Source organism: Myotis daubentonii, chromosome 4, assembly GCF_963259705.1.
Source record: "Myotis daubentonii chromosome 4, mMyoDau2.1, whole genome shotgun sequence".
Lineage (NCBI taxonomy): Eukaryota > Metazoa > Chordata > Mammalia > Chiroptera > Vespertilionidae > Myotis > Myotis daubentonii.
In genome coordinates, this window is record NC_081843.1 from 35,700,549 (window position 1) to 35,768,277 (window position 67,729).

Sequence of the window (67,729 nt, forward strand, 5' to 3'; positions counted from 1 at the left end):
GGAAAAAAAAAAGGACACATATGTAATACCCTTTGTAATACTTTAAGCAATAAAAAAAAAAAAAGACTTGAACAAACACTAGCATAGTTTCTAACAGCTCAAGACCACATCCCTAGGATAACCCTAGCCCTCTTTAAAGTGCCTGCCTAAGAAAACTCAAGGCTGTCCCAATAACTAACTGTTCCAGCCAACACCTGATGACAGGGCCCAGCCTATGGAGAGAGTAGGAGTCCGAGTTTGATAAACATCACTTAGCAAACACAGACGAGTTTCACATGGACCAACTCCCACTTCCCCTTTTAATTTTTCACTTTCCCAACTCTACTGAGCCCCTGCTTGCCTACCTCTCTATTCCTCACTCTCCCTTTAAAATGCCCAGTTACCTCTGTGTAAAGTGAAGTGGAGTTCAGTTCATGCTGGACTTTTTTCCCTTTTGCAATGGTGTATTACTAATTAAAAATCTGTCCTTACCACTTTAACTATATCTGGCTTTATTTACCTTTAACAACTTGGAGGCTATATTATGTGTTTGGGGATGATTTTTAAAAAAAATGATTTAGAGGAGGATTCTAAGAAGATGGTGGGATAGGTCACACAAGGAATTCATCTCCCCACCTTGACAACAATTGCACTGGCAGAATCTGTCTGGCAGATCTGTCTGATGTAATTGTTTTTGGAATTCTAGAGTCTGTCAAAAGCTTACAACTTCCAGGGGAAGACCTGGACAGAATTACAGTTAATTTTGGTCAATTTCAGCTTTTAGGACAGTAGCAGCTACCCCTCTCAACCACATGGCAGGCAGCTGTGCCTGTGTTCCTGGAACAGCTTGCCCACAGCTTGTGGGAGCTAGGGTAGGCCAAGAGGACCATGTATTCCAATGTGGCTCGGTGGTTGAGCATTGACCCATGAACCAGAAGATCACAGTTGGCTTCCTGGTTAGGGCACATGCCTGGGTTGCAGGCTCGATTCCCAGTAGGGAGCATGCAGGAGGCAGCCGATTGATGAACAATCCATCATTGATGTTTCCATCTCTCTCTCCCTCTCCCTACCTCTCTGAAATCAATAGAAATTTTAAAAATAAAACAAGGTATCTAGATGGGGTGGAGCTCAGAGCTAGACAGCAATACCACAGATGCAACCCAGAGGGAGCTGACAGACAGCCAGGCCATTCTTGGGGTCCTCCGTTTTGATTTATTAACGCGTTTTATCAGTTTGTGAAGCATTAAAATACTCGTTTTTTGGAATGTTTTGTTGTTTTTCAGGAGTTTCTGTGGGTATAGGGTTATGTGGTCAAGCACTAGGGCTGACTAAGATGTAAACAAAGCACAAAATTTGAGCTACTGTGCTGAGGACACAGACATGAGTAGACCCCTGTTGTAAGGGACACCAGGCTCCTGGGAAGATGGATCCTGATCCAACTTCAGGCTCCCTGATTCCTTCCCATCCATCCTTCCAACTTTATTTCCCTCTGCTTCCAAAACTTCCTTCTGCTCCAACCAGCAAGTCTCTAAGGCTTTCTTACCTCCGGGCCTTTTCCTGAGCTATTTCCTACACCAGTAATGCCCTCCCGATATCCCTTTCTCTTTCTTTCTATGAAACTCCTACCCATCATTTACTGCTTTTCTCCTTTATCTCCTCCCACCAGGAAGCCATGTATGATCAGGAAGTGACCTTGCCTGCTCCTGAAATTTAATGGCACTTACTACAAATAGCTCTCCCATGGCTCTTAATTATCATTTAGTGCCAGGTATTAGTCATTTGAATGCCTTCCTGTAAGGGTGAGAGGAAGGTTATATCTTCGCACTCTCAGCTAGGTCAGTCGCCAGGGGAGGCCTCACCTAGTTTAGGGTGGAGATGGTCAAGATAAGACTGCTGTGCCCTAGCTGGTTTGACTCAGTGGATAGAATGTTAGCCTGTAGACTGAAGAGTCCCAGGTTCGATTCTGGTCAAGGGCATGTACCTCGGTTGCAGGCTCCTCCCAGGCCCGGCCTCTGGTGAGGGTGTGTGCAGAAGGCAACCAATCAATGTGTTTCACATCTCAGATCAATATTTCTCTCTGTCTTTTCCTCTCTCTCTTCCACTCTGTCTAAAAATCAATGGAAAAATATCCTCGCGTGGGGATTTTTTTAAAAAGGTTAAGTCTGCTGTAGCCTTCTTGCTGCTGTCCAAGAAAGCCCCACCTCCATTTTGGGGTCCAGCCTTACTTTCCTCTAGGCTGTCCACATACAACAGGACCCAGAGGTGGCTCCAGAAATAAATACGGTTCCAACCAAAGTTTGAGAGGGACAAAAGGGCTCCTGGTGAGGGACATGGGCAGAGATGGGAAGACTGGAGGCTAAAGAGGTTGAGGTTCGCCCAATCATTAGTTACATCCACCACTGGGCCCCTTCACAGCACCTTCTCCACAGGCGAGGTAACATTGCAGAGGGGTTCATGTGAGAACAGTGGGAGGCACAGGGCTTTCTCCCAGGTCTCCTCATTGTCACTGGGGAAGATGTGAATCCAGGGAAGCACAGACTGGGACCATCCTTGAAATGTCAAGGACTAGGGACAAAATGTTGAAATAAAGCCAAAATAGATCACTCCTTCTCCCCACAGGAGAGAGTCAGGGATGGTTGGGAATGTTAGGCCAGTATGCTCACCACCCACTCCACGGTCATGATCTGAATTGTGGATGCAGTTGATGGTGTGAGGGGGTGGGAGTCGACATGCTGACCAGAGTTGCCTCTGAAGTCATGGTGGGTGGGATAAGGCAACATTGATTTGCATGATGTCAGATGAGTAACTGGTACTTGGTGTGAGGCAAGTGGAAACCGGTGATGGTTGGTATGTCAGTCAGGAGATATCACATTATGCTGAGATAATCAACAATCCTAAAGCTCAGTGGCTTATAATAGCAAAGGTTTATTTCTCACTTATAGTACTTGCCCATTTCAACATCTGTGCTGTCCTCTACATCATGTTTACTTGAGCGCCCAGGTTGATGGAGCAGCCTCGTGACAGCAGGAAATGACAGATGGCAAAACCACAAGCTGGCTGTTCAAGCTGCTTTCCAGAGATGACATGTGTCCCTTCCACCCTCGCTTTGTTGTCCAAAGCAAGTCACATGGTTGCACCTGAGTTTGACAAGACAAGAATATAAAACGCTTCATCAGGGAGAGGCACCACAGGTCTGACGCCAAGCTTGATATCAGTGGGGAGAGAAGGTACAATCTACTGTAGAGAGGGAAAGTAAATATGTTGAACAATAACAAAACCTACCACAGCTGGGATCCTGGCAGTGGTTTTGGTCTATGCTAATCAAAATCCATCAATGCCCAGCTGGTGTGGCTCAATGGTTGAGCGTCAACCTATGAACCAGGAGGTCACAGTTCGATTTCCGGTCAGGGCACATGCCTGGGTTGCAGGCTTAATCCCCAGTAGGGGCATACATGAGGCAGCTGATCAATGATTCTCTTTCATCACTGATTAGAGGACCGATGCACAAAATTCATGCACTGGGGGGGGGGGGGGCCTCAGCCCAGCCTGCACCCTCTTGCAGTCCGAGAGCCCTCGGGGGATGTCCGTGGGGAGTGGGCATAAGCCAGCAGTAGGACATCCATAGAGGCTCCCACCATCGCTGCTGTGCTCGCCAGCCCGCCAGCAGTGAGCCCAGCTCAGGGCTTCTGGCTGAGCAGCACTCTCCCTTTGGCAGCTCCTGCATTGAGCGTCTGCCCCCTGGTGGTAAGTGCATGTCATAGCAACTGATAGTTGTTCTTTTTGCCATTCAGTCAATTTGCATATTAGCCTTTTATTCTATAGGACTAGAAGCCCGGTGCAAAAAAATTTGTGCACTCAGGGGGGAGGGGGGGTTCCTCAGCCTGGCCTGTGCCCTCTCGCAGTCTGGGACCCCTCAGGAGATAACGCCCTGCTGGCTTAGGCCTGCTCCCGGGTGGCAGAGGGCAGGCCCAATCCCTAGGTGCAGCCCCTGGTCGGGCTCAGAGCAGGGCCGATTGGGGAGTTGGGGCACCGCCCCCTGTCATGCACAGAGCAGGGCGGATCGGGAGGTTGCAATACCACCCCCAGTCACGCTCAGGGTAGGGCTGATTGGGGGGTTGGGGCACCGCCCCCTGTCACACTCAAGGCAGGGTTGATGGGGAGGTTGCGGCGCCACCCCCTGTCACGCACAGAGCAGGGCCAATCCGGGGGTTGGGGCACTGCCCCCTGTCACACACAGAGCAGGGCCCATCAGGGGGGTTGGGGCTCCTTACCCTGTCACGCACAGAGCAGGGTCGATCAGGGGGTTGGGGAGCTCCCCCCTGTCACGCACAGAGCAAGGTCGATCAGGGTGTTGGGGAGCTCTCCCCTGTCACGCACAGAGCAGGGCCCATCAAGGGGTTGGGGAGCTCCCCCCTGTCACTCAGAGAGTAGGGCCGATAGGGGAGTTGGGTCACCGCCCCCTGTCACACACAGAGCAGGGCGGATCAGGGGGTTGGGGCGCCGCCCTCTATCACCCACAGAGCAGGGCCAATCAGGGGGTTGGGACACCGCCACTGTCACACTCAGGGCAGGGCCAATGGGGAGGTTATGGCTCTACCCCATCACACACAGAGCAGGGCCCGTGGGTGGGGCGGGGGGAGGTTGTGGCGCCGCCCTCTATCACCCACAGAGCAGGGCCGATCCGGGGGTTGGGGCGCCACACCCTGTCACACACAGAGTCGCAGGGCGATCAGAGGTTGAGGAACTCCCCCGTATCAGGCACAGAGCAGGGCTGATCAGGAGGTTGGGGCGCCTTCCCCTGTCATGAACAGAGCAGGGCGGATAGGGAGGTTGTGGCCCCGCCCCCTGTCACACACAGAGCCGCAGGGTGATCAGGGGGTTTGGGCGCTGCCCCGTCACGCTGATCCCGGTGCTGGGAGGCCTCTCAGCTCCGCTGATCCCGGTGCTGGGAGGCATATTGCCCTTTTACTATATAGGATAGAGGCCTGGTGCATGGGTGGGGCTGGCTGGTTTGCCCTGAAGGGTGTCCTGGACCAGGGTGGGGGTCCCCACTGGGGTGCCTGGCCAGCCTGGGTGAGGGGATGATGGTTGTTTGCAGCTGGTCACACACCCTTCAGGGTGGGGGTCCCCACTGGGGTGCCTGGCCAGTCTGGGTGAGGGGCTGAGGGCTGTTTTCAGGCCGACTGAAGCTCCCAACTGCTCCTTTTTTTCTTTTTTATTCTGGGCCAGCTTTAGCTCTGAGGCTCCAGCTCTTAGGCCTCCGCTCCTGAAAACAGGTATCTGGTTTGTTTCGGTTCTATAATCGAAACTCTGTATCAACTCCAGCTCTGAGATCCCAGCCGGCTGAAAGCTGGTTTCTGGGGTTTTGTTTAGCGTCTATATTTGTTACAATGTTTGAAACTGCAGGCTCAGAGGCCGGCAAGGCAGGCGGGGAACGTTGCAGTCTTCTGTCACTGAAGCAAGCTAGCCTCATGTTAGTTTCAAGCTGCCTGGCTGCCGGCTGCCATCTTGGCTGGCAGTTAATTTGCATATCTCACTGATTAGCAATGGGAAGGGTAGCGGTCGTACGCCAATACCATGTTTCTCTTTTATTAGATAGGATGTTTCGCTCTCTCCCTCTTCCTTCCTCTTTGAAATCAATAAAAATATATTTAAGGAAAAAGAAATCCATCAATGACATCGGCAGACAGAATCAAACTCATGGTGGGTCTTTATGTGTTTGCCAGACAAAGCTAATGGAGAAGGTTCTTCTGGTGATAGAATTAGGAGAACCAGATGGCATGATAGTGGGCTCATCCCCAACCCCAGTAGTCAAAGATGCTGGAGAGCTGCCCACCCTCATACTGGATACTGCAGCTATGCTAGAAAAAGGAGGGGAGGGGGGTCCCAGAACTGAGGAGATTTGACAAAATGCTCATAGAAGTATTGGAAGTGATTACTAACAATGGGAAGGAGGTACCTTCAATATTGGGTCCTACATCAATATATGGAGTAATGTGAAAAGCAAGAGATGGTAACAATTGGTGTCATTTCTGGACATTTTGTAGAAAAAATAAGATAGCAATGGAGAGAATTTTGGTATTGGTGGGAGATGGTGAAACATGACCACATCTAAAAATCAAGAAATAGGGTAATAATGGATAAGAATTAGCTCACAGTGGAATATATACAGTACAACTCCATTTATGACTTTTAAAGGCTAATTAATCAAAATTTTGATTAATATTCCACATATGTGTGATAAAACCATAAAGAAAGTCAAAGTACTTATTAATATAAACTTCGGGATAGCAGTTATTCCAAAAGAAGGAGCTATATGCAGTTGGTGAGAAGCATCTAGGGCAGCCGTGGGCAAACTACCGGATCCGGCCCGTTTGAAATGAATAAAACTAAAAAAAAAAAAAAGACCGTACCCTTTTATGTAATGATGTTTACTTTGAATTTATATTAGTTCACACAAACACTCCATCCATGCTTTTGTTCCGGCCCTCCGGTCCAGTTTAAGAACCCATTGTGGCCCTCGAGTCAAAAAGTTTGCCCACCCCTGCCGAAACCGGTTTGGCTCAGTGGATAGAGAGTCAGCCTGCGGACTGAAAGGTCCGGGTTTGATTCCGGTCAAGGGCATGTACCTGGGTTGCGGGCACATCCCCAGTGGGAGATGTGCAGGAGGCAGCTGATCGATGTTTCTCTCTCATCGATGTTTCTAACTCTCTATCTCTCTCCCTTCCTCTCTGTAAAAAATCAATAAAATATATTTTTAAAAAAAAAGTTTGCCCACCCCTGATCTAGGGGGTCTCTAAGTATGTGATACTCAATTTCCTAAGCTGGGTAGTGGATATATGGATTTTTTTTATTATTCTTTAATCATGTGTGTGTTTTCCATACTTTTTATGAATAATGTATTTCTCAAAAAATAATTTAAGGGAATCGACAGTAACATACATTCTAAATAATCAGATAAGCTGTTTTTAAAAAGATTTTTTACTGAGTTTTAGAGAGAGAGGGAGAGGAAGAGAAACAGTCATGTGAGAGTAAAGCATCCAGCAGCTGCCTCCCGCATGCCCTCTTTTTCTTTATCTATTCAACCAAACACTTGAGTTGTTTTTATGTCTTGGCTATTGTAAGTAATTCTGCAATGAACATGAGGGTGCAGGCATCTTTTCAAGTTAGTGTTTTTGTTTCCTTTGACAAATACCCAAAAGTGGAATTGCTGGATCATATGATAGTTCTGCTTCATATTCTGAGGGCCCTCCATACTGTTTCCCATAGTGGCTGCACCATTTACATTCCAACAGTGCATAAGGATTCCCTTTTCCCCATTTCCTCACCAACACTTCTCTTGCATTTTTTATAATAGCCATTCTAATAGGTCTTAAGTGATATCTCATTGTGATTTTGATTTGCATTTCCCTAATGATTAGTGATGTTAGCACCTTTTCATGTACCTATTTGCCATCTGTATGGCTACAGTATGTTTATGATATAGAAATGTCAGGTGTAAAATATTAATCAACTTTTGAAATGTCTGTTTCCATGTGAAGTTTTTTCCATCAATCGATCTCTCTCTGTTTTTCTCCTTTGTTGTATGCATGCATAGTGCTCCTAGGAACAATCAAGTGCTTAGCTCACACTAAGTGGCAGCCAGTTTTGTTTTTAACTTTCTTATCGGCAGTTTCATTTTATCACCACTGCTCTAGTACAGTTTCTATAAATTCATCATAGGCTTCATGATTTAATCCAAAAACTGTAGCTTGAGAAAGAAAAATGGGGGGAGGGAATGAGAGAGAGAGCTTGCCTGTTTCTGTCTGCAATATGACTTCATACACTATCATTTCTGATTCTAAGGAGGACTAATACTCTAATAAATTAAGTATGGGATTTATCCTCTTAGGAGGAATGCTCACATGAAGTTAGAAAAATGAGCCAAGATCGGTTTGGCTCAGTGGATAGAGCGTCGGCCTGCGGACTGAAGGGTCCCAGGTTCGATTCCGGTCAAGGGCATGTACCTGGGTTGCGGGCACATCCCCAAGTGGGAGATGTGCTGGAGGCAGCTGATGGATGTTTCTCTCTCATCGATGTTTCTGATTCTCTCTCTCTCTCCCTTCCTCTCTGTAAAAAAATCAATAAAAAAATATAAAAGAAAAAAAGAAAAATGAATGTTATCATTTGAATGGTATGGGTTTTGTGTTTTGTTTTGTTTTTTATTGATTTCAGAGAGGAAGGGATAGGGAGAGAGAGATAGAAACATCAATGATAATAGAGAATCATTAATCGGCTGCCTCCTGAACACCCCCCACTGGGGATCTAGCCCACAACCGTGCATGTGCCCTTGACCAGGATCGAACCTGGGAACCTACAGTTTGCAGGTCAGGGGATGTCCACCTGCCGGCTTAGGCCCAGGGGAAGCAGGCCTAAGCTGGCAGTTGGACATCCCTCTCACAGTCTGGGATCCCTCACTCCTTATTGTCCGCCTTCTCACTGCTCCTTAGCATGGCCGTGGAGGTGGGAGAGGCTCTTGCCACTGCCTCTGCATGCGCCAGCCATGAGCCCGGCTTCTGGTTGAGCAGCGCACTCCTGTGGGAGTGCACTGACCATCAGGGGCACCTCCTGCATTGAGCGTCTGCCCCCTGGTGGTCAGTGTGCATCATTGCTACCGGTTGAACAGTCACTTAGGCTTTTATACATCTACTAGAGGCCCAGTACATGAAATTCGTGCACTCGGAGGGGTCCCACAGCCTGGCCTATGCCCTCTCACAGTGTGGGAGCTGCGTGATTGATCGTCCCAAAGAGGTAGGCCCTACCCACCCATCCAGGGCTCCTCGATGGATTGCCCCAAAGGGTAGGCCAGAGCCGGGGGTCCCACCTCCGTGCCACGCACACAGCGTCAAGTACCCGCCCACCCACGAGTGAACACAGCCCCACCCACCCGCATGCACCAACTGCGCACGCAGCCTCCTGGTGATCTCTCGTTGCGGTGTGAGGGCATCACAGCATGAGTGCATGATGATCACATAGGCTTTTATTAATAGGATATTATTATTAATAGGATATAATAAAAGCCTACGCCACAGTATTGGCGGAACAACCAGAACAACTGGTTGCATGATGTGCACTGAACACCAGGGGGCAGACGCTCAACGCACAGGCATAGAAACATGGAATAGACTGATGAATCTCAGAGGGAAGGGCCGGGGGGAATAACCAAGGATCTTATATGCATACTAGAGACCAGATTCATGCACCGGTGGGGTCCCTCGGCCTGGCCTGTGGGGATCCAGCTGAAACTGGCAGTCCAACACCCGCCGTGGGGTCCCAGATTATGAGAGGGAGCAGGCCAGGCTGAGGGACCCCACTGGTGCATGAATCCATGCACCGGGCCTCTAGTTCAGTGATAAAAAGAAATAATTTATCAAGCCATGAAAAGACAGGAGGAAAACTTCAATGTATATTTCTACGTGAAAAAAGCCAACCTGAAAAGGCTACATACTGTATAATTCCAACTATATGACATTTTGAAAAAGGCAAAATTGTGAAGAAAGTAAAAAATATCAGTGGTTTCCAGGAGGTATGGCTGTTGATGGGGATGAATAGGTAGAGCACAGAAAATATTTAGGGCAGTGAAAATATTCTGTATGATACCTTAATGACAGATACATGTCATTGTATATTTGTCCAAACCAATATATGTACAACACCAAGAGTGAACTGTACTGTAAGGTATGGACTTTGAATAATTATGATGTGTCAATGTAGGTTCATTAACTGTAACAAATGTTCTATTCTGGCATGGGATGCTGATGATGAGGAAGGCTATGCAAATGAGACAAAGACATTACAAGAAAACTATAAAACATTATGCCTCATGAATATAGACATAAAAATCCTCGATTGTGGGGAACTGATCCAGGGTTAAGCCTCGGACTGACCTGTTGGCAAAGTCACAAACAAGTCTCAGCTTAGAGGGCACAGTCCTCTTAGCATAATTAGGCTTGACCTTATAACACTCCCTAGATCTTATCTGGGAAGCTAATGGGCTGAGGGAAGTGCAGGAAGTGTAACTATGGTCAAAACAAGTGAAACTCACAAGAACAGTGTAACTATGGTAACCACTACCTTGTTTACCTCTGACTATAAAATGGTTGGTGCAGCCTGAGCACCGGTGGAAGTCCTTCCTCTTGAGTTGGACTTACTCGCCTGGCCTCCCAATATTCCCAAATTATCTCTTGTCTTTTCTCCCTCATTTGTGTGCGGCTCCTCTTCCAGATCCTGAACCCTGAACCACATGGGACGTGGAGGGAAACATTTACAACACTCAATAAAATATTAGCAAATAAAATTTAACAATATGTAAAATGATTTATCTTGAAGATATAACATATAACACATATGAAGATATGAGTTATTAATACCTATGCACCAATTTACAAAGCATCAACATTTTTATAGCTAAACCTATACAAAATATAAGAATAGACAGGAAAAAAAGAATAGACAGAACACACATCAAACTTCTAGAGATAAAAACTTCAATGTGTGAAGTTAAAAGTACATGGATGGGATTAGCCAGATTGTATATTGTAAAACAAAAATTATTTAAATTAAAGTTACAGCAATAGAAACTATACAAAAGGAGACAGAGAGTAAAAACAAGAAAAAATTTGAGCTATGAGGTAAGTTAAATGGCCTAATATCTATGTTTGGAGTTATAAAAAGAGGGGAGAAAGATGGGTGGCAGGGAAAAAAGCACTTGAAGAAATACTGGCTGAAAAAAATTCCAAATTCAGTGAAAACTATAAATTCACAGATACTGGAAATTCAATGAACTCCAAGCATAAAAAAAATGAAGATGATAGCACTGAGGCACATTACAGTCACATTGCTTAAGACCAGTGATAAACAGAAAATCTTAAAAGCAGCCAGAGAAAAAAAGATTGGTTACATACAAAGTAACAAAGATAAGGATGACAAGAGATTTCTCATGGGAAACAAAACAAAACAGAAATTGTGTAGCAATAGAGTATTGAAAGAACAACTCTGTCAACCTAGAATTCTACCCCTGGCAAAAGTATCTTTGAGGAGAAACCAAGATGGCGGCATAGGTAAACACCGGAGTTTGCTGCCTCGAACAACCACTTCAAAAATACAACTAAAAGATGGAACAGACATCACCCAGAACCACAGGAAACCTGGCTGAGGGGAAATTCTTCAACTAGGAGGAAAGAGAACAGCATACCGAGACACAGAGGAGGCGCAGTGCGGAAAATACAAAGGTGCGGAGGTGCGCAGAGCGGGCTGGTGGCTGAGGGCGCGGTTGTTGTTTTCAATCGGGAGGGAGGCTCAGGCTCTGAGCTCCAGTTCCAGGCGAGTCTCTGGGGACCCAGACTCAAACGGGAGAAGCGGGACTGTCTGGCATTGGTTGGAGCGTGAGGGCAGCTTTCTCTCCGAGGTTTGCAGCGGTTGCTGGGACTCTGAGAGGCAGAGCCGCTGGGGACAGGACTGAGAGCAGCCATAACTGCTGCCTCCGCCCGCCATGTTTGATCCCGTGCGACCCACCCCGCCCAAGCCCTGCACAGAGCCATTTGCCGGATAGCCTCAGGCAAAGGCTAGATTAGCACCTCCCCAGAGGACAGAAGTTTTCCCACTGCAGACACAGCTGACTCTCACAGCCAGTTGGCCCGGAGGTCAAATCCCCCTCGTATTAACTACAACAATCAAGGCTTAACTACAACAAGACTGCACACAAAGACCACTAGGGGGTGCAGCAAGAAAGCATAAAAAAATGAGGAGACAAAGAAACAGGACAAGATTGTCAATGGAGGATATTGAGTTCAGAACCACTCTTTTAAGGTCTCTCAAGAACTGTCTAGAAGCCGCCGATAAACTTATTGAGATCTACAAGAAATCTAATGAGACCCCCGATGTTATGAAAAAGAACCAACTAGAAATTAAGCATACATGGACTGAAATAAAGAATATTATACAGACTCCCAACAGCAGACCAGAGGAGCGCAAGAATCAAGTCAAAGATTTGAAATGCGAAGAAGCAAAAAACACCCAACCGGAAAAGCAAAATGAAAAAAGAGTCCGAAAATACGAAGATAGTGTAAGGAGCCTCTGGGACAGCTTCAAGCGTACCAACATCAGAATTATAGGGGTGCCAGAAGATGAGAGAGAGCAAGATATTGAAAACCTATTTGAAGAAATAATGACAGAAAACTTCCCCTTCCTGGTGAAAGAAATAGACTTACAACTCCAGGAAGCGCAGAGAACCCCAAACAAAAGGAATCCAAAGAGGACCACACCAAGACACATCATAATTAAAATGCCAAGAGCAAAAGATAAAGAGAGAATTTTAAAAACAGCAAGAGAAAGTAACTCAGTTACCTACAAGGGAATACCCATACGACTGTCAGCTGATTTCTCAACAGAAACTTTGCAGGCCAGAAGGGAGTGGCAAGAAATATTCAAAGTGATGAATACCAAGAACCTACAACCAAGATTACTTTACCCAGCAAAGCTATCATTCAGAATTGAAGGTCAGATAAAGAGCTTCACAGATAAGAAAAAGCTAAAGGAGTTCATCACCACTAAACCAGTATTATATGAAATGCTGAAAGGTATCCTTTAAGAAGAGGAAGAAGAAAAAGGTAAAGATACAAATTATGAACAACAAATATGCATCTATCAACAAGTGAATCTAAGAATCAAGTGAATAAATAATCTGATGAACAGAATGAACTGTTGATTATAATAGAATCAGGGACATAGAAAGGGAATGGACTGACTATTCTTGTGGGGGAAAGGGGTGTGGGTGATGCAGGAAGAGACTGGACAAAAATCGTGCACCTATGGATGAGGACAGTGGGTGGGGAGTGAGGGCGGAGGGTGGGGTGGGAACTGGAAGGAGGGGAGTTATGGGGGGGGGGGAGAGGAACAAATGTAATAATCTGAACAACAAAGATTTAATTAAAAAAAAGTATCCTTGAAAGAAGGAAGGCAAATAAAGACACTTTTAGACATACAGAAACTGAAATGATTTATTACCAGGAGCCTCTCACTACAAGAACAGTTAAAGGACCTCCTTTAGGCAGAAGAAAAACCATATCAGATGGAAATCTGAATCTACACAAAAGAATGAAGCGCCCAGGAAATGATAAATACATGGGAAATGAGAGAGAGACAGATCTGCTAAAGATACTTGACTTTAAACAAAAGTAATAACTATGCATTGTGGAGTTCAAAACATACATAAAAGTAAAACGCATAGCAACAATAACATAAAGTCCAGGAGAGGAGAAATGAGGTATACTGTTTTAAAATTGTTATTAATATATAGAAAATAATATAATATCTCTTGAATGAAAAATAGTCATATCAACATCCTGTACCTCCTGATATGGGTACTGTGAAGGGCACAGCATCACTTCTGCAGTATTTCAGTCAATAGTGAATAAACTTAATTTAATCATGAGGAATTATCATACAAACCCAGATTGAGAAACAATTTACAAAATAACTAGCCAGTGCTCTTCAAATATGTCAAGGTCATGAGAAACCAAGAACAACTGAGGATGAACTGTCTAAACTGGAGGAAACTAAGGAGACATGGCAACTAAATAGAATGGGTGATCCTGGATTGGCTCCTAGACCAAAAATAGGACATTAATAAAACAATTGGCAGAGCTGAATAAGATTGGTAGATTTTTTTCATAGTATTGTATCAATCAATGTTCATTTCCTAGTTTTGATCATTGTATCATGATGATGTAAGATGTTAATATTCAGAGAAGCTGGGTGAAGGATATACACCTCACTACTTAAATTCCTTCCACTGTCTTTGAGCTCCAGGGTCCCTATGGATGTCAGGCCCTCCTGCCCTCCTTCCCACTTTCCCCCCCAAGTCCTCCAGCCTACAGAGAAGGAACTAAGGAAGATGCGACCTTTCCCCTTCAATCTGAATCCCTGAAAATCATGGCGCCCCAGAAAACGGGGTGGTCTGGGTGGAGTAAAAAGGCTTCAGAAGCAGCTGCTGAGATGGGGGACTGTAAGGGAAGGGTCAGAAAGATGGGGCTGGAGGCGAAGGGACCACTGTGGTGGCCTGTGGGTTCAGGATGGGCTGGAGAGACTCAGTGGGTGCTAACTTCCTCTGACCATGGTGGAGGCTGGGCATCTCACACCCTCAGGCCCTGGCCTAGCTGAAAAGGGCTCCATCCTGCTGTCAGAAGTGCCGTCTGAGTATGGTAGTGAGGTGAGGTTGGGGGTCCCAGGTGGGGAGGAGGAAAGTTCCCTGAAAACTGCAGAAACCATTACCTGCCTTTCCTCTCCCTCAGAGTTGGGTGCCGTTCACTTGCCTTCCCCCTTCAGAATGCTGGAGCAATACCCAGGCACCTGTCATCCAGACCTATTTTCAGGTCCAAGATGGAAGGTCTGATAGTCAGGATCCTTGACTGAGGCCTGAGAGAGAGAGAGAGAGAGAGAGAGAGAGAGAGAGAGAGAGAGAGAGAGAGAGATGGCAGTGGGGGAGAAAGGGAGAGTGGGAAGCAGGATAAGAAGCTGTCCCAGGAAACTCATGTAGGTACCTGCCCCACCCCTTTTCTTTTCTTGGACTCTAGGAGTTCAGTTTCTGGAAGTCAGAGAAAAGTGCGTGCCTCTGAAGCATACCAACCCCAGAATAAGTCAATTCTCATCCAAAGTCCAGGGCCTCCACTAGTAAGCTAATAAAAGTAAGCAAATGCTTAGTTAGCTAATAAAAGTAAGCAAATGCTTAACCTCTCTGAATGTCAGCTTCAATTTCCTGATTGTTCAATTGTAAGGATAACAGGGTGTGCCTTCTTGGAATGTTGTAATCAGGAATTAAATTGTATGATTTTTTTTTTTTTTTTTTTTTTAGCAAAGTGTTCAAGCCAGTGCCTGGCAAACAAATCCCAGTAAACGCAAACATGGAAGTAACACTGAGTCTGAGCTACTCGCCAACCCGCTCTGGCATTTCTGATGTTGTGGATATTTACCTGGGGATCCAGCTGTCCATGGGACTATTGGCCATGCGGCCAACCTTGCAGCCAGCTTGCACTGTCCCCAGTCAAGTTGGGGGAATCCCAGGCAAGCTCTCCCCCCTCTACACCCCTCTTGTGTGTGATACTTGGTCTCCCTGTAATGAAAGCCAGAGTCACCCAAGGAACCTCTGCTTTGCTGTTTGCTGTAGCCTCTGGCACCATTACAGCTATGGACAGACATCAACCTGAGAAAGGTACCAATGTCTGTAATCCATCTAGAGCACTGGATGTGAAACCCACTCTACCCTACCCCCAGCTAGAAAGGAGGCAAGAATAAGCAGAAGGATGTCCAATGAAATGCATTGGGAAATACTGTAAATTAGCTAAAGAGTTAACAGAATTGTGAAAGTAAAATTAGATTATCCGGAGATTTGTGAAATGCTCAAAACAAGCAAAAGAGCAAAAAGCTACAAGATGGATGGATCCAAGGAAGAATCATGTGAAATTATATAATGTGGGTTAAGTATGAATTTTATGCCAATCTTCAGAATGGGTCACAAGAAGAAGTAGTGAGAGGGGAGTCCCGGAAAGTCCCTTGGCTGGCTCAGGCTCCCAACGCTGCAGGTCAACAGCCCCGTTTAATAGGGGTTGGGGCAGCGGCCTCAGACAGTGGCTGCCCCCAGTATCTACTCTCTCTTCTTCCTTAGTATTAGGACAGCAGAATTTTAGAGGAGTACACAGTCATCCAGAACAAAAACTACACCTCTGAACCTCCTGCATAGCCAATTACAACCTTAGGACTAGGTTCTGTCCGGTGGGATATAACTGAAGGGTTGTGTGTATGATTTCCAAAAATGTCTTTAAAGCAGCAATTCTCAACCTGTGGGTCGCAACCCCTTTAGGGGTCGAACGACCTTTCACAGGGGTCGCCTAAGACCATCGGAAAACACATATATAATTACATATTGTTTTTGTGATTAATCACTATGCTTTCATTATGTTCAATTTGTAACAATGAAATTGGGGGTCACCACAACATGAGGAACTGTATTAAAGGGTCGTGGCATTAGGAAGGTTGAGAACCACTGCTTTAAAGGGAGGAGCTAGGCCCTTCTTCAGCCCTTCCTCCTTCCTGCTGGCTGGAATGCAGATGTTACGGCTGGTGCTCTAGCAACTACATTACACCATTAAATTGAAGCTACATGATGGGTAGGTAACAAAATTCTCTGTAGCCTGGTCCCTGGCCTCCAGGGCATCCTGCCAATCTTACATGGCCTACTCCTAGATTTCTTCTATGTAAGAAAAAAATATATTTCCATTATATTTCATTCAAGCCATTATTGTTTGGGTTTCTGTATCAAATAGCTGAACTGAATCCTAACCAATGAACAGAGGAGATGAGAATCCTTTTTGTTAGCAGAGATGGGGCAAGGACTAATAGAAGTAGGGATTCCCTGTGTTGGCAAAAGTGAAAGACAGACATGCAAGGGAAGTTCCCTGAACTGGTAGAACTGGTGGTAGAATCAATATTAATTCCTGGATAAATAGCATGGTAAATGAAGAAATGGAAAAATCATGGATATCCCTGCAGTGACGGCTATGGAGGGTCAGGTCACAGAGGATGCCTGGGAGGTTATTAGGTTGAACTACGTAAGGAAAGGTGTCATGGCTAGACAGGTGAGGTTCCTGCGTTGACTAGGGTTGGGGAGAGGCTCAAGGTAAAAAGAGGAACTATTCCTGGAAGTGCTATCCATTTTCAAGAACAAGCTCAAGCCAAAACTGGTTTGGCTCAGTGGATAGAGCATCGGCCTGCGGACTGAAAGGTCCCAGGTTCGATTCCGGTCAAGGGCATGTACCTGGGTTGCGGGCATATCCCCAGTAGGAGATGTGCAGGAGGCAGCTGATCGATGTTTCTCTCTCATCGATGTTTCTAACTCTCTATCTCTCTCCCTTCCTCTCTGTAAAAAATCAATAAAATATATTTAAAAAAAAAAGAACAAGCTCAAATCCTTGTCCATCTCTCTTCATGCCCAGGGGTGTCCCTATTCGTTCTTGTACTCACTGACTGTCCACAGCACTTCCTGCTGACCCAGACAGTCTGTCAGTCCTCAGGAGATTGGTCTGAACTGATTGTAGGGATACCTAATCCAGCATTTCTCCTCATGCGGTGCTCACAGCACCCTCATGGGACTGCCCTGATGACTTGCTAAAAAATTCAGACTTAAGGACTCCACTCAACACCAAACAGATCAGTCCCTCTAAATGGCCCCCATGATTCTGACATACACTCAAGTCCAATGCACCATTTTACACATGGTGAAACTGAGGCCCAGACAAGTAGTGACTTTCCTGAGGTCTCACTGAGAACACTGGACGAGGGAACCCAGGAATCAGTACCTCAGGTCTAGGGCTTACTCCAATGCCCTGACACCTGCACCCTTTATTCTGGCTCTCTTGGGTGGTCCCCTGAAATTTAAAAACTCTCTGAGGGAAAGGATCACCAGTGAGATCCTGAGGCGAAGCTGAGAGCCCACCCCAGCCCTGGCCCTCAGCGCTCACCTGGTCCACCAGCTCAGCCATGAACAAGGCAATCCTCATCCTCAACAACCACATAAAGCCACAGCTCTCCAAATTCTACCAGCCTTACAGAGAAGATAGGCAGCAGCAAACCATCAGGAAGACATTCCACTTGGTATCTAAGAGAGATAAAAATGTTTGCAATTTCCTGGAAGGATAATAATTAATTGGAGGAGCTGACAACAAACTGATTTACAGACATTTATGCAATGTTATCTTTTGTCTACTGTATGGATTTTTCAAACAGTGAACTTGGCATTGGAGATATAATTCAAGTATTTGTGGAAACATTACACAAGTGTTTTGAAACTGTCTGTGAACTGAATTCCATTTTCCATGTAAGCAAGGCTCACAACATTCTTACAAAGATGGTGATGAGGGAATGGTATTAGAGACTAATATGAATGAGATTGTTACATAAATTGATGTAAAAAAATAACTGGAGAAATCTGAGGCTGGCTTAAAGGGAGTTCCAGCCCATGCTGTATCAGCTGTAAAGAATATGAATCTTCCTGAGATCCCAAGAAATATTTGGTAACATCAGTATAAAAGTGCCAAACCTGTCCTCTTTTAAATAAAAAATTTGAAAGGCCACTTCCAGGTAAAATCCAGGGGGAAAAGTCGTAAGTTTACCATGTAGTTGTTTATTAGAAACTAGAGGCCCGGCACATGAAATTAGTGCACAGGTAGGGTCTCTAGGCCTGGCCTGTGATCAGGGCCAATCCCCGGCTGCTGGCTGCTGGCAGCCAGCCCCGTTCCCCCCCTCTCCCCCACCACCAACGCCGGTCGCCCTCTGTGTGTGGGGCGACTGGCAGGGTGATTGGGGCCCTGGTTGCTCGCACCCGCCTTGGCCTGGTGCCACCCAGGTCTGCTGCCACCCACCCCTGGTTCCTTGTTCCCCATCGGGCAAGGGGAGGGACCAAGAGGTTGGCCAGCAGACCCCCATCCAGCGATCAGGGCCTGCGGGCTGGGGGCAGCTCCTACGTTGAGTGTCTGCCCCCTGGTGGTTAGTGTGCATCATAGCAACCGGTCATTCCACTGTCTGGTCGATTTGCATATTATACTTTTATATATATAGACTACGTATATAGATAGAGGAGGAGAGTCTTAACTTATGCCCTTGGATTTCAGTCAAGGTACTGTATAGAAGTTGTGTCAAATCAGTATAGTGGTTCAATGTTGCTTTTCTTACTCAGTGATTTTAAAGAAATAAAGTAGTTCCAGTGTGATTTTTTTTCTTTCTTTTCTAAACTGCATTCCTACACCCACTGAAGGCATGCCTTCATGTATTGGCTACAACAGAATTTCAAAAAAGTATTTGAGACATTTCTTTAAATTATGTACAACTCAAAATGTTGGTGCTTTGTATGGATCACAAGTGCAGCATTCCTTAATTCTTTCTGTTATTTGTCATGATTGTTATTTAAAGAACCAAGCATGTATTGCATGAAAACATTGATCTTTTTCTCTTAGTTTAAATAAACTCCATGGCAACTAGACTTCTAAAGAACTTTTGTTTGCCTGATATCTACTTTAGCAATCATTTTTATAACCCTCTGACTCAACAAAGTAAAGAAAGGTGTATTTTATCACTGTTTAAAAAAATAAATATACATTTAAAAATTTTTTCTAACTCTCTGAAATGGAAACACCATCTGCATGGTCTCCTCCATCCTCACAATCCCAGGACAAACTGCAGGCTGAGGAGACACCCGTGGCCCATGGGCACATCTCCCAGAGCTGCTTGCAGCTGTAGAGCCCTGGCCTCCTGCAACACCTCCCTCTCAGGCACAGGGCTGCGTGCCCTAGAACTCCATGCAGTCTTGCAGGTTCATCTGACTGAACATTCAACTGACCCCTCTTTGACCCAGGGTCTGGGGAAGTACACGAGGGGCCCCAGGAGTAGGATACCTCCTCAGACTCCAACCCACCCACACCCCCATAGCCCCCATACCCCCCTCCTGGGCCCGCCTGCCCTTCTTCCCATCTCCCCAGGCCTGGGGAGTGGGTACTGAAATAAATGGCTGCATCCTCTTCCTGCCCCAGATTCTCGAGCATCTTTGGAAACTCCACTTCCCCCTCCCTCTTCTGCCGGCTGACTTTCTATAGTGCCCACCCCTACCCACCCCTGGAAGGAATAGCTCTGACTGGCTTCAGAAGGCTCCACAACCTGCCTTGCCCTTACCTCCTAGGGACCCCTCACAGATATTGCCTCTCTGATGCCATCCCCAACCAGGCAGGAAGTGCCCTTGTCCTTGCTCTCCACTCCAGCCTCCGAAGACACATCTGGACACCTTTTCTGTCTAAATCCACTTACCATCACCCACATAAATCTAGGATCTTTCTGTTATTTGTCTCCCTGGGAGATTGCAGCCCTCCATGTGTGTCCTGTCCTTGATTCCAACGGCAGTGTGTTCAACACTGACCTGTCTGAGGCAGTCTCTGCTGGGCCAGCTCCCAGAACATGCCCTGTCCTTTCATCTTCTAAATTATCTAAGGTATCACTAGTTCATGATAACCCTGGGCTAGTAGCTGTCCCTCGCTGCCTTCCCTAGCTTCGTGGTATAGGCCTAGGGAGTCCTGATGAGAGAAGTCCGGTGAGGCGCTTGTGTGGCACAGCCCTTTTTGGAGAGTGACAGGGAGGCAAGCCCCCAACACTGTCTGGGCCTTTACAGATCAAAAATCTACACAGCCTTAGGCCTGGAGCATACCTCTGCTCGTTCATTCGTAGTTGACTTTTATCATTCTAATAATTCATAATTACCACGCTGGGAAACCTGTCTCAGATCCTTTTCTCCTGCAGCTACGCCAACTGTCCATTTTCCCGTCCCTTAGCACCTCCCGCAGCCCTAATGACAGGGGACATGGTCTAACCACTAGAGAGCCCTCAACCAGGGCGCTGAAGGCCGAATACAGGGAACCTCGGTGTCCTTGCAAGGGATTTGGGTGGGAAGAGATGACGCGGGTTCGTCTCCGCATCCCATCCCAGTCTCCGAGGCCCGAGCGGCTGTCTTCCGCGCCACCTGGCGGCCACCGCCTTTAAGCGGAGAACAGACTGAGTGATGGCGAACCTATGACAAGCGTGTCAGAGGTGACACGAGAACTCATTTTTTTTGGTTGATTTTTCTTTGTTAAATGGCATTTAAATATATAAAATAAATATCAAAAATATGTCTGTTTTACTATGGTTGCAAATATCAAAAAATTTCTACATGTGACACGGCACCAGAGTTAAAGTTAGGGTTTTTCAAAATGCTGACACGCCGAGCTCAAAAGTCGCCATCACTGGGACTCAGCGAGGGTCCCCGGCTCGCGGAAACCGGTTCCCTCGGGGCGCCCAAGCGGGCTGGGTGCGGGGCGCCCAGCTTGGAGGACCAGGACCCCGCAGCCCCGGGGAAAGCACTCGGGCGGATCCCGCGACACTCGCGAGACCCCGATCCAGTGCACTCAGCCCCTCGCCGCGGCAGACACGGGGCCGGGCGCTGCGGGGGTCTAGGCAGCTGAATGAGCATGCGCGCGCGCCCGCCTGCTCCACGCGGCGCCCCGCACCACCGCGCGCGCGCGCGCACGCACTCCAGGGCGCCCGCCCGCGCCAGGCGGCCCTGGAGCTGGCCACCCCGAGAGCACAGGGCAACCTCGCGCGACGCGGTCATGCGGGCACCGCCTCACACATTTCCGCCCTCACCTCGAGCGTGAGATGCCGCCACAGCCGCACTTTCCCACGGGCGACCCCCTCGAGGTCGGGACGGGGTGGTCCGTGCGGCTCCGGCCTCTCACAGAACAGTCTGGGGGCGCCCGCCAGGCCGCTCCCACCTGCGCGCTGCGGCAGCCAATGAGAGCCTGGCCTAGTGATGTCATGCCCCTACCCGACCCCGGGGAAGAACGTCCGAGGTCACCCGTCGGAACAGCGCAAACCCACCCAAGGGGTTCCCGAAGTTTCCACTGCGGCGGAGTGCGGGCTCGCCCCGCACCCTTTGCATGCCACCATTTGACCTTCCCTCCCCGAGCCCCTTCCCCCTCCTCTCCTTCAGGGGGTCCCCTTCGTTTCCACTTGTGATCTTATGTGCACATGTTCATTTCCACCGCTGCGCCCAAGAGTGTCCCATGTCACCTTTTCTCCGCCGGGGCCACCGGGGCCTCGGAGGGGGCCTCCGCCACACTTTCACGGCCGGGCCCCGCCTGCCATCCCGGCTGCGTCGGGGCCGGGGATGCTAATGGATCCGGTCCCCAGCCCCGAACGAAGCTGTCGCCCACCGTGTCCGAGAGTGTCCGTCTGTGAATGTCTGTCCCTGCGTTTGTCCGCGGCTGTCACTGCATGAGACCGTCCGTCTGCGCGTGTCTGTCTCGCGCGCTTCTGCTCGTCTGTCCTTGCGGGTGTCTGCTCCGCCACCGCCGGGCCTTTGGGTCGCGTCTGTCACCGCGCGTCTGTGCGTCTGTCGGCGGCTGTCACGGGCGTCCGTCTGGGCCCCAGGGTCTCCGTGTCTCCGCTCCGAGGGAGGGAGGGAGAGGAGGTGGCAGCCCCGGGCGGTGGGGAGTGGCGGGGGCGGAGACAGTGGGCGGGGGCGCGGTGCGGGCCGGAGGGGTGTGTGCGGGGGGCCGGAGGCGGCTGTCAGAGTCGGCTCAGCCTGCGCGGGGGAACAGCGGCCGCCTCCCGCTCCCGGCCCGGCTCGGCCGCCTCAGGTGAGTCTCCCGCCCCGCTCCGGACCCCCTCCCCGCGCCCGTGGCCCGTGGGACACGGCGCCTTCCCGGAGGGATCCAGGCCCCTAATCGGACGCCCGGAGACGCCCCCCACCCGCCGCCCACCCTCAGCCTTGACGCTAAGCTCGCCGCCGAAGACGTCCGGTTGCCGGTGCGGGAGCCGGCACCCCGGAGGGCTGGCCGCCGCCGCAGCTCCCGCTTTCCCGTGGGGACCCCCGAGCGCCCAGGACCCCGTTAGTCCTCAAGTCTGAGGCCACGGGGAGACGGACGCCCCCTGCCGAGGGCGGAACCCGGGCCGCGCAGGTTCCTGGCGGCCGGCTGCCACCCCCACCCCCACCCACCCCGCCGATCCCGCGACCCCAGAGCCCCGCCGCAGCCCCCTGCCTGGCCCAGGCACCCCCCTCCCACGGGGACTCCGTCTCTATTTTGGGGGAAGGGGAGGCTCAGCGGAAGCCCCGAGTTATAATTAGCCCCACTCGGGTTTCCTAGATAATCTCAGCCCCGCCACCACCCCAGCTCAGGGCGGCGGGGGCTGGGTGAGGGGTGACCGCCGCGAGAAGGGGGGAGTTCCGACCCAGGGAATTTTGATCCCTTGGCTGGAGATGCCGGAACCACAGCAGCTGCGGCCCCAAAATAGCGCCCCCACCCCCTGCAGCGGGGGATCTCCGGAGCTCGGAGAACACAGGCGTCCTGGTTCGCCCTTCAGACCTCTACAGCCTCCAGACCCCCGCCCCAAGTTTTCTGCTCCTTTGCTTGGGGCGGGGAGCGCCGTTATTTTATCGGTTTCTACTGCCCCCCGCTGGCAGCAGTGTGCACAGCATCATCAGACGAATGAGGGACGAGTCCTGGGGTCCGAGGCTGGCGAACCCGTTCGCGGAGGCTAGGCGACAGGGGTGCGCAACTGATGGGCACCCACGGGTACCAGCACGCTGTGCCAGACAGTGGACGAGGCGGGCTGGGCGGGGCAGGGTGTGGGGTAGGCAGGATTTGGGGTGCCCTGCGGCTCCCACACCCTGAATGCCAAACCCACCCTCCAGGGCCCCAGCCCTGGCCAACGCAGGAGAGGCTGTGCCTTCACGCCACCGCACGCGCCCCCATTGGCACCTCCCATCATCGAGGGCTCCACCCCTGTCGGGTGGCCTCTACGTGGACTGCAGCCTCTGGTGCGGGTGCCCACAAGGCTCACACTGGGCCCAATCCAGCCCACCCAGCGGGGGGAAGGAGGTGAGGGCGGTGGGTGCTCTGTGGGTCAGGGAGGGCATGCTTGGCAGGTCTCATCCGTTCCTTACATCTGTCTGTCTGTCTGGGTACGTATGGACCTGATCTCTGTCCCTCCGGCTTCTCACTGTCTGCCTGTGTCCTTGTCTCTGCTTGTCTGTCTCCTTCCCTCCATTTCTCTCCTCCTCTTTGCCAACCTGCCCCACCTCCTCTGCAGCTTAGCGATAACCCCTGGGCAAGAGTGTTATCTAATCCCTTCCTGGCAGCCTCAGGCCTTCACCCTCTGCCTTTCTTTCTCCTAACAGCCGCCTGCCTGCCTTGGCAGCCATCTGCCTGCCTTGGCAGCCATGAGGCCCCCATGGTGTCCCCTGCATACTCTCTTCCCATCGTTCCCACTTCTCCTCCTCCTCCTCCTCTTCCTCCTGGGAGGAGGGGCAGAGGCTGAGCACCCAGAGGACCCGGAGCTGCTGGTGATGGTGCGTGGGGGCCGGCTTCGGGGCACCCGCCTAATGGCCCCTGGGGGCCCTGTCTCTGCTTTTCTGGGCATCCCCTTCGCAGAGCCACCCGTAGGCCCCCGTCGCTTTCTGCCACCGGAGCCCAAGCGACCCTGGCCAGGGGTGCGAGATGCCACCGCCTTCCAAAGTGTCTGCTACCAATACGTGGACACCTTGTACCCTGGCTTTGAGGGCACCGAGATGTGGAACCCAAACCGTGAGCTGAGTGAGGACTGCCTCTACCTCAACGTGTGGACACCGTACCCTCGGCCTAAGACCCCCACCCCTGTCCTCGTCTGGATCTATGGGGGTGGCTTCTACAGTGGGGCCTCCTCGCTGGACGTGTATGATGGGCGCTTCCTGGCCCAGGCGGAGGGGACTGTGCTGGTATCCATGAACTACCGGGTGGGAGCCTTTGGCTTCCTGGCCCTACCAGGGAGCCGGGAGGCACCGGGCAATGTGGGTCTTCTGGATCAGAGGCTGGCCCTGCGATGGGTGCGGGAGAACGTGGCAGCCTTCGGGGGGGACCCGATGTCGGTGACTCTGTTTGGGGAAAGTGCAGGTGCCGCCTCTGTGGGCATGCACCTGCTGTCCCCACCCAGCCGGGACCTGTTCCACAGGGCTGTGCTGCAAAGCGGTGCACCCAACGGGCCCTGGGCTACGGTGAGCATGGGAGAGGCCCGCCGCAGGGCCACACTGCTGGCTCGACTCATAGGCTGCCCCCCAGGTGGGCCTGGTAGCAATGACACAGAGTTGGTCACCTGCCTGCGGACACGGCCAGCTCAGGACCTGGTGGACCACGAGTGGCATGTGCTGCCTCAGGAAAGTGTCTTCCGCTTCTCTTTTGTGCCTGTGGTAGATGGAGACTTCCTCAGTGATACCCCGGAGGCCCTCATCAACGCTGGAGATTTCCACGGCCTGCAGGTGACTAGTGGCTGGAGGGGGTAGAGCTGGTTCCTCTATGCCTGTTCTCCCACTTTCCCACCCTACCCCTGGGGACCCAGGCATGAGGGCTCCTCAAGACCCACTTGCAAAGGCTTCTCTTCCCTGAGGGCTCAATCCCAGGGTGGCCCGTGGGACAGAGAGGAAAGAAAATGTGGGTGTATTTTCTCCTCTCCGTCCCCCTATCTCATACTCTCTTCCTCCATGGTTCTGGGTCTGGAACTGTCCATCTCTCTGACTCTTTGTCCATCTGTTTCTGTCTGCCTGTCTGTCTGTGTCTGCCTCCACCCCCACCCCATTCCTTCATCCTGTTCCCCCAGGTGCTGGTGGGTGTGGTGAAGGATGAGGGCTCCTATTTTCTGGTTTACGGGGCCCCAGGCTTCAGCAAAGACAACGAGTCTCTCATCAGCCGGGCCCAGTTCCTGGCCGGGGTGCGGGTCGGGGTCCCCCAGGTGAGTGACCTGGCTGCCGAGGCTGTGGTCCTGCATTATACAGACTGGCTGCACCCTGAGGACCCAGCCCGCCTGAGGGAGGCCATGAGTGATGTGGTGGGTGACCACAATGTCGTGTGCCCTGTGGTTCAACTGGCTGGGCGACTGGCCGCCCAGGGTGCTCAGGTCTATGCCTACATCTTTGAACATCGTGCATCTACGCTCTCCTGGCCCCCCTGGATGGGGGTGCCCCACGGCTACGAGATCGAGTTCATCTTTGGGCTCCCTCTGGAACCCTCGCTAAACTACACCATTGAGGAGAGAGCCTTTGCCCAGCGGCTGATGAAATACTGGGCCAACTTCGCCCGCACAGGGTTAGCAGTGCCAAAGGGCGGATGGCCTCCGGGAGCCAGGGAGGCTGGGAGGACAAAGAGAAAGGGGGAGGAAGACAAGCAGAGACAGAGAGGAAGGGCCAGAAAGAGAGGGGAGAGTTCACAAAGGAAAGGAGACAAAGGGGGAGAGAATGACAAAGGGGAACGGGAGAGAAAGGAAGGAGAAAGTGGGGTGGCAGATCCTGAAGAATCAAGGACAGTAATGGAGGGAGGCAAAGAGAAGAGATGGACAAGGAGAGACAGAATTCCAACAGCAGTCAGGAGTGTGAACTGTAAAGCTGGGTCACTTAGATCAGTGGTGATTTTATTATCTGGCATGCACTGGGGGGGTGGGGGGACGCGCGCGCGCACACACACACACGCACACGGTTTACCTGTCTGAAGAAGGGGACAATAAATCCAATGTCACATGGGTGTTGTCAAAAGTAAATGCGATGTTTGTAGAGATAGGACTGGGCCTGGTTACATAACAAGAGCTCAATAAATCACCAATTTTTTAAATGAGAGAAACAAAGACAACGATGGGGCAGGAAAACGGAAGGAAATGGAGAGGAGAGACAGAAAGAGGGCAGGAGGAAGGGAAGACTCCAGATGATGAGGGATACCGGAGAAGAGAAAGAAGGGTTAAAGCAGCAGTGGGAGGGAAGGGATGGGGCTCCCCTTGGAGCTAGGAGGGCATGGGGTCTGGGAGCACCTGCCTCCTCTTCATCTCCATCCCCCAACCTCAGGGCGGGGCAGGCTTGACTGCGGCTGAGCCTTCCCTTTTTTTACACAGGGACCCCAATGACCCCCGGGACCCTAAAGCCCCGCAGTGGCCACAGTACACGGGGGTATCGCAGCAGTACGTGAGCCTAAACCTGCGGCCTCTGGAGGTGCGGCGGGGGCTGCGAGCCCAGGCCTGCGCCTTTTGGAATGGCTTCCTACCCAAACTGCTCAGCGCCACCGGTATGTAGGGCCAGCGGGTAGGGGCTGGGCCCAGGGGCCAGAAATGGGGCGTGGAGAGAGAGGGGGGAGTGGAAGCGGGCGGGGTGTAACCCCTCTCTTCTCCCCACCAGCCTCGAAGGCTCCCAGCACCTGCCCAGGCCCCGCCCACGGGGAGGCTGCCCCGAGGCCCAGGCCCGGCCTCCCCCTGCCCCTCCTTCTCCTCTTCCTCCTCCTCTCCCGGCTCCAGCGGCTGTGACCACGGCCTCCTCCCCCTCCGGCCTCTGGGGGCCCCTCTTCTAATGAGTGGTCGGGCCGGGGGGAGGGCCCCACTCAGGGATCTCCGACCCAGCGCCCCTCCCCTTCAAACCAAAAAGCTCACACTGGACAGGGCATGGGGGAGGGTTGACCTACGATCCGTCTCAGGGACTCACGCCTTTGTTGTTTAAATGGAAAAGCCCATTTCCTTTTTTTATAAAATGATTCCTTGGAGCCTGAGACGTGCTGGGGGGAGAGGGAAGACTCGGGGCTAGCTAGCAACTCCCCGTGGGGCTATAACCGTCAACCGTTTCTGTCTCTTCTCTTTTTCCCATCCACCCACGGATGCTCCCCGCCCCTGATCCCTTCGGTCCCCTTGTCTTCGGTCATTTCCCCCCCTCTCTCCTCCCTCCCGCCAATCCTCCTCTGGCCCCACCTCCACCCTCATCCTCCCCGGCCTCTCATGTTTCTCATATCTACCTGATCCTCTTTCCACCATCCCACGTGCCTCTCCTGTGTCCTCCTGCACTCACAACCCCCACCCGACCTTCTCCACGTCCTCCTCCCACCCACTTGTCGGGCGCCCTGGCCGCAGACACGCTGGACGAGGCGGAGCGCCAGTGGAAGGCCGAGTTCCACCGCTGGAGCTCCTACATGGTGCACTGGAAGAACCAGTTTGACCATTACAGCAAGCAGGATCGCTGCTCAGACCTGTGACCCAGGCGGGACCCCCACGTTCTGCCGCCCTATCCGCCCCCCCCCCCCGGTCCCCAAGTTGTATATACTATTTATCTAAGGGCTGGGATATTACAGAGGAGCCCTAGACCCACCCCAACTTTCCCCCGGGGCTCCTGGTCCTCTGCATGTCTCGGCCGAGCCCCCTACCCCACGGTGCCTTCGCCCCTCCGGGCTGCCAATAAACTGTTACAGCCAAAGGTGTGTGCGCGACTGGGGGCGGTAGGGCAGAAAGCCCAGCCAATTGGGCTCAGGGATGGGGGTGGTCGCTGGGACACCAGGCGCCACCCCGCAAGGAGAACTCGCAAGGAGAACTCGCGTCTGCGCAGTAAGAAGGGAGGTGCGGTGGGGCGGGGCAGCGGTGCATTGTGGGAACCCTACAGGCCACCAGGTCCGCAGGGCCTAGCGGTGCGACCTCCAGATTCGTGCTGCCCGTGCTGCCCAGCGCTATTGTTGCCAGAACCTGCGCGCCGGTCCTGCCCGCAGCTCGCCCAGGACCCGCCCAAGACCCGGCCGGGCCGAGAGGAAGTGCTCGATCCTGAATTCTCCCTGGAGTTCGCTCCACGCCGCCAGACGCTACTTCTGCCCTAACTCGGCAGCTCTGCTCCTGCCCACCGCCCTGGAGCCACTGAAGGACGTACATCTGGGCCTTGCGCCGCCCGCCCGCGGCCCCGCTCGCCTGGCCATCCTCTCGGGCCACTACCTCTACTATCACTATGGCTGCGACGGCCTGGACGACCGGGGCTGGGGCTGCGGATACCGAACTCTGCAGACGCTGTGCTCGTGGCCACATGGCCGGCCTGTGGGTGTTCCCGGATTGATGGACGTGCAGGCCGCGTTGGAGGACATGGGTGACAAGCCCCCTGGGTTCCGCGGCTCCAGGGACTGGATCGGCTGTGTAGAGGCCAGCCTCTGCCTCGAATACTTCAGAGGACCCCAGGGGCGCCTATGCCACGTTCCCCGTGGAGCTGGGCTTCAGGGGGAGCTGGAGAGACTTCACTCCCACTTCGCAGGGGGCGGAGGGCCTGTAATGGTTGGGGGGGATGCGGATGCCCAGTCTAAGGCCTTGCTGGGAGTCTGTCTGGGGCCGGGCACCAAAGCCTTCGTCCTGGTATTGGACCCTCACTGCTGGGGTGCTCCAAAAAACCCCACTGAACTACAGATTGCTGGGTGGGTGGGCTGGCGAGAGGTGAGCACAACATTTGACTCCAAGTCCTTCTACAACCTGTGTTTGACCAGCCATAACTCTGAAAAGCAGCTGCCTCCCCAGGACTGAGACTTCCCAAAACAGGACTGTCTCCGGCCCCACACACTCTCAAGGGCAGAGGCTTAGAGACTGCAGGATGCCAGGCCCCCAGGAAGTCCCAGTAGAGCCTGGAAACTTTGGCATCAATAAAGTGACAAGGCCCGGCTCAACCACTGCCCCAGCCAATGTTTGGGAGGATTTGGGGAGGTATATAACATACACTTGGTCAGGAATCACTGCGGAAGTGCTTTTATTGGCAGTAGGGCTGGACGTACAAAAAATTCTGAAGAGCTGGATGGGACAAGGCAGTCACAAGTACAGATGGTACCGAGAGTGAGGGAAAGTCGATGGCTCAAAAGAAATCCACATCATCTGGAGCATCCAGGTCACGGTATTCAACAATGGCCCGTGGGTCTCCACGGGCCATCCTGTGAGATAAGAAAGAGGTAAAATGGGATGAGAGTTGAGGGTCCCAGTTTGAAGAGGGCAAGAAAACTTGGACATCTTAGCTCATTCTCACCTGTTTCGAGGTTTCCCAGGATAACCTCCCTGGCCTCGGAAGGCATCATAGTTCCCTCGGCCAGCACCATAAGGGGCATGGGGATATGGAGGCCCTCCTGTGGGGACTGCAGGGCGGACAGCACCAGCTATGAAAAAGATTGGTGTTGAGAACCTATGACCTCAACTATCTTATCTGCTTTCTCCCAACCCCTCACAACCACCAAACCCTTTCAAGACCTTCCTATACTTACCTCCATACCCCAAAATAGGGGGCCGGGGCTGGCCATAGGGCATCAGGCTCTGGGGAGTCTGGTGTGGGTAGGGGAGTCCTGGAGTCAGGCCTGGGGGGAGTACAACACAGACAGGGACATGAATTACTGGGGAAGGAGGTTTGGGGGGAGACAGAACACAACTAGCTGTTAGGAATATTGCCAGAGGGGGTAAGGCAGAAACTTTTTCAGGGGACAACAGGATAAAGAACCAGGAGTCCTGCCCTAACCAGTTTGGCTTAGTGGAGAGAAAGCCTGTGGACTCAAGGGTCCCAGGTTCGATTCCGGTCAAGGGAATGTACCGTGGTTGCGGGCACATCCCCAGTGCAGGGGGGGGTGTGTGTGCAGGAGGCAGCTGATCGATGTTTCTAACTCGTTATCCCTCTCCCTACTTCTCTGCAAAAAATCAATAAAATATATTTTTTAAAAAAAGAACCAGGAGTCCTTGAAGAGTCAAGGGAGAGTGAATGTGGCAGACCCTCATGCAGGGGTCCTCAAACTACGGCCCGTGGGCCACATGCAAATACAAATATTGTATTTGTTCCTGTTTTGTTTTTTTACTTCAAAATAAGATATGTGCAGTGTGCATAGGAATTTGTCATAGTTTTTTTTTAAACTATAGTCCGGCCCTCCAACGGTCTGAGGGACAGTGAACGCCCCCTGTTTAAAAAGTTTGAGGACCCCTGCCCTCATGGATCGTATCTTACTCTGGGCAGGGCCAGGTGGCTGAGCTGGCTTGATCTCAGGCAGAGCTGGGCGCTTAGCATCAGTGAGAAAGTTGTTAAAAAATGCTACCTCCTTCTTCACTTCCTCAATTTTCTCCGAATGCTTATTGAAGATGTGTTTGCGTACAAACTCAGGTCCCTGGATGCAGAGGAAAGAGTCAGAACTGAACAAGCAGTTCCCTAACTCCCCAGACCCCATAATAAACACCCTTCCCTCCCACCTATCCCATAACTAATATCCCAGACCTTGAATTTCTTGCCACTGAGAGGGCATAGCCACTTATCCTTGCCCAGTTCCTGGGTGTTAGAGGTGACAAATTTTTCCACTTCCTGCTCAGGATCTTTGCGACCCATCTTCTGGGCCTCTTCCTCTGAAAGAGATTCCCGCACACTCAGCAGTGGAGTCAGCTTCTCCTCAAACGTCTTCTGCCACTCTAGAACTGTGGTTTGGGAACAAAGGCAGACAGCAGGTTGAAAAGGAAGCCAGAGCAAGGAATAAGCAAGGAGGGGATTAGAGGAGAAGGTGACAGAGCACTGCTTCAGAGCAGAACTAAAACCAGCTAGGGAGAAAGGGGCACTAGAGGAGACTCAGGTGGGGAGCTCACCTTCTCCATGACTGATGCGGTTGGGTGGCATGGGTCCCCGAACATGGATAATGCCACAACGGTTGGGCATTTCATCTTCATTGGGGTACTCGCATGTGTTATAATAATCCAGGGAATGCACAATGCGCAAATAGAGGAGTAGTTTGTCCAAAACCTAAGGGAAATGAAAAGCCATGAGTTCACCCACACTCGCCCTATATCACCCCAAGCCAAGTTCTCATCTCACTCTGCTCTCACTGGCACCTTGATCAGCTTCTCATCTCGTTCCACGTTGATCTCCGCTGGGTTTCCTTCCTTAGGAGGCTCCTCAGGGGGGGCCCCACCACTACTCCCCAGCAGCTCTTCCTCCTCAGCACTCACTTCCTCAATCAGGTAGTCAGTGATATTCTTCAAGATTGGGTTCTGAGAGGGCAGGCTCTAGTTGGGAGGGAGAAGAAAAGCAAGTGAGGCAGAGAAAGTCCCTTAGGGTAGGTAGCCTAGGAAACTAATTTGAAAGGCAAGGTGAGGCTGAAAGAATTCAAGGCTCACTTGGCCTGTTACCACTGCCTCAAGATTTGTCTTCATGTTTGTATCTGTTCTACACATTAGCCCACAAATAATCACTAACACCAATCTGTTCTCCTGGAAGACCAGAGATGCCCACAGATGAGGGGGTATTGGCTGCTTTTGAAAAAGTTCTATGGAGAGTCACTGACTGTTGGCAGAGGAGGTGTCCCCGGCTCAGAGGCCCAGAGCTGGGTCCTGTCGTCCAACGTATGGATCAGCTTGGCTGCCAGCTTGATGTCATTGCGCACTATCTGCTTGTGTTGAGTAATGCCATTGATATTGCGGACGCGACGGGTCAGGTCTCTGTTCACACCAGGACTCAGCTCACACTCCCGGAGCTGGAAAGAACAGAAAGCTTACCAACACTTGCCCAAGAAGCAGCAACTCAAAAGACTGGCCCTATTGAGAGCACCAGTGATTAGACTGAGTTCCCTGAGGACAGGGATCAGGTGTGTTAACCAAAACAGTCCCAGAGCCTAGCCCAGAGACAACAGTACAGAATTAATGTAAGCAGACTAAACAGATGAAATAGGGGGCAGAATGAAAGAAGCAACCAATGAACAAAGCATTCGGAGGTGTGCAGCATAGAGAGCCGCACTTCTTCCTCAAAACAGTCCTGCTCCTAGTACTCACTCGGATATTCTGCAGATTCCAACAAATCTCTTTGATGTTAACACTGCGGTCAAATGTCACCCAGCCACGACGGAAAAACCTAAACAAGAACAAAGATGTCAACATAATCCTGGGGTGAAGGTGATGTTGGCCATTAACCTTCCCCCTGCACCTTTTCTCCAAGGTATCCAGGGTCACACTTCTCTCCATCCCTCACCTCCTCTCAGGCTGGGGCTCCGATAATGCCACACGCATAAAACCTGGATATCTTTTACAAAGCTGGAAAAGCAGAGGAACAGAAACCCCATTAGTAACTTAAGGATTCACATCTTCCTTCAATCCCCCCTATCCTCAGGACCCTAGGGAACTGCCTTTAGTCTTTACTCGGACAAGGAAAAAACAACAAAGAGCTTCAGAGTAACAGCATTTAAAAGCAAATGGTGCAACCAGGACCAGCCCTGGAAAGGCATGGGCCCTGGAAAGGCATGGGCCCATAGGAAAGGAGCCTCCCTGTTACAGAAGTAGGGATGTATGTCAGAAGCAGTGTCAGATTATCTTCTCCCCAACTAGTGTACCGCCCGCGCCTCCCAAATTCTTCCTCCACCCGACCTTGGGCAAAACATGGAGCCTGGGTGTTGTCCCTGCCCCCAATGCCATTTTCCCCACTCACAGAAATGATCTCAGCCCGGGAAATGTTAGGTGCGATATTGCGCATAAAGAGAGAGCAAGTCTTATGCAGAGGCCGGGGTTTACATTCCAGCCCAGGAGCATCCTTGGGCTTCTCCCTTTCTTCTTCCTTGGGCTTCTCCTTTTCCTTGAGTGCTTCTTCTATGCAGGAAATGGCGGGAGTTGGTTAGTTTTTATTATTGATTTTGGAGGAGATAGAAAAGCTGTCAAACTCCCATCCCACCTCCCCCACGCCCTTCTCTCCCAAAAAGCCACCCTCCCATCAATGTCATCGTCTCACCTCCCCCACCATTCATAGAAAGAGAATGGACTGGGAGAAAATAAAACCTACCAGCCTCCTCCTTCTCCTCCTCAGCTTGGCCACTCTCTGACTCTGACTCTGACTCTGACACACTGCCTTCGTCAAAGCTGTCATCACCACTGTGCTTCCTATTCCGCTTCTTGCTACTCTGTGGGAGCCACAGCAAGAGGGGATGAGCCAGACTACCAGGACCCCAGTCCAGACACTGACCACATGCAAGAGATCCTCTACCTTTTTGGCTTCTTTTTCAGAGTCTTCTTTCTTCTCTTCCTTGTCCCCATCACCCTCAGATTTCTTAGTTTTGTCATCACTAGAACTGCCATTTTCAACCTACAGGTAGAGACAGTCAGGAGAATGTCCATTTCCCCAACAACCTTTATCAGAGGACCCCTCCCACCCTCAACAACTGAGCCCAGAAGTTCACCTGTCCCCCACCCAATACACAGCCCTCTAGCTCTAGCTCCTGTGGACCCCAGCACAACTGAAACAGTTCCAATCCCCTGGTACTCACAGGCAGCACCCAGAGACCCCAGCACTCAGACCTGTTTGCCATCTTCTTTCTTGTCTTCTTTCTCATTGGCCTTGCGCTCTCCATCCACCAGGCCTGGTCCAGCCCGCCCTTCCTCTTTCTTGCTGGGCTCCCCAGGCTTTCCTGCCTGTTCCTCCTCCTCCTCCTGCTCCAGGATGCGTAGATCATTCTCTGTACCTCCTTCCATCTTAATCACAGCTACCAACAAAGGGAACAGAAGTCACAATCCAATGGTCCTAGCTTTCATCCTCTGGCTTTCTGTCAACCTGCTTCTATTTCCCAACCAAGACCTTGGTCACCAGACATCCACTGCCCAAACCAAGCCACACACCTGCGTCCAGCATCTTGACAATGGCATCAGCTTTGTCTATGTCCAGGAGAAGATTATCGAACCAGCCACTCTCCATGAGGGACAGGAATACCCTCAGTCGGTTTTGCAGGGCCCCTCGGGCCTCCTGCCGACGCTTCCCCACCTCATCTGGGTGGTACTTAGACCGAAACCTATGAAGGAAGTGGGGAGGGAAGAGACAAAATAGTCATTGGGGGCCAGGGCCAGGACCTGGGGAGGGGCCCACGAAAATCAGAACTTTTTCCCCATCCTCTCACACCCATAAAAGATCATAAAAGCAGAGATTGGGGAGAGGGGTATAATAAAAACACCCAATATCCCCAAAGAAACCAAAGGTTATTTTCTGAGAAGATTTGGGGGAGAGCCAGAAACTAAGAGCTCTAGATTTGGGAAGAGTAATGATTATAGGGGGGCCGGGGTTAGAGAGGCAGATCAATTGCCTTAAATCTCTGGGAGACACTAACTTAAAAAGTGTAGTTTCCCAAAGCTTCTGAGAGGAAGGCTAAGGATATAATAGGCCCCAAAGAACCACCCTCTCCTTGCCAACCCCAAACTAGAGTCATTAAGAGGACTGCTCCCACCAACTCCCTTCATCCCTAGGTGGAAGACAGGGGGAAACCTGAAATTTACCAGATAGGAAAAGCCAAAAAAGGCAGGATACCTTTATTATTCCCCCCTTGGGAAGATAAGCAGATGGTGAAGGTACAGGGAAAGACCAAAGGGAAAAACTGAAGTGCCCTTTTAACCTCAGGTACTGCCCACAGGGAGAGCGAGAAAAGAAGGGTAGAGGGTTAGGGTAGAGCATGAATACATTTAAAATAGGACTTTGGGGTAAAAAACAAGAAATGAAGTATGAGAAAAAGGAGAAAGTATAAGAAAGTCCCAGATATCAAAAACAAAAGGAAAAACGGAAGATCAGACAGAGAAACCGGGGGGGGGGAGTGTTAGGCTGGGAGCAAGAACAGAGACAGGGAGAGAAAAGTACATGAGAGTGAGACAGAGAAAGAGGAGGACAGTGAAAGACATAACAGAACCACAAGTTGAGCATAAGAGGAAAGAAAAGCTGCAGGCATCACCTCCAGGATCTTTACCTTGGCCGCTTGGTCAAACAGAGCTCAAGATTTAACTAGCGCGCCCAGGGCCCATGCTGGCAGGTGGGCCACCGGCTGGCTCCTGGCTGGGGTGTCCCGGCCCGGATGCCGCACCCCCGCGGGACTCCGCGGTGGGGGCCCTGACTGACTAACTGCCTGAGCAATCACATTCAGCTAAACTGCTGCATTGTGCACAGCAGTGCCCTGCCTGTCTGCCTGGCCGGGGCAGTGCGGCTCAGCCCAGGGGCTCATGTATGGGCTGGGTATGGTGGGGGTGGAGGTGGGTTTGCTCCGAGCTCCGTCGATGAGCGGGTGTAGTTCCCAGTTCTGGCTCTTTTCAAGGAGGAGGAGCAGAAAGAGGATGAGGAGGAGGAGGAGCAGGAAGGGGGGAAAAGATGGTTGATTAAAATTAAAACATCCACAAAAAGAAAAAAATTAAAATTCTTTTTCTGTCAAATGACCCTGAGATCTTTGCTTTTCTTGTCTGGATTCACTCGTTGCTTTTGGGAGGACACCACAGCCACACAGGGTCCCGGCGATCAGGGATGACAATGACCCAAATCCAGCAAGGGGGGAAGCAGTCTGTCTGCTGCCCCAAGGGAATAGGTGGCTCTGGCCAGCTGCCTGGAGGTGTCCCACTGACTGAGGACAGTGGGGAAGGGAGATGGATAGGGGGCTGTGGCAGACACTGAAGTGAGGAGGAGAACCCATCAGCCAATGCTGCTGTAATTCCCATCCCCCACCCCACCCCCCAGGAAGTTCTGGATTGGGGAAAATGGGAAAAGGACAGGGCTGCAAGCTCCACTGGCAGGGCCAGGGGAAACGTGCCAGGGAAAAGACCACAAGAAAGTGGGGGTACTCACCATTCCTCATCCTTATGAGCCAGGAAGAAATCCTGCATCTGCTGCCTCCGAAAATCCAGCTTGTAGTCATTATAGCGCTTAACTGCCTCTGTCTCATCCACAGAGTCATCCAACGATAGGAGAAACTCCTTGAAGCTTTTCATCACCGGTGGTGGCACACCCAAGTCAATCTCTGCAATGCTACCCAGCCTGGAGGGTGGGGAGATGGTCAGGAAGTCTTGGTTTTGGGGGAAGAGGTGGGAGGCTGGAGAGGCCGAGGTAGCCAACTGCCCCCCTTCCTTTGCCCACATGGACCTCACCCCACGCACCAACTGCTACTACCCCCACAGGCACTCTGTGTATCTAACCCACCTCCTGCCACAGTCTTCAGCAACCCAAATCATTCCCCAAGCCCAACAATTCCCTTCTCCCAAGAACCCTAGAACCGCAGATCTTTACCTGGCCTGGATAGGCAGAACATGATGCTGCATGATGTGGACATCTGGATGGCCCCAGGGCTGAGGGGGGCCATAAGTTGGGCCCCCACCCCCCCCAGCATAGGGCATCTCATAGCCACTGTGGTATGGGTCAGAGCTGTGCTCATCCCTGAGGGTGGGGGACACAAAAGTCAGACAGAGGAGAAAATCATCTCTCCGGAACATAAAGGAGGATGGGACAGAGGGTGAGACATGGACTGTGGTCTCTCACCCAAGGGTTTAAAGGGACAAAAAAAATGGGTTTATAGGAAGTTTGAGAAAAGGAAATGACAAAGTTCTCAGCAGAAGTGAGGGAAGACAGACTGTTGCCATCTCACCAGTCTCGCCTCATGCGCTTCTGTGGGGGGCTGAGCTCATGGCGGGGAGGAGAGAAGCGTTCTCGCCGATTCCGGTCATAGTCACGATATTCACCCCGACTGCGGCGCTCCCGACCACGGTCCCACTCTCTGGAGATAAGAACAAGTAACAGCAAGTAAGACACAGTTGGATATCCCAAGGTAACACTCCTGAACAGGACCTTCCAATCCTGAGACACCAGACTAAAAGCCAAAAATTATAAAACTACCCTCTAAACAGAAAAAGACTCTTGCCTACTTCTATCACTTCAGCCATTACCCACAAACTAATGGGTCAACTCTCTTTCCTCCAGCCTGGCCTTTTTCCTGAATGCCAGACCAATATTAATAATCACCTACAAGATGGCCATTGTCACCTTAAATTCAACATGTCGGAATTCAGCCTATTATTTCCACCATATGGGACCAAACTTATTTCCCTCCTCCTGTTTCCCACGCTCAGCGTATCCATAAATTGCCATGTACCCAGTTATCAAGTATCACCCTCACCACGACTTTGTTATTGGTTTGTTAATCCTATGCCTCAAAGCCTATCAAAGCTGCCCTCTTCCTTGCCATCCCCTAGGTCATTTCTCCTCTGAGTGCAGCATGGGTTCTGCTTACCTGACTCTGGTCTCTCCCGCCTTCTCTACAGTCAGTGATCTTTCTCAAACACAAATCCGATCATGCCATGCCCTTGCTTAAATGCCGGTACATAACACTGTTCAAAACCTTGGTTCCTGGCTGTCATCCTAGACTCTCCACCAGTCACTAGTACCCCATCCCCATCACAACAAAATATCCTTTGCTCTAACCCAGAGGTTTTTCAAACTTCTTAGTCTTAGGACCCCCTTACACTCTTAAAAATGTTTGAATACTAAAGAGTTTTTGCTTACGTGGATTATATCTGTCAATACTTACTGTATTCAAAATAAGAACAAAAAAATACCTATTTAACTTGAAGTTGTATTACAGATTTCTACTAAAGAAATTTGAAGTTGTATTACAGATTTCTATTAAAAAATGGCTATTTTAGCCCTAACCAGTTTAGCTCAATGGATAGAGCGTCAGCCTGCGGACTCAAGGGTCCCAGGTTCAATTCCGATCAGGGGCATATACCTTGGTTGCGGGCACTATCCCTCTCCCTTCCTCTCTGTAAAAAACCAATAAAATATATTTTAAAAAATGGCTATTTTACAAAAAAATATTAGTGAGAAAAGTGTCACAGTTTTTATATTGATAAATCTTTTCAAGGCCTGCTTTAACAGAGACAGCTGGATTCTCATATTTGCTTCTATATTTAATCTTTTGTGATATTTGGTTGCTTGAAAAATATGAAGAAACCCTGGTCAGGTGGCTCAGCTGAATGGAGTATTGTTCCCATATGCCAAATGGCTGTGGGTTCGGTCCCCGGTCAGGGCATATATGGGAGGCAACTGATCCATGTTTCTCTCTCATTTCTTCTCCCTTCCTCTCTTTAAAAAAAAAACACAAAAAAACAATAAAAACTATTTTTTTAAAAAAGGAAATCTTTAATAGCCTTTTCAGATAACTGGGAATATTACTTGGTTCCACCCAAAACTTGATAAGAGGTAGTTTGCTATATTAAAATCCATTTTTCTACCTTGATCTTTACTTTATTTTTTTTTAATATATTTTATTGATTTTTTTACAGAGAGGAAGGGAGAGGGACAGAGAGTTAGAAACATCAATGAGAGAGAAACATTGATCAGCTGCCTCCTGCACACCCCCTACTGGGGATGTGCCCGCAACCAAGGTACATGCCCTTGACTGGAATCGAACCTGGGACCTTTCAGTCCGCAGGCCAATGCTCTATCCACTGAGCCAAACCGGTTGGGGCTATCTTGATCTTTAAATGGATCTTGACACATCTCCTTAGACCAGTAGTTGGCAAACTGTGGCCCTTGAGTGTGGCTCTTCTACAAAATACTGACTTCTGCACATGGGCCACGAAGTTTCAATCGCATTGTGCATGCGCGCCCACACGTGGTATTTTATGGAAGAGCCACACTCAAGGGGCCAAAGAGCCGCATGTGGCTCGCGAGCCCCAGTTTGCCGACTGCCTTAGACAATATCAAAATATTAATTCATTAGTATCACTACCTATTTCCTCAGAAAAGACTTTAAATAGTGGGAAGCTGTCAAGGTCACATTGGTAGATACAAGTTTTCCAAAACTTCCATTTTCACTGGAAAGTTCCACTTCCTCATTGTGAACAAAAGTGACAATTTTTCTTGAAGTAACAGATTCTCTTAGTTTGTTTTCAAGAAAATTTCTGCCAAACACCCAAATATGATAACCAATGTTTGACACTTTCATTCAGATTTTTTAAAATATATTTTTATTGATTTCATAGAGGAAGGGAGAGGAACAGAGAGAGAAACATCAAAGAGAGAATCATTGATCGGCTGTCTCCTGCACGCCCCCTACTGGTGATCAAGCCTGCAGCCCACGCAGGTGCCCTGACGGGAATCAACCCAGGACCTCCTGGTTCAGAGGTTGATGCTCAGCCACTGAGCAACACCGGCTGGGCTCGTTCAGATTTTTAAACAACTAAAAAAACAAACAAAAAAAAACAAGCCCTAACCCATTTGGCTCAGCTGAGAAGAGCGTCAGCCTGTGGACTGAAGGATCCCAGGTTCAATTCCGGTCAAGTACACATACCTAGGTTGTGGACTCGATCCCTGGTTGGGGGAGTGCAGGAGGCAGCTGATCAATGATTCTCTCTCATCATTGATGTTTCTCTCTCTCTCTCCCTCTCCCTCTCTGAAATCAATAAAAATACATTTTAAAAAACCTGTTATTCAGCTCAGTTTAATCCCACAATGCTCTTCCTCAAGATAACCACTTTACTCCTATATGCATACTTCCCATTTGTCATGTGTATTAAAAAAATGTAAATGCGAGAATCCAATTTAATAAAAGTTTTACTGCTTCATCAAGGACATTAAGTGTAAGTGGTTTGGTTTATTTATTTTGTTTGTTTTTGTTTGATGCCACTGCCTTGATTTGTGCTAAGGCACCAGCAGTTTTACCTACCATTGCTATAGCACCAGCAGTGCAAATGTCACTGTGCAGTGAAAATGACAATACTTACGGTACTATAAAAATAGTTGTAATTAATCTCACACACACCCTAGGGTCTGTGGATCACGTGGATTTTGAGAACCACTACTCTAAAAAAACTAGAATATCTGCTCTTTTCTGCACCCATTATATCCACAACCAATGTCTGGGGAATTCGCACTCATCTCCCCAAGTCTTGCTATAAGCATTACTTTTTAGCTCTCCCAATACACCACCTCAACCACTGTTCCCCTCCCTTAAAAGATGTTCCTTCAACGGTCGCCATCTTTATGATGATCTCTCATACGTACTCATTTGTAGCATACACCCCAGAACATTTTGCCCCCCAAGACTGTAAGCTCCTTAAGGGCAATAAAGGCCAGTGTGCTCTGCAGTTGAGCGTTGACCCGGGAACCAAGAAGACCCCCGGGTTGGATCCCCAGTAAGGGTGTGTGCAGGAGGCAGCCATGATGTTCCTCTCTCATAAATGTTTCTTTCTATTCCTCTCCCTTCCTCTCTCTCTGAAAATCAACTTTTTACAACCATATTTAAGATAAATAAAAAATAAATTAAAACACTACATCTTATTCATCTTCATAATCCAGAACACCTTTCCTTTTTTCTTAGAAAAGAACCAAAGATGCCCTAACCGGTTTGACTCAGCAGATAGAGCGTTGGCCTGCAGACTGAAGGGTCCCGGGTTCGATTCCAGCCAAGGGCATGTACCTTGGTTGCAGGCACATCCCCGGTAGGGGGTGTGCAGGAGGCAGCTGATCGATGTTTCTCTCTCATCGATGTTTCTAACTCTCTATCCCTCTCCCTTCCTCTCTGTAAAAAATCAATAAAGTATATATATAAAAAAAGAAAATAACCAAAGAAAACAAAGGGCCAGAGTCTCTACAGTGAAGAGAGACACTCCGACTTACAGACTGAATGATTTGTTATCACAATAAGTCAGCAAAAGCTTTTTTTCCGGTAATGTTTCCAAATGGAGCCACTGCCATCAGCTATTAGATGTTGGTGACACCTCTTATATTTAAAAAACAAAATCTTCCACAGTTTCTCTTAATCTTGATGTTTTTTTTTTTGAAATCACATCACGTTTCTTAATGAAAGCCACCCGACCTATAATTAACTCAAGAATATCCCAGAGACATAGAAAGGGAATGGACTGACTATTCTTGGGGGGGAAAGGGATGTGGGAGATGCGGGAAGAGACTGGACAAAAATCGTGCACCTATGGATGAGGACAGTGGGTGGGGAGTGAGGGCGGAGGGTGGGGCGGGAACTGGGAGGAGGGGAGTTATGGGGGGGGAAAAAAAAGGAACAAATGTAATAATCTGAACAATAAAGATTTAATTACAAAAAAAAATAAAAGAATATCCCAGAAAGCTAATCACTAGCGAATCAGACCTAGTCCCATCACAGTCGAACTCAACCATCACTGTCCAAAGATCTTTCTGACTTTAGGCAGGACAACCACAAGAAATTTAACCATCTCCTGCCAGGGAACTGGCCTGACCACCTCGCCACTCAAATCAACCCTATACTTTGTCTGAACCAACCTTTCTGAAGTATCATTTACCCACAGTAACATGCACACGTTTCAAGTGCATTTATAAATATTGCTTTTCCATACTCAAACGGTCTTAGTCCTATTGCTTTGATCTTCTGGATATTTCAATAATCTTTGGCCAATAGCAACTAGGTTTAACAAACCCCATGAAACAATCAAGTACGAACGATTTCACAGTCTGCCCTCCTCAAATGAAAAAGGAAAGGCAATGAGGGTGGAGTGCAGCAGAATGAGACGAGGGCAAAACTGAGGAAAAGGGTCTTACCGGTCATTCCAGTCGTCCCCTCGACGTCTCTCGTCTCTCTCCCGCGAACGGTCATAGTCGCTGCGCTCTCTCCTGAACTTGTCCCTGCGTCTTCGGTCGTACTCGTCATCGCTGTCACCCATGGCGCCGTCAAAGGGGGCCTGGGGCCCAGACAGGGGTGCTCAGGGTGCTGGACAACGATGAGAAGAGGAAAGGCTCGCCCCTCTGGAGCAGCACACCCGCCTCTTCCCGCAAAGGCCGCCGTCTGCGGTCCCCGCCATCCTAAGTCCTCTTCCCCGGCGGGTGGACCGCCCCCACACTCCACTCCCCCGCCCCGCCATCGGCTCCGGGCGCCTGTCCCTCCCTCCTGCCTCAGCCCCGGCCCCCAGGCCCCTCCCATCCCCCACCTGGGAGGGTCGCGACCGTTAGTCTCGCACTCCGACGTACTGGTTCTTTGGGAGACCTGGGCCCGCCCCTTGCCTCGGGCGCGCGGTGAGGACCGGGAAGGGGGTGAGAGGGAGATTCGGGCTCTCAGCTACGGGGCCGAGGAGACGCGATGAGAGCGGGACAGTCGAGGATGAGCGGTCGGCGCGCGCCGCTCGCGCAGCGCCTGCGTCACTCGCGGAACTGCACCTCGAACTACAAACTACTACCCGAGCGGCCCTAACTGGAACTAAACCAAAGAGGGAAAGGCCGGGAGCACAGGGGGATGATGGGAAGGTACGGCGAACTCGGAAGGCTCGCGATATTTCTGGGGCGGGAACTGCGCGACTGTGAGGAACTACGGAGGCTGGGCTGGGCCAAGCTTAGCCTGGAGAGGGCGGTAGAGTCCTCTGGGCGTGAAGGAGCGCTTCCTTAGGCCGAGGTCGAAGGTCGCACTCACCCGGAAGTGTCTGGTTCTGGACCGTAGGCATTAGCCGCCACCACTTTGCTCGGGGTATTTCAAGACCTCATCGGGGTTGTTCCCCACTCTCCTCGCGTGGGGCAGGGGCTTGAGGAGTGCGGGCGTTTATTGGGGTAGAGCGACCATTTTAAGCATTTCCCACCATTTTGTGTTCCCACCTGAGAACCAGCTTTTATTGGTGCCTAGTATGCCGGACCTGCAAAACTCATTATTCTTACTCTTCGGCAAAGGTGCCCCCGTTTGTAAGTAATACTGTCAAATCTCAGTCTCATCCCCAACCAGTACTTTGATGACAGAGGTTGTAGGTTGAGATCTTGATCAACAGGCATTTTCTAGCTGGCCCCACAGTAAATGCACTATCACCCCAGGGCAGTGGTCGGCAAACTCATTAGTCAACAGAGCCAAATATCAACAGTACGATTGAAATTTCTTGAGAGCCAAATTTTTTAAACTTAAACTATATAGGTAGGTACATTGTTATTAACTTAATTAGGGTACTCCTAAGGCTTAGGAAGAGCCACACTCCAGGGGCCAAAGAGCCGCATGTGGCTCGTGAGCCGCAGTTTGCCGACCACAGCCCCAGGAATAACATCTAGTCCAGCGGTTCTCAACCTGGGGGTCGAACGACCCTTTCACAGGGGTCGCCTAAGACCATCGGAAAACACATATATAATTACATACTGTTTTTGTCATTAATCACTATGCTTTAATTATGTTCAACTTGTAACAATGAAATTGGGGGTCACCACAACATGAGGAACTGTATTAAAGGGTCGCGGCATTAGGAAGGTTGAGAACCACTGATCTAGTCAGTGGGTTGTTCAGTGAGTGTGAAGATTTCATAGGAAATGCTGCCTCACTGGAGCATACTGCTGCCTTACTCACAGCACGGAGAGGAGGGGTGTCTTTACAGCAAACTACACTTAAAAGAGTGTATACAGCCCAGCCTACGTGGCTCAGTGGTTGAGCGTCGACCTATGAACCAGGAGGTCACAGTTCGATTCCCAGTTAGGGCACATGCCTGGGTTGCGGGCTCGATCCCTGGTGTAGGGTGTGCAGAAGGGAGCCGATCAATGATTCTCTCATCATTGATATTTCTATCTCTCTCCCTCTCCCTTCCTCTCTTTGAAATCAATAATATATATATATATATATGTATATATATATATATATTTTTTTTTTTTTTTTAAGTGTATTCAGTCATCCCTTGGTATACTTTGGTATCTGCAGGGAATCGATTTCAGGACCCCCGGGGTACCAAAATCTTCAGATGCTTAAGTCCCTTACATGAAATGGCATAGTATTTGCATATAACCTGTACACATCCTTCTATATACTTTAAGTCATCTCTAGATTATGTATAATGCCTAATACAATGTAAATGCTATGTATATAGTTTTTATACTGTACTGTTTAGGAAATAATAACAAGGGAAAAAACTCTACATGTTCAGTACCAGATGCAACCATGGTAGCCCTAACCACAGAGTACATATTAGCTAAATGTAACTGTTTTTAAAAATATATTTTAGCCAAAACCGGTTTGGCTCAGTGGATAGAGCGTCGGCCTGCGGACTGAAGGGTCCCGGGTTCGATTCCGGTCAAGGGCATGTACCTGGGTTGCAGGCACATCCCCAGTGGGAGGTGTGCAGGAGGCAGCTGATCGATGTTTCTCTCTCATCGATGTTTCTAACTCTCTATCTCTCTCCCTTCCTCTCTGTAAAAAATCAATAAAATATATTTTAAATATATATATATATATATAAATATATTTTATTGATTTCAGAGACGAAGGAAGAGGGAAAGAGAGATAGAAACATCAATGATGAGAGAGAATCATTGATTGGTTGCCTCCTGTATACCCCCACTGGGGATCGAGCCTGCAACCTGGGCATGTACCCTGACTGGGAATCGAACCATGACCTCCTGATTCATAGGTACACCAACCAGGCTAAATGTAACTTTTTTTCTGAATAGTTTCTATCCTCAGTTGATTCAACCCAGGGATATAGAGGGATTGTAGCAGAGTTGCAAAAAATTGGACAGGGGCCCGGCCAGTGTGGCTCAGTGGTTGAGTGTCAACCCATGAACCAAGAGATCACTAGCTGGATTCCTGGTCAGGGCACAAGCCCAGGTTTCAGGCTCAATCCCCAGTAGGTGGCGTGCAAGAGGCAGCCCATCGATGTTTCTATCTCTCCATACCTATCCCTTCCTCACTAAAATCAATAAAAACATTTTTTTAAATTGGACCAGAGCTTAGAAGACCTAGATTCTGCCACTTGGGAACCATGCAGTCTGGGGAAATCACTTCTCAGGTAAAAATGCAGTCACAACAATTATGCCTCGTTGGGCTGCTGTGAGAATCAGATGAGACAATAGACTTGAAAGTGTCTTGTAAACTCTTGCGAGATTATTATTTCATGATTGGAGGAAGAGGAGACAGTACTTGGTGGCAGAGTTGTAAACGTAGATGTCAAGGAAGGTGGTAGATGGGAAGGGAGAATGCAGCAGGTGCTTCTGGGAAGACTCAGCAGTCAGTGGTGACGGTGGCTGAGAGCTCCTGGATACGCCAGGCACTGCAGGCTTTGCACAAGATGTGCCCATCAAGGGGGTAGCAGCCCTGACATTCACCCTCAGAGGAGAGCAGCAACCCACACTCCTGTTAAGAAAGAAGCAACAGCTTTCCACCGGGCCAAGACCTCTGGGTCCTACTATACCCAGCGAGCCCAGACCCCAAGAACCCCTTTTCCCCTGGTCCAGGCCCCCTCACCTCACACTTGTAACAGCCGATGTGAAAACTGCGATCCAGAGCAACAATTCGCACAGTCTCCTCCTGCCCGGGCTCAGGCATGATGGCCCCACCACACACTGAACATCGTGGAGCAAACTTCCTGGGGTACAAGAGAGCCAAGGGGGTTGTCAAGCCACAGGGTTGCAGGAGACTAACAACGGAGCCCAGAGAAGGTGGGATGCAGGAGAGAAGAGGACAGGCCAGAGGTATAGTCTTGGATCTTAGGGAAGAAAGCAATGTTAACCAGAACAAGGCATGGCAAGGGTGGGAAACAGAGGGGCTGGTACTGGGACGTGAAGAAATGAGAAAGATAGGAAAGGCAGACATCCTGAGACAAAGGTGGGGGGATCTAGCCTGACCTGTGGAAGTCCTCAATGCAGTGGATCTGGCTGGTGGCATCCACCGTGAACGGAATGCCATCAAGTCCACGGTGGCACACCACGCAGGTGAAGCAGCCAGGGTGGTAAGCCTTCCCCATAGCCCGAAGGATCCGGTCCAGGATGGGTTGAGAGCATTTGGAGCACTTCTCCAAGGTGGCCTGTTGGGAAGGAGGGCAGGAAGGTTGGGGTCTGCGGAGGACCAGGGCAGCCCTACAGGCACCCTGCCAGCCCACCCATCTGTTCAGCCCCTGCATGTGATTTAGCGAAAGGTGGCTTTGAACAGATCTGAGTGCAAAACTCATCGCTGCAACTTTTGGGACAAGTTAAGTAGCCTCTCTGAGCTTCAGTTCCCTTCAATATGTGCCCTACAGTGTGCTGTGGTCAACACACTCCCTTAACTCTAAAATAAATGCCTCACATTTGTAAGGGGCTTCTGTCCTTCCCCTTCAGCAGCCACTATTTAGCTGCCTAATTTCTCCCTTCTTGTGTATCAGTTTCAGTCCCCCACCTGAGCCCTGTTCCTTGTGGACATCGGTTTCCACCTTGGACGGAAGCCCCCAGTCCCAACCACTCACCACATAGCAGCTCTCACAATACGCCCTCCTCTCCACGGCATAGAAATGCTGGCCCCGGAGCTGGGCACGGCACGTAGAACACACAAAGCAGCCAACGTGGAAGACGCGGTCCAGGGCGACAACCCCGGCCCCATCCCCAACCACATCTTCTCCGCAGCCCCCACATCGGCCTGGGGACAGGGAGGGACAGGGTCAGCCGGCATAGGCCAGGAAGCCAGAGCTGGTGTCCCTCTGAGTCTCCAGTCCCCCACCCTGTCCACCCACCCTCACACTCAGCTCACCGAAGTACTCCCCGTTGGGCGGGTGGCTCATGTCATGCACCAGCTTCTTGGTCAGCCTCTCGAGCTCCTCCTCAGGAGGCTGGCTCAGGGGACCCTGGGAGTTGAGAATCAGGAGTTTGTGGCACTACCTCTAGCTTTCAATGCTGTCAAAATACCTGTGGGTGACCAGGAAATGCCACCCAGAAAGCTCACTGGAGGACATCTCAGGGTCCGAGGGCATGACTTGAAAAGCTAGTGTGTGACTCCGGTCCCCTCCCTCCTACATTTCCTGACCTGCCCCACACCCCCGGGGGGAGGCGGGGAGGTGCGGAGCTCTGACACTCCCCGTCCCTGACAACCAGGACTTAGAACACCACCCCCACCCAACCCAATCAGCGTCCAGTTGTCTGAGGACTTCAAATCCCATTCCCCTGGGCTTACCTGGTGCCCGTACCCACTTCCTCTTCCTCCTCCTAGAGGACTGGAGCTCCCAGCGACCTCCTCTTTACTCCCAAGCCCTGGCTCTCGGTGGCTCCTATAGCCAGCCCCCCAGACTTCACCTCGGCCTGGGAGAGGAAAGTGGGGGCCCAGCAGGGGCCCTGAGGCCTGAGAGGGTCCCCCCCTTGGAGGGCCACAGCCTCTCACTGGCTGTGCCACCTTCACTTGCACAGGAAAGGCAGGGCCAGCAGGAGTGCTGGCTGTAGCATAGGAGGCTGGAGTGGGGCCCCCATAGGGGGATGCTGGGAGCAGCGGGGGAGGAACACCCCCTCCATTCAGCTTCAGGGAGCCTGCGCCAGGGCGGTAGGCAGGGGGCTGAGTGGGCTCATAGACCTGGGGAGAAATGCAGACCAAAAGGAGTGAGCAGGCCCTTACAGGACACGCATCTGTGGAAACCCACCCCCACCCATGTGTGTGTCACCCAGGGAAGGGCTGGTTTCTGACAAGGGCCCACCCTTGCGTGGCTGACAACCCACTAAGCTCTGGTGGCCCAGCTCCTGGTCGGGTGTGTGCATCACTCACATAGAGGGCGGAGGTGGGGTGTGCTGGGCGTACAGGGAAGACAGAGATTGGGGTGAGGGAAGGGGGGCAAGGGAGAAGGGACAGGGGAGGAATGGGGGCTCACCTGCCGGTCAGGCCGCCGTGGGGCATGGCCTCGACCCCCATCCAGCTCGGCCAACATGTTAGTGAGGGAATCTATCTCGGCATCCAGACTTCCTGGGTGCAGCCGGCCCCGGTCTGGGGGGAGTCCCTGGGGATAGAGCAAAAGCAGGGAGAATGCACATCACATGGCCTCCCCTCCTGCCCAGGGCGCTATGCACCCCCCCCCAATCTGGTTCTTACCTGCGAGCGCGGGGGTGCTCCACGGCACCCCACCCAGGCCGGCCCCCGATCCTCCAATCCCCCGGGGACCTGGTAACACTGCTCAGCCGGGACGGGGCAAAAATTGACCCTGGGGTGGGGCTGGAGCGCTGGGATGAGTTAAAGCAGAGTGAAGATGGAGATGGGGAAGGGGCGAGGGTGACACTGGTGGAGGTGCCCTCTCGGTCCCTCTTCTCCTCCCACCCACACCCACACCCACACCCGGGATCGGAGAGTGGGACCGGATGGCCGCCGCGAGGGCAGGGGTCCCTGGTCCCAGCCCCCTTGGGGAAGGGGCGGCGGGAGCCGGCTCGCGGGGTGCCCTCGCGCTGCCTTACCCGCTCCGTGGGCTGGCGGCGGCCCCGGCGCGCCTCGGGGGAGAGCTCGCCCCTGAGGGGCTCGGGGGGGCTCTGGCTGCCTGGGGGGAAGCCAGGTGGGCCCCGACATGGCCTGGAACGGGGGCTGCGCCCGGCGATCAGGGTCCCACGGAGCCCCGGGCCCCTGGCCTGTCTCCCTCCTTCCGTCACACACCCCGTTTGGGACTCCGGGAAAGAAACTTTTTCTGGCTTTCTCACCCCCCTTCCTCCCTAATTGGAGGGAAGGCCACGCCCCCGGTGACGCAAGCGCATTCCTGGGGGAGGGTCACGTGGCCCCCCCGGGCTCTAAACGGCGTCTCCCCCCTCTTCCCCCCTCCCCCTCCCCGGAGCCGGCCCCCCGCTGCCCAGGAGGCAGGGCTTTCGCTGGAGCCCCGGTCTGGGGGCTGCGGGCAGCCTCCGTGGCCAAGAGCCTCCCCCGGGCTGCCTCCGCCAGCCCTGCACGTGGCCTCCTCGCCCCTGGACACCCCAGCGCTCCTCTCTCCCCCATCCCGGCCATACAGACCTCTCCCTCTTCCTGTCCCCCCTACCCCACCCCCACCCCCACCAGCAGTGTTGAGCCACAGTAGTGTTTAGGTCTTTTATTCGGTTCAGCAGTTAGAAAAATAAAACAACAAAAACATCACACCTCGGGTCAGTGAGTCTGTCAGGTGAGGGGGAGACTGAGGTAGCCTAGAGTCTCAGGCAGAGACCTAGCCCCCATCAAGGCACCGGTGCGGGGAAGGAGGGGGCAGAGCTGGCTCCCCCTCCCCCTGGCTGGGCAGGGAGGGCTGCCCTGCATTCATCAGTGCGTCAGGGCCCCGCTCCTAAAGATCTAGAGCTGCCCTAGCCCAGGACCCCCTAGTACCTCCCCCTGGCCATGTGTCCCATGTTCAGGGCAGGCAGGAGGCAGCCCTTCCCTCCTCATCTGCTATGAAGGGGGGCTGCTAGCCAGGACACTCTACTTCAGCAACAAGGCATCAGAGATCGGTGCAAGTGACAGGGGTGACACCATGAATGAGCAGCGTGGGGCCCAGGTCCCGGCTCAGAATCTCCAGCAGGGCCAGGTAGTGGGGGTACCGGGCAGGATCAGCAGGTGGCCGCGGCAAGTACAGGAAGGTGAGAGCGGTGGTGGGCCCCTCCTCACCATCCCCACCCTCAGGCCCACCAGGCCCTCCTCTGCCGCGCCCTTGCTGGGCCCGAACCAGGCAATTGGCGCTGCAGGCCAGGGCCTCTGCCTCGGAGTCTCCCCGCCTGCTGTTCACGAAGTCCCCTTCCTCCTCCTCCTCGGGCTGTCCGGACCCAGCCCCGTCACCCCACACCACCTCCTGCACCTCCGCCCGGATCCGCAGCTGGCTCAGCAGGGCCCGGAGACGCTCCTCAGCCGCCCCAGGGGCCTCTTGAGGCCCAAGGCACAAGAAGATCCGGAGCCGGGCACTGTGCCAAGCAGGTACCATGCCCAAGATGGTTGCCATCTGCAGCAGGAAGAGGCCACAGACGTCCACGTAGCCAGGGCCACCCCGAGGCCGCAGCAGGTTGAGGGGCCACACATCCACATGATGCTGCTGAGAGGTACTGCCGGACCCCCGGCTCAGACGCTCAGGGGGCAGGGCCCCACAGGCTCTTGCCAGAACCACATTCTTGTTCATCTTGAGGGCGTCTACTACTGTGGCCACGTAGTCCTGAGGACTTAGAGCTCGGGGGCTCCCAGGAGCCCGGGGTGGAGGGAACAGGGTACTCAGGGCTGGGGACCCGCCCTCCTGGGTACCATTAGCAGGCTCAGAAAAAGCCGGGTCTGTCAAGAAGTGATCCTGGGGTACAGCATCATCGTAGAAACCCAGGACCAATGTGTTGGGCTTCATGCCACCTGGGGGCAGATAGGGGGAGATAGGAAGAAAACAACAGGAATCAGACTCACCAGCTGAGTTTATACCACGCTATACGCATCCACTCATACATGCTGATGGCAACATCAGGTGTGACATTTGTTTGTACTGTGCTTGGGTTCTTAGGGCAACATTATGCAGGTTTGCATAATGAGTTTTAGTTTTCCCAAACACTTTCTCATGCATTTATTTGATTCATCTCCATGACTAATCCCCCCATTTAAGTAGGCTAAGTTTTGCCCTAACCGGTTTGGCTCAGTGGATAGAGCATCAGTCTGCGGACTCAAGGGTCCCAGGTTCCAGTCTGATCAAGGGCACGTACCTTGGTTGCGGGCACATCCCCAGTAGGGAGTGTGCAGGAGGCAGCTGATGGATGTTTCTCTCTCATCGATGTTTCTAACTCTCTATCCCTCTCCCTTCCTCTCTGTAAAAAAATCAAAATATATTTTAAAAAAATAAAAATCATCATTCTCCCCTTTAAAAATAAATAAATAAATAGGCTAAGTTTCACCTTAAGATTCTTTTAACTAATGAGCACTTTCAGTGGCAGTAAAATGTATTCACTCCAAGCTTCTAGCAACACACATTTTTCATGATGGGCAATGAGAGTCTGACTCCTCTGGGCGGACCAGACCCCTGATTAGTCGAGCTGATGGCCTCGATATCCAGGGAAACAGCTTGCAGACTCCGCTGGGGGAGGACTCGGTGCTGCACAATCTGTTTCCCTAATGATGGCATGTCCAAAGCATGATCCCTGGGACAGGGACCGCTACCATCTGCATGCTAACCAGGGGCCATGTCCTGTTGAAAGCACTTTGTGTTTTATCTAACTCATTAATCCTTGAAGCAATGCAATTTCATAGGGACTATTTACTCACTCCCTTTTACAGATAAGGACACTGAGGCACAGGGCGGTGAAGTCACCTGCCCAAAGATTCGTGGCTGGCAGGTACAGGGGTGGCAGGTAAACACAATGCACTCAGCACCAGAGCCCATTCTCTGAGCCACTGGGCCGGTGTGTGTACCAACCACAGTGCCCCAAGTCCCTGCCAATGGCTCCTGGTTTTTTATTTTTGAACAACCAATGTGGAATCAGATAATACCCCCCCCCCCCCTTTAAAAGGGCTGACTCTGCGACCTCTTCTAAGATCCTTTCTCTTGAAACAAATGGGTTGCCAGGAGAATTTGTTTAAAGGAAATTTAAAGGAAATCATTTTGCTTTTATTTGAATCATTTTCTGCAGGGTAAATTTCCTAAAAGTAGGTCTCTTGCTTGGCACAGGTTTCCCCGCAAAAGAGACCGGGCCCTTAGATGCTCCAGGGTCTATCTCATACACTTGATAGCATCCCAAAACACCTCAACCCCTGAACTCTAGCTGATCTTACAATTTAAACTAGTCACACCCCCTCTTGAGCATGTTCCAGGGTTCTGACTTACAACCAACAGGGCAACGTCCAACTCTTGATCTTTAGCCAGATTCTAAGTGGAGAAGGAAGCATGCACTCAGAGAGGGCTCAGATGCCAGCCCCAAGATTAAGAAAAGAGGAGGCAGCTGAGCACAGATTTGGAGGAAGCTGGGGTGCAAGGCCAGAGGCCTCAGCACTACACAATCACGAGCTGGGAATCTTCCACCCAAACGCATCAGCCCCACACGCCCTCCAAATCTTTGTGGAGGCCGTGTTACAGCCCTCCCTACTTTTCCACCCCTTCAAGGCCCAGCTGAGATACTATCTCATTAAAAACCCTTCGCAGGCCACAAAAGTGCCCACTGGTCTTCCTTTCTTTGAACTCGGGTGGTTAGAAACCATCTGTCACAGATTTGATGGGGCAGCCCCAGCTTCAGATAATACTCCCTTTGTCCCCAGAAATACAAATACAGGCTCTTTGTTTTCAGAGCCTGTGCCCCAATTTTTGGATCAGAAAAAAATAATGTGTCACCCATCTCTAGTCCTTAAGCATCTATTCCAAGACCTGATCACATACTGTCTTATTATCTTTGAGTGCCACATCTTATCTGCATTAGATTGTGGGTTCGTTTTGGGGTTTGCAGTCTGTAGTTTACTCTCTCGGGTGGTGGAGGGGAGGGAAGCGGAGACTGACAAGGGCCACAGAGGGGTCAGAGGGGATCCAGGGAGGAGCAGCTCACCAAGGCCTGAGATCCGCAGCAGATGCTGAGCCCCCTGGCGCACAGAGGGTGAGAGGGTGAGGTCCACAAAGGCTTTCACTTGGGCCCGGTCCACAAGGCTCAGCCACGCCCCATACTGTGGCTGCACAGGGTCCGAGGGCAGGCAGTCTACGAAGAAGGAAGGCAGCAAATGTGGGCCAAGCTCAGGTTCTTTCTCCCAGAGTCCAAGCCCCAAGTACACAGAAGGAAAAGTGTGGACAGGGCTGTGTGCTGGATGGATGGAAGGGTCATCTGGGAAGAAGCATGAGGCCTCTGGGACGCAAAGAATAACAAGAATGTCTGAGACCAGAAGCAAAGGAGAAGTGGCGGGCGACTCACCAAGGTCTCCCAGCGTGACGTGGCCCAGCACATAGAGGCCTCCCTTCTTGAGCTGGTTGGCCAACCGAAGCAGAGGCAGGGCGCCCCGGGGGTTCCCCACCAGGAGCAGCAGCTGGGGTCTCCAGAATTTCACATGATCCTTCCGCACGTCCAGGCGAAGCAGGTATTTACGGACCTGGGGACAGGGTGAGGTGGTGGGGAGGAAGGGCTCAATTGGGCAACCCCCACTCGACACCTACCAGACAGGAACCCCAACTCCAGCCGAGGGAAGAGGAAGCCTCTTTGTAGGGTGGGCTTTCCCAGACTGCCTCCTCCCCTTCCCACCCTCCTCGGAGATCCCCCAACCTGGTGAAAAAGCAAGGCCTGGCTGACGTAGCCCCAGCTGCTGGGGCCGCCTCGAGCTGTGAGCAGGCCACAAAGCAGGCCCATGAGCAGCAGGGAGCCGCCTGCAGCCCCAGGGCTGATGAGAAACATCATGAGCAGGCAGGAGGCTACCCCCAGCAAGCAGGTGTGCCAGGAGAACAGGCTGAAGGTGGGGCTGCAGGTGGACAGAGAGAAGGAGGGACACTCAGGGCCAGCCCTCAACACCAGGCCACTGCATTCCATTCCCAGATGTACCCCCCTGGGTCTGAGTCCTTCCTATTCGTCCTCTTTTTCAGGGGACACAGGCATTGTCTCACCGGAAGTTGGGGGCCGAGGCCCACTCCAGGCTCAGGCAGGACAGGTCCACTGCAGCATAGGCCACCAAGTAGAAGACAGTAACCACAGCAGCCAGTGTGTTCAGCTTCCCAACTAGGAGCACCAGCTGGACAAGGACCAAAAGGCTGGGCATTTGAGCTACTCCCCCCCAAATGCCAATGCACCCTGCCTTGTCGTGTATTTCTCCCAGCCCACAACTTAGCTCCTCCTGATCCTGCAGGCATACCCGGAGAGGGCCTAGGGCGAGGGGAAGGGCAGATTAAAGAGAAAGGCTTACCTGGACTAGGCCCCAGGAATAGAGCACAGCCCCCCAGGGGTTCCCCCCTTGGGACACCACCTTGGCTGGTGCCAAGATCATTCCTGTGCAAACAGAAATGCAGCAGCACATTAGCCTGGGCCAAGCACAGACTGAGACAGACACAGAGGGCATGCTCAGAGCTGGGCAAGGAGGCAGGGGACAGCGCACCAAAGAGGTCGTCCTGGGCCAGGGCGTGGAGGATGCGGGAGGCACCAATAAGGGAGCTCATGGAGGCTGAGATTGATGTGGCATAGATGCCAATCAACACCAGTGGGGGCCACAGGCTGATGGCACGAAAGAACCCATAATCCTCCTGCAGCAGGATCCTTCAGGAAGGGAAAGAGGAAGACATGGAAAAGAATGTGCAGCCACCTGGGGTCCTTGTGAGAAAAGCACCCACCACATTGTGTGAGGTTAAGAGGTCACTGTTCTCAACTGATCCAGCTCCTATCTCAGGGGCCGCAGTAACAGATCAAGTGTGCCAGGGGGACGGACTTGACATTCATGGGTTCTTGTTGGGCTGCTTTGGACAGACATTCCCAGCAGTATATGAACAAGGAGCCAACTGTTTATGGAATTTGACTAGAAAGTCATTCCCCACCCTCAAACCAAGTGCTTATAACAGTACCAGGCACGTGGCAAATGCTGGCTGCGGGTTATCTATCACTTAGCCAACCCTCCCATTGGCAGCTGCAGCAGCTCTCTCTCTCTCTCTCCCTTGGGAGAAACAGTTCCCATTTTCCCCTTTACCCCAACAACTTGTGCTCCAGCCTGTGCTCTCTTTGGTGATCCCGGTGCATCAACCTTGTCCCAACAGCCCCTTCACTCCCTAGAGGGCCAGGCTCACCCCCTCCCCAGGCACCTGTCACAGGTAAAGCCGGAGAGGAAGAAAAGCAGGATGTAGATGAAAAAGGTGTAGGCGACAGCTACAATGGTGCCCAGAGGAATCGCCCGGCTGGGGTCCTTCAGCTCGCCTGGAGGGAGGGGAGCAGAGGGAGAAAGATCAGCCTTCCACCATCCCCTACATCCCTGAGTCCTCAGTACCCAGGTAGGGGCCCAGGGTGGCAGCCCCCACCCCCAAGAGGCAGTAGGCAGGGACTCTCACCAGACATGTTGGCACCAGCCATGATGCCTGTGCAGCCATTAAAAAGGACGGCAAAAACGCTGGCAAAGGTCATCATGGCCCCTGTGGTGTAGTCCTTTGCGTAGCCAGCTGAGGAAGGATTGTTCCCAGGGAGGAGGTGTTACCATCTCTCTGTGATCCAGGCATCTTGGCCCTGCCACCCATTCCTCACATTCCACAACCCCATTTCCCCCACCAAACTCACCAAGACCCTACCCCTGACCCATCATGGCCTGGCTCAGCTCCTCATCACCTCCTACTCCTGTATACACAGTTCCTCCCTCCAGGCCTCATCTATACTCTTTCTTGAGACACCTTCCTTCCCGCACCTACCTGAATTCCCCAGCCTACCTCGGGCCACCTCCAGCTCCACCTACTCCCACCTCCCCAGCCCATACTCCCATCTGACTCCTCTTGACTCCTCTGTGATTCTTGTCTACTTGAATCACACGCAGTCTATTATGCTACTTAATTGTTTCCTGAATGTGCATCTTATCTCTCCGACTAAACAAGTTCCTCTAAGGCAGGGACTGTCTTGCGGTCACCTCTTGCGGCCTGCTGGGCCAAACACACAGCAGCCACCCACACCAAACAGATCTTATTTAAACTGCTCTGCTCCGAGGCCCAGTCTCCTGCCCCCAGTTCCCTATGACATCTGTTCTCATGCAGGGATTCCAAGGGCCCAGCTCCCACACATGCCTGCCCCAGCACCCATGAGCCCAGCTCACCGCCCAAGTTGGCCTTCAGAGTGCTGCTATTGAAGCCGGTGAAGTGGCCAACCTGGGGTGGCAGGGAGGAGCCATTGGGGCCAGGCCGAGGGGTCAACTGGATGACCCTGGGCCCCACAGCCACAAAGCTGACCAGCACTGAGGCCAGGGAACCGGAGACCAGCAGGAATGTGAGGAAGGAGGCACGGGCATAGAGGCCAGCCCCCAGCGTGCAGACCCCACCCACCAGGCCCAGAAGCAGGGTGCCATAAAGCAAACTCCAGCCGTAGCCCTGGGGCAGGACCCGGAGCCCACTGGACCCTGTGGCATCTGCAGAGGAAGAAACAGAGTTAGAAGGCCAGGCCCCTTGGAGGGACCCTAACCATGACACAAAACAGGAATAGACACCCCCCCCCCGCCCCCCCCACCCGCTTTGGCCCACCTATCCTCAGGCCACCTTCCCTATTCCCTCACTAAACTGAATCCCAGCATCCAAGCCCTGCCTGGTGTGTACCACTAATCTTGCAGTCGATTTTAGGGGTATTAGCTGGCCTCTGAGACTGGATGGTAAGCTCTCTGTGGGCCAGGAGGATAGTCTCTTGGACATCTACACATGGCTGAGCACACGGTAAAACCTCAAGAAAGACAAGCTAATGGGGCACTTCGCCCCTCTCCTGGGAGGGGCCTCTTTCCCTTACAATTCCAGCATCCCAGACCCTGCAAACGCACAGAGCTTCCATGACAAGGGTGGGGAGAACAGACCCGCCCCGAAGACATCAAGCATGGACTCCACCAGCCCCAACAGGGAGACAGCACAGCCACAGACATTAGCCAGGTAGAACATGAGGCCGATGCTGCCTCCAACCTCAGGTCCCAGGGTCCGGCTGATCATGACTAAAAGTGGAAACAGGGGGTGAGTGTTAAGGGAAAAGGAGCATGAGGAAGGGCCCTGGCACAGAGCGTTCTGCAGCTGACCCTACAGGTCTGGTCTATCTACATGTGTTCTCAGGGCACAGGCACTCCCAAGCCTTGTGGCTTCACACAAGTTCCTGGTGCTCTTGAATTCCAGTTTCCTCCCCTGTAACATGAATGCAATCTAATCAACAAGACTGTTAGGAGGACCAAAATGACAGCTGGAAGATGCCTGGTGGACTAGAAAGTGGCACTAACATGTAAAGCCTTGTTGGTCACCTTCCCCATTTCAGCCTGCCTCCAGAACATTCATTAGAGCTTGCTTCCTCTTGCCCTGCCCCCCAAGGGATGGGGGGAGTGACCCCTGCCTCCTCCCTACAAGATGGAAGAGCCCAGACCCCAAGTCCATCAACATTGGAGGATACAGTAGGCTCCCCCGCCCCGAACAGCTCCGTTGGTGGCAATGGCACAGACAGAGAGGACAGTGAGCGCCAGGATGAAGTAGGCAACCAGGAGCATGGCCAAAGCCTGCAGCAGCCCAGCATGGCCCACCACGAACCCTGGAACATGAGGGGCAAAGCAGGTCAGAGGGCGGCTCACTCGCACCCCCACCACCTCTCACCCACTGGTCTTCGGTAACCTCCAGCCCTTCCACAACCTCATCCCAGGCCCCCTGCTCCCCACTTCACCCCCTGTAAGCCCCTCCCCACGTCCACTCACCAATCCTCAGGAAGACAACTATACTGAACATGGACAGGACCGTGGGCACCACCACACCCAGGAAGGTGGAGAGCTTCCGGGCAGATTCACCTCCAGGTCCTCCAGCCCCACTGGCAGGGAAGGCAACCCCCTCCTCCCCCAGGAGCCGGTAGGCCAGCAAAGGGGAGTTTTCACTGGCCATGGCTGCGCGCAGGTAGAGGGGGCCAGCCACGGATTATGAGACCTGCACAAGAGAGTGTGCTGAATGGAGAGCAGCTCCACTGAGTCCCCCTGCCCCCCAAAATACACCTCTAAGGGAACGCCCAGATGCCTTACACCCAAAGGGAGAGCTGCAAGGAAACATACATACATAAAGAACTAGTGGGGGGCCTGGCCACTGCCCCACCAATGGCAGGGTTTGAGTAGCAAGGCCCCTTTCAGCTTTTGAGGGCCACACCTTCCCCCATATCCCTGAGACTAGAGATGACAGTGGTTCTGGAAAGGGGCAGAGATTCTCTTCCTTCTTAGCTAGCCGTAGAAGAGGAAGCAAATCCCCCAAAAGGGAAGTGAGTTACGGGCAGGAAGCCCTCCTCACCCCCTCCTCCGCAGTTCTGAGACGACCCCCTCCCCTGCAGTCGCCTAACCTAACGTCAGTAAGAAACTTCCAAACCATCCCACGCCCCACCCTCCGTCAACCCTCTTCCTCGACCCATCTTAAACCAGCTCCTCTTCTCCTTGGCCCCATCAGATGCTTCTCACCACAGGAGGCACCCTCCAAATACACTCATCGACCACCAAAACAGAAACACGGGCAGGCAACGCAAGGTGGATCCTCCTTCCCCCACCGGTTCCTGCCCACTTTCTCCCGGGGCGGGTAGGAGGGGGCCGCGATCCACCTTCTCCCCGGCCATGAGCACCCCCACAGCCCGGGTGCGGCAGAGCGCTCACTCACCCACCCAGAGGATGCAGCTGCTCGGGGGGGGATCCCCGAGAGCCAGAGGGGTCCGCTACGCGCGGAGGGGGAACGAGTGCCGGAAAAGACAGCTGCGGCTACCGGGATGCCAGGCCGGGAGCCTGCCCCCCCCCACCCCCCGCACACGCGCCCATTGGCCCCCGGGTCCGGCCCCGCCCCGTGGGCGCGTCCTGAGAAGCCCCGCCCCTTCTGGGCTCCATTGGTCAGCGCGTCTCCCTCTCCACGTGCACCCGGGATGTTACCTGGGTTGCCCCTCCGGCGCGCGGCTCCTGCAGGGTGTAGGCCTGGGCTCCTACAGCACCCATCGCCCTGATGCAAACCAGCGCCCGTCGCCCGAGCAGGATCCCACTCCGAGCTCGGAGGCGTCCGGAAGAGCCGCCGCTGGAAGGGGCGTGTGGTTACGGCTGCCGACAACCTGCAGGTGGGCGGGGTCGCGACACCTGGCCTAGGTTTGTCGCCAGGAACGCGGGGCCTCGTCGGTCTATGGCTTCGGGGGTCCTACTCCAGCCTCTCGGATCTCCGGAATGTCGGTCGGGTCCTGGCCTCATTACTCACCCGCCCCCCCCCCCCCCCCCCCGTGCCCTTCGCTAGCGCCCGATCCAGCCCACCGGCTGCGCTTTTTACTTCCGCCACCGGAGGGCGCCATTGCCGCGCAGGCCATAATCGGTCCTCTCCGCCCGCCGCCTGCTTTTGTGCCTACTTTCATGGGGATAGGGTGCTCTCCCCTCTAGCAGAAATTGGAGGATTTGTGAGCCTCCGGGATTTAGGACCCCCCTTTTCATTCTCTCCAGGTACCGGCAACATCACCACCTGGCAACGTTTTCCATCTGTAAACTGGGGATTAACTAAAATCTCCCATATAAGGTTACTATGAGAGTTAAACGAACTAATAGGCACTTGAGAACAATGCTGACATGTTCAATATTATCATTTGCATGCAGTACCGCATTAAATATGCATCACCACTCTGTGAGGTAAGTAGGTACTGCTATTATTTCCATTTTTCATTAGGAAACTGAAGCTTAGAGAGCTTCAGTAATAAATTCCTAACTTTTCTTTATGGTTACACTGTCATTTGAGCCTAAGGAAATGACCCACTTTCCTCCCACTCATCTTTGTCTGTATATTATCTGCAACATTTACTTAGGAGAGGAAGGGGCTCAAACCAGCCGAAATGTGGCCAGGGAGAGGTCTCATGAGCAGTTAAACTGTGGCTTTTCAGGGGTCATCTCTGCTGCCCACAACACAGAGTGTGACTCCTGGATCTCACCAACACCACCCCTGCCACAGTGTTTGCTGATTTCAATATCCACACTGATGAGACTTCCAACACCCTGGCCTGGCAGTTACTTAAGTTCCACTTCCGCCCTAGCTGGTTTGGCTCAGTGGATAGAGCGTCGGCCTGCAGACTGAAGGGTCCCAGGTTCGATTCTGGCCAAGGGCACGTGCCCTGGTTGTGGGCTCAATCCCCAGTGGGGGGCATGCAGGAGGCAGCAAATCAGTGATTCTCTCTCATCATTGATGTTTCTATCTCTCTCTCCCTCTCTGAAATCAATAAAAATATATTTTAAAAAATAAATTCCATTTCCTCATAGATCTTACCTTCACCCTACCCAATGGTCAGTCATATCTAGACTTTGTCCTTACCAATAACTGCAGTCTTTCTCCCTTCCTTCCTTCCTTCCTTCCTTCCTTCCTTCCTAATTTCTTTTCTTTTTTAAAATATATTTTATTGATTTTTTACAGAGAGGAAGGGAGAGGGATAAAGAGTTAGAAACATCAATGAAAGAGACACATTGATCAGCTGCCTCCTGCACACCTCCAGAATTGAACCTGGGACCCTTCAGTCTGCAGGCCGACGCTCTATCCACTGAGCCAAACTGGTTAGGGCTCTTTATTTCTTTCTTTCCAAATTAGAACATGACAATCAGCACACAGCCTCTGTCCATCCCTCAATAAGTTCATCACCTGTGGTTTCTGGGAACTCTAGAGGCCTAAGGAGCTGTCCCCATATGACCCAGACATTTCAGAATGAGGACTCAACAGCCCACCCAAAGTCCCCTCCTGCCTACTGCTTTCATTTCTGCACCTCCCAGTTTGGCAAGAATTGCAGTGCCAAACCCCCACACAAGGTCCTCATGGCCCAAGTGCTCATGGACTCCAATCTTGACTAGCACTGAACCCAGAAATAATCCATGGCTTGAGAATTGTCAGGCCCAGCCCCGCCACCCCCCCCACCCCCACCCGCCACCCGCCCCTGCCCCCGCCAGCCCAGCTTTCACCCCAAGGCCGCTCACCAGCGACTGACCCGTTGGCCCAAGGCCAACCACAGGCCTTGGTGTTTCCCAAAAATATGCCTGATTTTCAGAACCTGCTGAGTCCCCTGTGCTCCCAGAACAAGTCTTCCCGTTTTCTGTTCACCTCATCTAGTAGACCTGTTGAGTAAAACTTGACTGGATGTTTGTTAAAATGATAAGAAAGACTTTATTCAGCTGAACTGGTTTGGCTCAGTGGATGGAGCATAGGCCTGCGGACTCAGGGGTCCCGGGTTCGATTCGGTTGGGGGCATGTACCTTGGTTGCGGGCACATCCCCACTGGGGGGCGTGCAGGAGGCAGCTGATCGATCTCTCATTGATTTTTCTGGCTCTCTGTCCCTCTCCCTTCTTCTCTGCAGAAAATCAATAAAATATATTTAAAAAAAAAAAAAAGAAAGACTTTATTCAGAACACATATATCATAATAGGGGAGAGAGGTGAAGCTCAACCCCCCAACACAGCAAAGACAGCTGGGGATTTGTACCTAACAAGCAGAATGAGGGGACCAGTAAATGGAAAGTTACTGCAAGGAAATACCCTGAATAGGTGGAGTCTAGCCAAAAACACTAAACGGGATTCTTGCTGAAGACAGGCCAGGGTGACCAGACATCAAAATATCAGTTATCACCTGGCCGGTGTGGCTCAGTGATTGAGCATTTACCTATGAACCAGGAGGTGGAGATTTGATTCCCAGTTGGCTGTGGGCACAATCCCCAGTGGGGGACCTGCGGGAGGCAGCCCATCGACGATGCTCTCATCATTGATGTTTCTATCGCTCTCCCTCTCCCTTCCTCTCTGAAATCAATACAAACATAAAATATATTTTTAATTAAAAAAAGAAGATATCAGGTATCTCTCTAAATTGGGCTGGGCAGGCCCAGCAAGGATGGGGGGAGGGGGAGGGGAAGCGGTCAAGGTCAGGACCTAGTCCGGAAGAGCTTTCAGAGGAACCTGACTGAAACTTGGTTAAGGAGAGGTCAGTCCTCTACTTCACTGAATTCCCAATCCATTGATCCTGCCTTCTTTCTACTGTCTCCCACTCACTTCCTTTTTTACCCAGCTTAAAGGTCACAGTCAGTGAAAAGCACTCCCTTGCCTCTCTCTCACTTAGTTACACCTCCTGGCAAAACCACAGTCCTGGTAAACACAATTTTTCATCTACCCTGATCCTGCCCAAGCAGCTGAATGTAGCTGGTGAAAACACTCAACTACGGCTGCCAGTCTCATTTCAAATTCATAATCAGGAAACATAAGTGGGTCCTTAATGCTGCCCAGCACTCAGACAAGATTTCCCTAGTCCATTTACTCTCCCACACTCCTAGGTGACTATTACATCTTCACCCCTCTCCTCACCCCTCCAGTGCTTCCCCCACTGTCCTCACTCTCAGCTCACTGCCTTGTTTCCCAATTGAGAAAACAGAAGCCATCAGATGATACTCTAAGGCGGTGGTTCTCAACCTTCCTAATGCCGCGACCCTTTAATGCAGTTCCTCATGTTGTGGTGACCCCAACCATAACATTATTTTCGTTGCTACTTCGTAACTGTAATTTTGCTACTGTTATGAATCATAATGTAAATATCTGATATGCAGGATGTATTTTCATTGTTATAGATTGAACATAATTAAAGCATAGTGATTAATCACAAAAACAATATGTAATTATTTATGTGTTTTCCGATGGTCTTAGGCGACCCCTGTGAAAGGGTCGTTTGACCCCCAAAGGGGTCGCGACCCACAGGCTGAGAACCGCTGCTCTAAGAGCTCCTATCTACCCACCACACTTTGGTCTGCCCTCCCTCCAGTTACTAGGAATGAACTCATCATACTCCCAGTTATGGCTAACCAGCCACTAGGTACCATGTCATCATTTGTTTTCCCTTTCCATTTAATCATTCCCATTGATATGTTGGTATAAATATGCTTTTATTTATCTTGTCTTAAAACAAAATTTCTTGAATCTACTACACTCCCCCATCATCACTCTATTTCTTTGTTGTTAATTCCTTATAGCAAAACTTCTTATATGAGCTGTCTATACTAGTCATTTCCAATCCCCTCCTCTTTCTTCTTAAACCCACTACACTTAGGCTTTTGCCCCCAGCAAAAGGGAAACTGCTCATCAAGTCAACAGTGACTTCCAGTTGGCCAGTCCTCATTTTACTAAACTACCAGCAGCATTTGACATACTTGATTACTGCCTTCTCCAACACCTTCTCATGTGGCTCATAGATTTCCTCCTGTCTCTCTCTCTTTTGCTGGTTCTTCCTCAACTCTACTCCTTTTTAAAAATAAAATAAGATGTTAAAAAATATATATATTTAATATATTTTAATGATTTTTTACAGAGAGGAAGGAAGAGGGATAGAGAATTAGAAACATCAATGAGAGAGAAACATCGATCAGCTGCCTCCTGCACACCCCCTACTGGGGATGTGCCCACAACCAAGGTACATGCCCTTGACTTGAATCGAACCTGGGACCCTTCAGTCTGCAGGCTGACGCTCTATCCACTGATCCAAACCGGTTAGGGCTAAAATATATTTTTATTGATTTCAGAGAGGGAGAGAGAAATAGAAACATCAATGATGAGAATCATTTATCAGCTGCCTTCTGCATGCCCCCTATTGGGGATCAAGCCTGCAACCTGGGCCCTGACAGGGAATCTAACTGTAATCTCCTGGTTCATAGGTCGATGTTCAACCACTGAGACATACTGGCTGGGCAAAATTTTTTGTTGTTGTTGTTCATCCTCACCTGAGGATATTTTTCCATTGATCTTTTAGAGACAGTGGAAGAGAGAGGGAGAGACAAAGAAAAACTTTGATGTGAGAGAAACACATTGATTGGTTGCCTCCTGCACACACCCTGACCAGGGCCCAGGCTGGGGAGGAGCCTGCAATCAAGGTACATACCCTTGACCGGAATCAAACCCGGAACCCTTTGGTCCTCAAGCTGACACTATCCACTGAGCCAAACCAACTAGGAAAATTTTTTTAATTGATTTTGAGAGAGAAAGAGAGAGGGGGGGAGAGAGAAACATCAATGTGAAAGCACAACTTATCAGATTATACATTCTTCTCCAGTGCACATGGAACATTCTTAAGGATATACCATATGTTGGGTCACAAAACTAGCATCAACAAATTCAAAAAGATTGAAATTATACCAAGCATATTCTCCAACCACAATGCCTTGAAATTAGAAATCAACTGCAAAATGGAAGTAAAGAAACCCATAAATACATGGAGATTAAACAACATACCACTAAAAAATGACTGGGTCAAAAAAGAAATAAAAGATAAGATCAAAAGATATATAGACATAAATGAGAATGACAATACAACATATCAAAACTTCTGTGATGCAGAGAAAGCAGTAATAAGAGGGAAGTTTATATTATTACAGGCCCATATCAAGAAACAAGAGAAATCCCAAGTAAACTATCTAACATCACATCTTAAAGAACTAGAAAAAGAAGAACAAAAGCAACCCAACACCAGCGAAAGAAAGGAAATAATAAAAATTAAAGCAGACTTGAATAAATAGATAATAAAAAGACTATACAAAAAATTAATACAATGAAGAGCTGGTTCTTTGAAAAGGTTAATAAAATTAACCCATGGCTAAACTCATTAAGGAAAAAAGGGAAAATACCCATATAAACAAAATCAGAAATGAGAGAGGAGAAGTCACCACAGATATACAAAGGATCATACTAGAATATTATTAAAGACTACTAGAGGCCCAGTGCACGGATTTGTGCACATTGAAAGAAAATTAATTAGAAGAAATATTTTAATATCGCTACTCACCTTTCTCTATAATAGAAGTGTCAACCAAATTCACGATCAACAATAACAGATTGAAACACACATGTGCAGCCCTAACCGGTTTGGCTCAGTGGATAGAGTGTCGGCCTGGGGACTGAAAGGTCCCAGGTTCAATTCCGGTCAAGGGCATGTACCTTGGTTGTGGGCACGTCCCCAGTAGGGAGTGTGCAGGAGGCAGCTGGTCGATGTTTCTCTCTCGTCAGTGTTTCTAACTCTCTATCCCTCTCCCTTCCTCTCTGTAAAAAATCAATAAAAAATATATTAAAAAAAAAGAAACACACGTGTGCAATTGGCGCCAGCGAGAGCTTTATATGTATCACACATGTGTGAGTCAACTTAGCCTTTTATATGCAGAGAATAAACTTGCTTAATTAGACCTGCTTTCTGATGAAGCTAAACTTTTTCCAGCCCAGTGAAGCATCCCAACTTCTCTTTCAGGTAATTGTCAGCAACACAGCAGTAAATATCAACACGAAGCACATTATTATTGTAGATCATGCAGGGAGAATAAAGGGTGAAATATTTAACTGCAGTAGTGTTTGACTATATTCTGCACAGCGAGAAAACCTGAAGTCATTTTCAAAGTCCACCATTTCTTCTTTTCAGTCGGGTCAAGTTTCTAAACTTTCTAAATCTCCGTTCTCTGGCTAATGAAAAGAAAATAGGATTCTACCAAGTCTCCTATCTACATACTCCAGGACTTCTGTGAGGATCAAATGAGATGAACCATGGGAAAATGCTTCACAGACATTTGGTTAAAGTGTGAAATGTTTGCACCTGACTATAAAGCAAGTCATGTTCCTGGGCCGAAGAAACTCCAAGGAGGCTAGTCACTAGGCCAGTGATGGCGAACCTGACACGCGTGTCAGAGGTGACACGCGAACTCATTTTTTTGGTTGATTTTTCTTTGTTAAATGGCATTTAAATATATAAAATAAATATCAAAAATATAAGTCTTTGTTTTACTATGGTTGCAAAGATCAAAAAATTTCTATATGTGACACGGCACCAGAGTTAAGTTAGGGTTTTTCAAAATGCTGACACGCCGAGCTCAAAAGGTTCGCCATCACTGCACCAGGGAGAGGAAGCTGGGCGTTGCTCTATGACAGGAGTCCTCAAACTACAGCCCGCGGGCCACATGCAAATACAAATATTGTATTTGTTCCCGTTTTGTTTTTTTACTTCAAAATAAGATATGTACAGTGTGCATAGGAATTTGTTCATAGGGTTTTTTTTTTAATTATAATCTGGCCCTCCAATGGTCTGAGGGATAGTGAACTGGCCCCCTGTTTTAAAAGTTTGAGAACCCCTGCTCTATGATGTCATTACCCAGTGCTCACAGTGACAGTTTCAGGGCTGGGCTGGGCTGAGGGCCTCATTTTGCACCATGGGGTCTTGGCAGTGTTGGCTGCAATTTGGTGGGGTGTTGCTCTGGGGTGGTGGTGAGGCCTGTGTCCTGCTTGGGGGAAGCTGAGTGTAGGTTTATTGGCACCAGGTCCGCGGTGCTGTTTCTTTTTAAATAGCCAGTGCACGTCATGGCAGCTCCTGCATTTAGTGTCTGCCCCCTGGTGGTCAGTGTGTATCATAGCTATCAGTCAGACGGTCTAATGGACACTTAGGCTTTTATATATATAGATATGCCACCAAATTCAATAACCTAGGAGAAATGGACAAGTTCCTAGAAATATATAACCTTCCTAGACTAAATCATGAAGAATTGGAAAATCTAAATAAACTGATCAGCAGTGAGTAAATTGAAACAACCATCAAAAACCTCCCCAAAGCCCTAGTCAGTTTGCTCAGTGGTTAGAGTGTCAGCCAGCAGACAGAAGGGTCACAAATTCTATTCCAGTCAAGGGCACATACCTTGGTTGCAGGCTTGATCCAGGACCTGGTGGGGTTGTGTCTGGGAGGCAACAAACCAATGTGTCTCTCTCACATTGATGTTTTTTTTCTCTCTGTCTCTTCCCCTGCCTTCCACTCTCTCTAAAAATCAATGGAAAAAATGTCCTCAGGTGATGATTAAAAAAAAACACACAGATGCAAATCAAAACAGCAATGAGGTACCATCTCACACCTGTCAGACTGGCTATCATCAACAAATCAACAAACGACAAGTGCTGGAGAGGATGTGGAGAAAAAGGAACACTTGTGCACTGCTGGTGGGAATGCAGACTGGTGCAGCCACTATGGAAGACAGTATGGAGTTTCCTTAAAAAACTGAAAATGGAACTCCCATTTGACCCTGTGATCCCACTTCTAGGAATATATCCCAAGAAACCAGAAACACCAATCAGAAAGGATATATGCACCCCTATGTTCATAGCAGCACAATTCACCATAGCTAAGATCTGGAAACAGCCTAAGTGCCCATCAGTAGATGAATGGATTAGAAAACGGTGGTACATCTACACGATGGAATACTATGCTGCTGTAAAAAGGAAGGAACTCTTACCATTTGCAACGGCATGGATGGAACTGGAGAGCATTATGCTAAGTGAAATAAGCCAGTCAATAAAGGAAAAATACCACATGATCTCACTCATTCATGGACAATAGAGACCATTATAAACTTTTGAACAATAATAGATACAGAGGCAGAGCTGCCTCAAACAGATTGTCAAACTGCAGCGCGAAGGCCGGGGAGGGTTGGGGGGCAGGAGGTAGGGGGGTAAGAGATCAACTAAAGGACTTGTATGCATGCATATAAGCATAACCAATGGACATAAGACACTGGGGGATAGGGGAGGCTAGGGGACTGTCTAGGGCGGGGGGATAAAATGGATACATATGTAATACCCTTTGTAATACTTTAAGCAATAAAAAAAAAAACACAAACCTCCCAAAAAATAAAAGTCCAGGACCACATGGTTTCACCAGTGAATTCTACCAGTCATTCAAAGAAGATTTTAAACCTATTCTTCTCAAACTCTTTCAAAAGATTGAAGAAGAGATAATACTTCCTAATACATTTTACGGGGCCAATATAACCCTGATACCAAAACCTGGCAAAGATAACACAAAAAAAGAAAACTACAGACCAATATCTCTGATGAATACAGATACAAATATCCTAAACAAAATACTAGCAAATCAAATACAATAGTGCATCAAAAAAATGATACATCACAATCAAGTGGAATTCATTCCATGGACACAAGGATGGTTCAACATACACAAATCGATCAATGTAATACCCCACATTAACAAAAAAAGAGTAAAAATTATAGGATCTTATAAGAGATGCAGAAAAAGCATATGATAAGATACAACATCCATTTATGATTAAAACATTCAATAAAATAGGAACAGAAGGAAAGTACCTCAACATAATAAAGGACATATATGATAAACCCTCAGCTAATATCATACTCAATATTGAAAGACTGAAAGCTTTGTAAAAATATATATATATTTTTTTATTGATTTCAGAGAAGAAGGGAAAGGGAGAGAGAAAATAGAAACATCAGTGAGGAGAGA

The 67,729-nt window shown here is 50.7% G+C and overlaps 5 protein-coding genes, 1 non-coding gene and 1 pseudogene across 21 annotated transcripts; 3 read left to right on the forward strand and 4 right to left on the reverse strand.

The window, feature by feature from the left end:
- The first annotated feature begins 17,550 nt into the window (after positions 1-17,550).
- On the forward strand, positions 17,551-18,127 carry LOC132233250 (AP-3 complex subunit sigma-1-like; annotated as a pseudogene).
- A 3,945-nt stretch (positions 18,128-22,072) lies between these two features.
- ACHE (acetylcholinesterase (Cartwright blood group)) lies at positions 22,073-27,492 on the forward strand. 5 transcript variants are annotated; one of them, XM_059693604.1, is made up of 7 exons: positions 22,073-22,229; positions 23,054-23,140; positions 23,285-23,471; positions 23,771-24,883; positions 25,222-25,706; positions 26,500-26,669; positions 26,780-27,492. In XM_059693604.1, exons 2-7 carry the CDS (start codon positions 23,079-23,081, stop codon positions 26,902-26,904), a joined length of 2,142 nt encoding a protein of 713 aa, XP_059549587.1. In that variant the 5' UTR covers positions 22,073-22,229; positions 23,054-23,078; the 3' UTR covers positions 26,905-27,492. The 5 variants fall into 5 exon arrangements, with proteins under 5 accessions (XP_059549587.1, XP_059549588.1, XP_059549589.1 ...); XM_059693605.1 differs by having other exon boundaries at positions 23,057-23,140; XM_059693607.1 differs by having other exon boundaries at positions 22,108-22,229; positions 23,057-23,140; positions 23,285-23,410.
- A 402-nt stretch (positions 27,493-27,894) lies between these two features.
- On the forward strand, positions 27,895-29,120 carry UFSP1 (UFM1 specific peptidase 1 (inactive)). Its single transcript, XM_059691964.1, has 2 exons — positions 27,895-27,966; positions 28,045-29,120. Exons 1-2 carry the CDS (start codon positions 27,895-27,897, stop codon positions 28,912-28,914), a joined length of 942 nt encoding a protein of 313 aa, XP_059547947.1. The 3' UTR covers positions 28,915-29,120.
- SRRT (serrate, RNA effector molecule) lies at positions 29,118-42,382 on the reverse strand. 9 transcript variants are annotated; one of them, XM_059693600.1, is made up of 20 exons: positions 42,088-42,382; positions 41,702-41,841; positions 36,756-36,884; positions 36,401-36,547; positions 35,963-36,151; positions 33,991-34,160; positions 33,673-33,857; positions 33,362-33,460; positions 33,161-33,278; positions 32,813-32,967; positions 32,360-32,421; positions 32,164-32,242; positions 31,680-31,868; positions 31,228-31,401; positions 30,985-31,138; positions 30,626-30,819; positions 30,362-30,518; positions 29,637-29,726; positions 29,405-29,531; positions 29,118-29,312 (listed from the first exon to the last, which is right to left on the reverse strand). In XM_059693600.1, the coding sequence occupies exons 2-20, from the start codon at positions 41,821-41,823 to the stop codon at positions 29,237-29,239; spliced, it is 2,616 nt and encodes an 871-aa protein (XP_059549583.1). In that variant the 5' UTR covers positions 41,824-41,841; positions 42,088-42,382; the 3' UTR covers positions 29,118-29,236. The 9 variants fall into 9 exon arrangements, with proteins under 9 accessions (XP_059549583.1, XP_059549581.1, XP_059549579.1 ...); XM_059693598.1 differs by having other exon boundaries at positions 29,637-29,738; XM_059693596.1 differs by having other exon boundaries at positions 29,637-29,738; positions 32,813-32,970; positions 42,128-42,381.
- A 2,589-nt stretch (positions 42,383-44,971) lies between these two features.
- Positions 44,972-48,545, reverse strand: TRIP6 (thyroid hormone receptor interactor 6). Of its 2 annotated transcripts, XM_059693609.1 has the most exons (9): positions 48,287-48,545; positions 47,931-48,058; positions 47,713-47,838; positions 47,031-47,420; positions 46,611-46,704; positions 46,330-46,499; positions 45,734-45,912; positions 45,354-45,474; positions 44,972-45,242 (listed from the first exon to the last, which is right to left on the reverse strand). In XM_059693609.1, exons 1-9 carry the CDS (start codon positions 48,393-48,395, stop codon positions 45,111-45,113), a joined length of 1,449 nt encoding a protein of 482 aa, XP_059549592.1. In that variant the 5' UTR covers positions 48,396-48,545; the 3' UTR covers positions 44,972-45,110. The 2 variants fall into 2 exon arrangements, with proteins under 2 accessions (XP_059549592.1, XP_059549593.1); XM_059693610.1 differs by lacking the exon at positions 47,031-47,420 and having other exon boundaries at positions 48,287-48,544.
- A 343-nt stretch (positions 48,546-48,888) lies between these two features.
- SLC12A9 (solute carrier family 12 member 9) lies at positions 48,889-58,201 on the reverse strand. Of its 3 annotated transcripts, none has more exons than XM_059693612.1 (14): positions 58,085-58,201; positions 57,150-57,372; positions 56,855-56,989; positions 56,280-56,411; positions 55,539-55,847; positions 54,793-54,900; positions 54,550-54,661; positions 53,856-54,013; positions 53,667-53,749; positions 53,371-53,495; positions 53,036-53,228; positions 52,691-52,865; positions 52,334-52,480; positions 48,889-50,168 (listed from the first exon to the last, which is right to left on the reverse strand). In XM_059693612.1, the coding sequence occupies exons 2-14, from the start codon at positions 57,328-57,330 to the stop codon at positions 49,282-49,284; spliced, it is 2,745 nt and encodes a 914-aa protein (XP_059549595.1). In that variant the 5' UTR covers positions 57,331-57,372; positions 58,085-58,201; the 3' UTR covers positions 48,889-49,281. The 3 variants fall into 3 exon arrangements, with proteins under 3 accessions (XP_059549595.1, XP_059549594.1, XP_059549596.1); XM_059693611.1 differs by having other exon boundaries at positions 58,081-58,201; XM_059693613.1 differs by lacking the exons at positions 53,856-54,013; positions 54,550-54,661 and having other exon boundaries at positions 58,081-58,201.
- A 1,809-nt stretch (positions 58,202-60,010) lies between these two features.
- Positions 60,011-60,074, reverse strand: LOC132233951 (small nucleolar RNA SNORD43). The gene has a single exon (XR_009452795.1). It is a non-coding gene; the product is annotated as a small nucleolar RNA SNORD43 (small nucleolar RNA).
- Between the last annotated feature and the right edge of the window lie 7,655 nt (positions 60,075-67,729).

Bases quoted from the DNA above. Each gene is read 5' to 3' on its own strand.
- ACHE (XM_059693604.1), top strand. From the start codon at position 23,079: ATGAGGGACGAGTCCTGGGGTCCGAGGCTGGCGAACCCGTTCGCGGAG. The intron at 24,884-25,221 runs GTGACTAGTGGC...CTGTTCCCCCAG, and splicing joins GAGATTTCCACGGCCTGCAG to GTGCTGGTGGGTGTGGTGAA. The intron at 26,670-26,779 runs GTATGTAGGGCC...TCTCCCCACCAG, and splicing joins CAAACTGCTCAGCGCCACCG to CCTCGAAGGCTCCCAGCACC.
- UFSP1 (XM_059691964.1), top strand. From the start codon at position 27,895: ATGGGGGTGGTCGCTGGGACACCAGGCGCCACCCCGCAAGGAGAACTC. The intron at 27,967-28,044 runs GTAAGAAGGGAG...CGCAGGGCCTAG, and splicing joins GGAGAACTCGCGTCTGCGCA to CGGTGCGACCTCCAGATTCG.
- SRRT (XM_059693596.1), bottom strand. From the start codon at position 41,823: ATGGGTGACAGCGATGACGAGTACGACCGAAGACGCAGGGACAAGTTC. The intron at 36,885-41,701 runs GTAAGACCCTTT...TCTTATCTCCAG, and splicing joins GGGGACGACTGGAATGACCG to AGAGTGGGACCGTGGTCGGG. The intron at 29,532-29,636 runs GTAAGTATAGGA...TCTTTTTCATAG, and splicing joins CCCTATTTTGGGGTATGGAG to CTGGTGCTGTCCGCCCTGCA.
- TRIP6 (XM_059693609.1), bottom strand. From the start codon at position 48,395: ATGTCGGGGCCCACCTGGCTTCCCCCCAGGCAGCCAGAGCCCCCCCGA. The intron at 46,705-47,030 runs GTAAGCCCAGGG...CTCAACTCCCAG, and splicing joins GAAGTGGGTACGGGCACCAG to GGTCCCCTGAGCCAGCCTCC. The intron at 45,913-46,329 runs GTGAGTGGTTGG...CCTTCCCAACAG, and splicing joins ATTGTGAGAGCTGCTATGTG to GCCACCTTGGAGAAGTGCTC.
- SLC12A9 (XM_059693612.1), bottom strand. From the start codon at position 57,330: ATGGCCAGTGAAAACTCCCCTTTGCTGGCCTACCGGCTCCTGGGGGAG. The intron at 56,990-57,149 runs GTGAGTGGACGT...CTCATGTTCCAG, and splicing joins AGTTGTCTTCCTGAGGATTG to GGTTCGTGGTGGGCCATGCT. The intron at 52,481-52,690 runs GTGAGTCGCCCG...CCTTCTTCGTAG, and splicing joins CGTCACGCTGGGAGACCTTG to ACTGCCTGCCCTCGGACCCT.